The following is a 54,952-nucleotide window of genomic DNA, read 5'->3' on the forward strand; positions in this document are numbered from 1 at the left end:
TGAGATGGGGGGGGGCGTTTACAGCCTTCACCACGCCAAGTGCTCCCTTTGCATGTCTAATTAAGAAATATAAGGTGAACTGTCTGGATGTCATTGCCAATTAATTTCTCCGCTTTACACGATGCGCCCCCCCCCGTGGGGATTGCGACGTGTGGACAGTGAATTTAATCGCTGGTTATTGTCGTTGAACGCCGCTGCCGAGGCGTTATGAATTACTGTTAGCAGACTAAGTGACCTCTAAGCATTCAGACAACAACAACAAAACACCCTACAACGCATTTGTCAATAACACTATGGCCCGAGAGGGAAAACACATTTTTATTGCCAATGGTCCTTCCTCTTCGCAAACTGACGGTGCGATGTCATGTCGGAACACGTACCATTAAGATTGGACACTCGGCCACGGAAAATGAGATATTTGTAATTCAGGTTTTATTAAAATACCAAAATGCAAGCTGTATATAGCATATTTATTTGATCCCGAGAAAGCAAACGAGGCACATTTATAAATTGCTAAACAAAACAAATGATAAAGGTCATTCATGTGCTTGGCAAGCTGTTGACAACAGCAGAGAGCCTTTTCCATGTTTTGCCCCATTTTCCACCAATCACAATTGTGCTCGAGGTACCCAGTCAGAGGACATTTAAATCGAGTCTGTTGGTAGTGAGTGGAGCACCACCTAGCGTCCAAAGAAATCACAGAACTACCTCGACCGGGGGGGGGGGGGGGGTCAACCCACCTCTTATGAGTGAATCACTTAATTTCCAGAGCTCTAATCATCACCAGCCATGACCTATCCACTGCTGGATAGGCCGAATTCATGGCCCCAACTCCACTGTCGACCCTCTCTGGCGCGTTTACTCCTTTGACTGCCACTCCATCGCCATCGTCCCTTTGAGTGACGTCCCCTGTGCTGGCTGCTGCGTTTCCCACTCGTCTGTGGCTCCTACTCACCCCTCTGGAGTCATTCCCTTCGAGAGCAAACAAATACTGTGCAGAGCATTCCAAATCTCAATTATTATCAAATTCATATTTCCAAGAGCACTCTTCTCTTGGCTCCTACATACATACAGTACAAAAATCGGCTTCGAGAAGACCGATGCATTTCGAATACCATTGCGCCTAACTTTTGTGGTCTATGGAAAGGTATTCAACTCACTGTAAATGGATGCGGTCATCCAAGCTCTTATAAACCCGAGGCCTAAATAAAACATATTGAAGAGCAATGAAATGCATTTACAAAAATGGAACGGCCACATTGAGATCGGACTATGTAATGGGGCTGGGCGAGTTGAGGCATATTCGCAAAAGTTATGCACAGCCACGGTAAAATGTTTTCCAAAAAATTCATTGGAGAAATTAAGGCATAAATACTCTTATAAAATATTAAACCGTTTCAGACTCGCTTACAGCAGGACAGTCATTAGAACTGTCTATGAGAGTGACCTCAAAGGAGACATTTAAACAAATTAAAGTTGCAAAGTTGAGCTCAGGATAAATACATTATGAGCAAAACAAAGGTCATGCACAAGTTGGCTGGAAAATAATAGGAGACGACTTCCAGGGGGGAGACCACAGGGAAACATAGCAGAATGTGTACCTAGGAGTTACTGTTGGCAGATGGGGATCAAAATATTGAAATGAAGACAGCTGCAAAAATCCAAATTTAGCATTAGTTACCAATGCATACAGTCATTGCTAACTGCAATGATACCACCGTCTCTTTACACTTTGGGAACACGGTTTAATCACGGGTGGCTGAAACCCGGATTCAAACCCATGAACTCGGCAGTGCTGAATCAGTCTCTCGACTTCTCACTGCCTCGTGAACCAACTCAACGCATCACGAGTGGCGCATTTTGGAAGTGGTGCGATTGGACACCGAAGAGACGCATAGCCACAGATCTATACACGCGGGTACGGGCGCTTACACGAGGCCCTCTCACTGTGCGCGCAGCGAAGCGGGTGGTGGGTAACAATGCGCCCTCTAGTGTCCCTTGCAAGGGTTGAGCGCACTGCATTGCCATTTGCAGCGCTGTAACAGCATGCAATGAATCCGCGAGAGAATTAATGATTATGTTAATGATGTAGGCCCAATTTTTTTTCGATTTAAAGCTTTCGTGACTGCAGGGATTCATCTTCTTGGTTCGATCGGTAAAGTCACGTAGAAGGGAAGTAATAAAATAATAAAAATAAAACATAATAAAATAATTCTCACGACGTTTCGGCCACAACGCAAGCAGCCGTCCTCAGGTGAAGACCAGGTCTGTCGGGGAGACAGCGTCGTGGCCGAAACGTCGTGAGAATTATTTTATTATGTTTTATTTGTATTATTTTATTACTTCCCTTCTACGTGACTTTACCGAAAGAACCAAGAAGATGTAGGCCCATATATGGGGAAATTGGGCGTGACGTTGCCAAACAAGTAATACCGGAACGGGATTGGACGTTTTTAACAAGACAATGCTTGATTAAACGGGAATAGACCGATTTTTTACGATACGAAGCTTGATCCATGATCGAACACATCGCCACATGTATTGATATCTTGAATACCTGTGTGGATGTGCTCGAGCGTGGAACAAGCTGATATTTTGAACACAATTTATTTTAATCGTTAAAGTGATTCCTGACACATGATTTCAGGATCGAAAGCGGCACATGATTTTTGGATCTAAAGAAACGATTTGTGGATCGAAAAAGCCCATATTCGGCCACCCCTTGACGCTGATTGGCTTCCTTCTACATTAACATAATGTATAATTCATCGTCGTAGATTAATCTTATCCAGTTGCAGCGCTTTTCAACCAGGTGTTAAAAGCATTGCCCGCATTAGCTACGTCCGTTAGCGACAGGGGAGGCAGGGTGGCAACAGGGGCGGATCCAATATGAACAGAATATTTGTAGAAAGTTGTATTTCTATTAGGAACTCACCCAAGACAAAGACAGCTAAATGGACCTCAGTGTTGCCCGAAGCTTGCCGATAACGAAGGCAGCACCGACAGGATTCACCTCGCCATTTAAGGCGATGGAATCACGTGTCAAGCGCGACGCTTGAATCCGTGCGTATGCATTTTTCTTTCTTGTCAAATAATATAATCAACTACACTACAGGCTCGTGTGAAACCAAAACATGCAAATAATACTTGATTTTAAGCTTTCGTGACTGCAGGAATCCATACTCTTTGGTTCTTTCGGTAAAGTAACGTAGGTATAAAATAAATCACGACGTTTCGGGCGCAACACAAGCGTCGTCCGTCATCAGGTGGGAAAGCATGGTCTGCTGCTGAGGCAGACTGTTTTAGATCCCATCTGTAAAGGATGTGAATTCTGACATGTGTAGCGCCATAGATGGGCTGTACTTTCCTGTAACGGCAGACAGCCCAGAAGCGGTTCGGGGCTGCGGGGGATTCTGCATTGGCTGACGCACCACCACTCTGCTACCCGGACTTTAATAAAACATTCATTCTTGCAGACACAGACGCTAGCGACACAGGAATCGGTGCCGTTCTGTCGCAGGTCATCGACGGTATCGAACGTGTGGTTGCTTACGGGAGCAGGGTGCTTCTCACCGACAGAGCAGTGTTATTGCGTCATGCGCCGGGAGTTGCGTGCCATTGTCGTAACGACATGTCTTGGACCGCGTTCGTGAACACAAGGCAGATCTGAAACACGGTAGGACCAATACCTCTGCCGTTTCCGATCATTGTTTTAACGCTGTGGGCTCACACAAAATAGATTTTTCCAAGACGGAGGTACTCTGCAAACCTACCGGCTACCTTCAGAGATTTGTTCATGAAGCCATCCAGATATATAAACACAGACACAACTTCAACCGAGAGGATGGGTGCAAACTGACCAATCATTGGAAGGAAGTTATTAACCAGGTAAATTCTTAACTGACTGTGATGTTTCCATCCTACCTGCCTATGTCAGCTGTTATTTCCGACTCTCTGTGTCTCTCTCTCTATGCCGCTCTCTTAGAGCTCTCAAGCTCACCCTGCTTTTCTACAGTTACATGCTAATTTCTCACATTAACATCATGCTAATCCCTCACAATAACATAGCCACTTCAGTGCCCTCGTCTAGGAGGCCGCTTTCCTATCTTACAGTTACATGCTAATATCTCACATTAACATCACTAGCCCCGGCCACTTCTTTATGACCCTTGGGCTACACCCATTTCAAACCTTTTAAAACAGTCTGCCTCAGCAGCAGACCACGCTTTCCCACCTGATGACGGACGCTTGTGTTGCGCCCGAAACGTCGTGATTTATTTTATTTTATACCTACGTGACTTTACCGAAAGAACCAAAGAGTATGCAAATAATACCTTACCGTTTGATATTTATATTCAACCATCTACATGTTGAGTGCAGTGGTGATTAACGCACTGTGCAGTGAATTCGGCAAAACGAGTTCGATACCAGGCAACGGCTAACACCAGTGGCAAGCGATATCTTAACCGGTCCTATATCAACCTACAATAATCAACTTGCTGATTTACGGTCATACAACCCCACGGTGTCAGGAGGCTCTCATCCAACAGTGGATTAACAGTGGGCTCAAACTAAAAACTAATCTACATATTAAAAAACAAAACCTCAACACAAATCGTCACTAATCCTGCCGTCAGGAGGAATATATAAGAAGTGTTTTTTGTTTGTTGGGCAATGCTCTTCATAGTAGAGAAATATGGAGGGCCATTGCCCCGAAACGTCATGTATAAAAAATGTCTTCCTCGTTAGGACAGTGTTATTGGGGGGGGGGGGGGGATGGTGGCAGCGTTGCCGAGTCAGAACGCAGCCAGGCCTCTGTGACAGTGCTGGATGTGCTTGAGCAGCTCTCTCGACACTCGGAAACGTTCGGGGCAGAACGGGCACGTGCCGTCGCGGCCCTGCCACCAGTGCTTGGAGAGACGGTGGCGCTGCAGGTCAGTGCTGTCGCGAAAGTTGCGCTGGCACTTCTCGCAGAACTTGAGCTTCTGCCCGGCGTGCACCGTGCGCTGGTGCCGCACCAGGTTCTCCTTCGCAGTGAAACGCACCGGGCAGTGGTTGCACGCGAAGAGGGCCATCCCGCCGTCCCACTTCTCGCCGGCAGCGGTAAGGTCGGCCTGCTGCTCCCAGGCGGAGCCGTCCCTTGGTCGGCAGCCAGGATATCCTCCGGCCGTCGAACGTGCGCCCTGCTCCCCGGCGTCCCACAAATCATCGCCGCTGCACTTGGTAAAAAGGGCGCTCTCTTCCGACTGCAGGTTCCTTGCCAAGTCCTGGGGGCCAAGGAAGACGTGGGCCTCTCGTGCCGAATTGCCGGCGCGAAACTTTCGTCTTCTTAAGTCCGGTAGGCTACGGTTGTGGCACGGTCCTAAATGTCGTAAGAGAGAAGGGATTGCAAGACAAAGTAAATATGGGAGTCGTAGACAGGTCGCAGCTCTGTCGTGAAGGCATTATAACTCCCATTTAGGGGAACCAATCGCCTACCAGGAAGACAACCAACCTTGAATGCAACATGGCCGGCATGACACCATCGCTCTGGCTGAGGTACGTTTCTCTTATCTTATCATATGTTATAGCACATTCCTGCGGAGGGAGCTGGTAGGAATGTTGAGTTGCTCGGTCAATGGCCAGGCTCAACGGCGGCGTGGTGTATTCCGAAAATATGCCCGACTGTGAGGGCGGGCACAAGCCGGCGTGAGTAGGTTAAACGTTGAGTTTTATAAGGGCACTACGGGGTGACCAGCCCCTCCCCACCCCTCCCACCCAGCCCCTCTCCACCCAGCCCCACCCTCCCCACCCAGCCCCACCCTCCCCACCCAGCCCCACCCTCCCCTCCCCACCCAGCCCGTCCCTGCACGACAGACACAATAATCCCCTGTGGGCTGGTGTAACCAGGAGGTACCTACCAGTATAACCAAGGCGCTATACAGTGAACTATGGTACAAGATGGTGGGCGAGATGAAATGAGATGAGTGGATGGGATATGTAAAATTAGGTGGTGGTGACGATACCTGGAATAAACAAAAATAGAAATTAAATGAGTGGATTTATGTTGGGTGACCATGGGGAGTTGGGGACGGGGAAGACGTTAGTACGAGTGGGGAGGACAACAGGGTGAGAAGGAAAGATGGGCAAGAGGGAACAAGTGGGTCTCTTAAGAGAGGAGCGGAAGGTAGTGAGAGTGGGTGTTTTTTTGCGGGGTAAGGGCAATTTATTCCAGTGAAGAGGGCCTAGGAGAGAGAATGAGCGAAACCGAGACTGTACGCACGGAGGAGGAGGAGGAACAGAGACAGCAAAGATTTAGAAGACAGAGAGCGGGCACGAAAGTAAAGTGAGATGGGAGAAGAGAGGTACGGAGGAGCCAGGCCATGGAGAGATTTATAAACTAAGAAATTTAAAGAGGTAACGATAATAAACAGGGAGCCAGCATAGCTCAATGAGGAGGGGCGATGTGAGATTGGAAGGGCAGATTAAAGATTACAATGGCAGCGGCGTTTTGAATTTGTTGGAATGGTTTTAACATAGCATGGTAGACCGATCTCATGAGAGAATGCTATTAATGTTACCAATTATTTGTCATTTATTACGTAATGTTATTATTAGCAGTAACAATCGAATCACAAGTGGTCCTGATTACTCATAAAATCTCGCAATTTTACGACACACAATGTCGTAATTCTCACATTCACTGGTAAGTACGACAAATCTTATCTTAAACCAAATTGATGACATTTGCTACGATCACATTTGCTACTGTGCAAGTCGTTCTGTACACGTTTTCCCAGCCTAGGAAGCGGTGGCTGTCTCGTCTTCATCAATGAGTCCAACAATGGATTATGAGAAGACTCCCGTGGTTATACTGTACCAGGAAAACATGCACACGACTTTAAATCTCCCGACAGCTCAGTGAGTAATTCATGAGCGACACGCTTTGAAAAAAAATTTGCTCAGTAAAATAATTCACCGACCTGGAGAGAGCTGCTCCATCGAGCTGTCCACGCTCTCCCACTCGTCACCCTGCCAGTGGAAATCAATTTGGTTTATTCATACCAAACATAACATTTAAAATGTGGACAATCTGCACTAGGACCAAAATGTCGATCCACGAGATTTAATACACGCTGCCACAAGCTCTGACTGCATGGGAGGGCAGCAGAACGCAGTGCATCAACAAAGTCCATTGTTGTACTGTACTTTTATGCTCCCATATCAACGCTGCCCACCTGTACCAACCAGCACCAAGTGTTTTACTTATTATAATGTATTACTCTCATTACTCTTTTTCAGGAGGGTCCTGCCAAGTATTTTCAGTGAGGGGTGATGATTGCTATGTAGATTCCAGTTGAGTAATGTATGGGTAAAATGTAAAAAATGTGGCTGATCAAATAACCCCCCACATGGCATGGGGAGGCCCTCATTCAGCAGTGGATAGGCAAATAGCTTTAGATGTACACTATACAGACAAGGAGTGGTTTGAATCGATTGGAATTTGATTTCCAGATTTGGTAATCTGATCTTCATGAATTTTCACCCATGTCAAAGTTAGATCCGAGGGTGCATAGGACTCCAGCAATAGGTTGCTTTAACACAAACACTCCACGAGTTCCGCTGTCAGTGTGGCACTGCAGAAACAAGCGAATGGGGTGGCACAAATCTCCAATTGGCCGCCCTAAGCCAATGGTAAAAAGTATCTCCACGTACGTGTACAAGCTGCAAGCCGTACCTCAAACGTTGCAACATTTGAAGGTGAGCAATCCTCCGGCTCCTGTTTGATGCCGTCCGGAGGGACTGTCATGATTATAAAACCAGCATCATCAGGGATGCAGGCAGCGCCCTCGTCCCTGTGGCTCATGCGCCGGCCTGTTCTGTCGGATCGAGCAGAGGCTTGGGGGCGCGGGCCCCGTCTCCTCGCGCCCAGGATTCTCTGGGCCCTGTCGTGGCTCTCGGGTTGAGAACGGGGGGTGCTGGACCAAGCCTCTCCGTTGGTGGTCTCCACTGGGAGCTGTGGCTCTTCCAGAGAGACCTGCTCGTTTTTTACGTCGATGACTATCATGTTAAGTTGACTGGCGTGCGTGGCCATATGCAATGGGACCGAACCATTGCTGTTCGGCGTCTCACAGTCTCGCTTGGCCCCAAAGGCAGTGCCTTGGTTTCCTCGTCGAGCCGAAGTCTCCGAGGGAAAAGCTGGTTTGAGGCTGATGTGTTTCAGAAACCCGAGCTGCCCGCCACCCTTCCACGCTATGTTTTTGTGCGACGACGGCTGCGGGGCCTTTGCGACGTTATCGCTGGCATCGGTAGCCGCCACCGACGGTGAGCCAACAAACAGGCCGCCGCCGATGAAGCCCCTGCAGGCGAAGACGAGCTCCGACATCTGGAGGAAGCCGGCAGCTGACATTACGTCCTCCGAGTTGAGGCCGGTAAGAGTGAGCCGTGCGGTGTACATGAAATCGAGGATGACAGCGAAGGTGGAGGGCGCCAGGTTGTCAAGTGTCGCGGTGACGACGCCCGTGTCGTCCCATGACTTGGCCAACGGCTCAGGAAAACTCGAGAGGAAGAGCGTGCGGAAATGCACGCTGCAGGCAGAGAGCACATTCCTGCGCGCAGTTGCAGAGACGCACATTTGTAATGCTGAGCAACGGGTTTCCCCCTCTCCTTGGTCATGAAGATGTAATTCATTTTGCACACACACATACTAGGGTTGCTTGTCCTGTGAGCTTACACATTTGCAATGAAACGCCTCTTATTCAACTTCTAATTCCTCATTATTCATCATAACCCACAGCCGTGAACAATTCACTGCTGCAAGGAATCACCGCCAAGTTGTCACGATCTCTCAGTCTTGTCATGAACTCTCTCTCACGGTCACTTATATTTCTTGACAGCCAATATGTCTGTAACATAGATAAGTTTTATACATCCATGCCCGTTTCTTTTACCCGCTCTATTACCTGCACTTTATCCATACCTCCTTATGCAATTTTGCGCTACCCTCCTGTGTGCGGACAGGTGCTGCCGCCATGCAGACCTCCCAAAACGCCATGTCGGTCACCAGAGTTATTCGACCACGATCGCCTTGCCGATCGTAACTCGTTAATTCTCGTTTGGTCACTGGCACTGCTGTTTCACCTGTGCGCGGAGAAGCGCTGCCCCCTCACCAGCACCTGGCAGTCGCAGAAGAGGCCGCTCTCGCGCTGTGCGTTGAGGTCCCGCAGCAGCCGCGAGCAATGCAACGGCAGCTCCATGGCGCCTCACGGGCCACTGCAGATGTGGCATAGAGTAATAGCATAGCGGTGACCGCGGGATCCCTGGTTATGACGAGGAGGCACGAATGGAGTTCAGCGTTACACGGAAGTGATTGTCGATATACCCGCTGTAATGGGGAGACGTGGAGTTCGGTTGCACACGAAGGCCAAATGAAATTATTCGCAGATGCGTTGCTCGTGCAAGATTACCACGAAGACACTATCTTTCACAGGCAGTCTGCAGCAGTTTTTCAGTGTTCTCCAGATGAATATATGCAGGGAATTTGGCACATTTTGACCATGGCAACAGCTCACGTGGCCTACTCATTTTCAAATGTCATGGAATCTCTAACGTCCACTGTGAAGCAGTATTTACAGTTAATGCATACGCAGGATTAACCAGGGCAGCTGTGGAATTGTGAACCTCTGGGACCACTCAGTCATGTCACTGCTCCAAACTCGAGATACATGGATGGGAAGTCAAGATCTCTGGTGTAATATCGAGACAAGAGTGGACAGAACTTAGCGTCACATCGCATGCTAACTCAATATGACGAATTGCCCCGCTCCACACGCTTGGGTTTATCTCCGGGTGCTCCGGTTTCCTCGCACGTACAAATACATTGTTTGATAACACCGTAGTACAGCATAGAGGACCGCAAAGCTTGGGGAGAAATTGACACCGGCTCGTTGCGTGGCTGCTGCCTTCTTCACGCTTGTCTGGGATTACTTCGAGTGCTTCAGAGTCGTTCTCTCTCTCTATTCGAGAGCGGCAACGCGTTACGAGTTGAAATGATGACTGTCTGAGGCAAGGGGATGTAATCTCCCCCAATATTCAAATATGCTCAAAATGTCCCCCCCAATATATTTCTATAAAATTGATTTCTGTTTGTATGATTGTGGTTATGGTTGTACTTTATTAATCCATAATCTCTGCCATTGCATACAATGGAACAAGAAAAGGTAAAAAAGAAAAATCTAGATTCAATGTAATACAATACACTATTAGACATTATTGTTAAAAATAAATAAAACGTCCATCCTATGTGTTAGTGAATTTTTTTTTTATTTTAGGCAGGAAATTCGTTTTCAAATTTAGATTTGTTTCTGGGGGGGGGGGACCCCCAGATCTGGAAGATTTGGTCCCCCCCAATGTTGGCTCCATGGCTACGGCCTTGGCCTGAGGTGACCAAGAAATAACGTGGGCACATCAACTGTGTCCCATATAGAGTGGATTTTTTTCTCGGGAAACTTTTTTTTATCAAACAGCAAATCGCATTCATGAAGCTCAACAACTCAGCGAAGTGCAAAGCAACGTCGACGTTTGTCACCGGCCAGCTGCGTCTCCATACAAAAAAGGACTCTACGGAAAAATAACGAAGGTTTTTATATTCTTGGTTCTTTCGGTAAAGTCACGTAGAAGGGAAATAATAAAATAAAACAATAACATCCTCACGACGTTTCGATTGCAACACAAGCAATCGTCATCAGGTGCGAACCACTTTTTATTGTTATATTTTTATTATTTTATTATTTCCCTTCTACATGACTTTACCGAAAGAACCAAGAATATGAATCCCTGCAGTCACGAAAGCTTTAAATCGAAACGGGGGTTTTGTTGATAAAATCAATAAACTGTATCGGGGCCCCCCACTCGTGCATTAACTCTCCTTGTTCCCCGTACAAACACGCGTGTTAGCGCATCTCGATGTGTGTGGACACAGAGGAGTTGATCCAAAACCCACTCTCATCGCGGCTGACTGTACAGCAAGGTGGCTCGCAACTCCACCGTTTCAGTTTCATGTATTTGATATAGCCTTGTGAGCCATTCGGCTCTTGAATCGGGTGCAACCGCAACAAAAAAATGAACAAGAAAACATCTTAAAGTGACTATGCGCAAACAGAAAATCCAGGAAAAGACAGCAACATATTCCACAAAAAGCACCGTACACCAACGCTGTGCAAAAATCCCAGTGGGATGCAAGTCAAACAACGACAACAACCACAAGACAACTTAGATTAAGGCCATCAGTCTAACTCCGTACTACTACAAACAAACATGGCCAAACCTAAAAAACTTTTCGAAATCACCAAAATAAAGCCATAAAAGCAATGTAACAGTGATCATAGGAACTGTGACCGAAATTTCACAATAAACGACACAAACAACATGTACCACCAAACCCTGCAGCCATAGCTGGCTGCATGAGTCACTCCACAACAGCAGGAACATCAATACGAGTATCAACATTTTTCAATGCACCTTTAAAGATCAGCACACTAAATCAAAACACAGATCATACTTTGCAGCGATCATCCGAGTTCAGTGAAATATAAACACGTACAAACCACAACCACGCTGTATAAGCACGCATGAGCTGCAAGCGCCGAGTGCGGGCAAATCCGCCAAGCATCCGCGAAACCCGCTTAGCAATAAACGCTTGAACTCACCCGGCACACCACATCCAGAGACACATCTCTCGCTGTTGATGGCCGTGGCTTACTAACTCGTCGCCGCCTTGCTCCGGGTCTACCAGCGACCCGTTAACACATTGAGTGAAACGACTAAACACCGGGCGAACAATAAACAAAACAACAATAACAAACAACAACAAACACCAACACACCTCGCTCCGTCGCTCACGTGTCCGCCCCCTGCAGGTTTCCGCCAATGCCGCGTGACGTCACCGCGACAACCTCGCGTCGTGATTGGCCGAGCAGCCCCATACCGTTAACAAGCTTCCGTCATCGCGCAGTGTCGTCATCGTACAACCGCGCAGTGACGTCATTGCACAACCGCGCTGTGACGTGGGTACAACCTCGCCGGTTTTGCGAAGGCGTCATCGCGCAACAGAAGGATTTGGCGCGAATTCGAAGACGTCACTACAGTTTGTTTGTTTTAAATTAAGAGTATTTACACTGAAGGAATCCGATAAGCTACAAAGCACTTTTCACAGATGTCCAGTAGGGGCGGGTCAACAACGTTACAACAACAAAAATACATAAACACGATAGGAGTGCAAAATATAGGAAAGGGGCCGTCCATAAATGACGTCACGCGATGTTGGACGATTTTTGACCCCCCCCCTCGTCACACGGCGTCACAAAAAGACAGACCCCCCTCAAATATGACGTCACAAAGCTCTGCCCCCCCCCCCCCAAAACCATATTTCCATTTTGAAAATAAAACATGCTTCAAATCGCTTTGAACTATTGTATTGTAGTGCGTATTTAATGTGGCGCTGCACTCTGATGTTGTATGGAGAAAACATTTATTAAAACGTCTATTTAATAAAGTAGAACGTGTTGTCTATATTTATTTAAAGTTGCGCATTTTGATGTGACGTCACACTTCTCAACCCCCCCCCCTCGTCACACATCGTCACAAATGTCTGACCCCCCCCCCCCCCAGGTGCGTGACGTCATTTATGCACAGCCCCTAAACTATGTTTTACCTTACCGTGTAAAACCCAACGTTTTGAGTCGATCGACGTCTACTCGTGCAGATTGCCCGCGTGCGCGACAGGGCCTCGCAGACAACTACACACCCGCTATAGAGTTCCACTTTCCCCATGAATTTATTATCTTGTTTAACAAAAAAAACCCCAAACAAACCGTTAACCTCGAGTTATCGAAACTTTCCCCTCATATTGCGTCAAAGTATCGCGAGAGAGTGACAGCCAACCCGCGTGACGTCATGTCCCGTGTTCTTATTACTCTGGCGTGACGGCATGTCTCGTGTTGTTATTACTCTGGCGTGACGTCACGGCGGGGGGGGGGTGGTTTCTGTTGTTCTCGTGGCGTGCGGTGACGTCACCGGGGCACGGTGTTTGGTGGGGGGGTGGTGGTGGTGAGGAGGAGGAGGGGACACGAGACAGCAAAGGGGACGACGTCGACGACGGCGGTGGCACGAGACGGGCAGCGAGGCGAGATCGACCAACGCAACTTCGGCGGCTCCCACCGACATGGAAGCCGTGCAGCAAGGTACAGGCGGCGAGACGACCCCGGGGGTCCCGATGGCTCCCAGCGCCCCTGGCCCCCCTTCTCGCATCATCCCACTGCACCTCCCGTTCCTGCCTGTTCCCTTGCTACCCCCCTCACTCCACCGGCTGTCCCGCTTCTACTGCTCCCGTTCACCCCCTTGCTCCTGATCCCCTGCTTCTTCTGCTCTCTTGTTCCCCCAAATCCCCCTGCGATTCCTGGTTCCCCTGATCCACCTGCTCACACGCTGATTCTTCCCCTGCTCCTGATCCCCCTGTTCCTGCCCCCCCCGACCCACACGCTCTTCCAGTTCCCTCCGCCCCCATTGCTCCTCCTGCTCCTCCTGCTCCTCTTGCCCCCCGCTGCTGCTGTCCGTCCTGTTCCTCCAGCCTCTCCACGCTGCCCCCCCCCCCCCCGGACTCTCACTTTAACATCCCCTGATTCTCCTCCATTGCCCTCCCTCGTCTCTTGGATGTTCCAATTCCTCTCCCCCTTGTCTCACCTGCTTCTTCTGCCCCCCCCCCTTCTCTCCACGCTCCCCTTCACCCTGTTGGCTCCCCCCGAACATTTCCCCCCCCTGCTCCCTGAGCTCCCGTCGTAATTATTCCACCCGCCCCCCCCCGACGAGCTCTGTGTCCCCTGTGACTCTCTTGAGCCTTCTCCCCCCTCCCCCTCTCCCCCCCTCCCCCCCCAGCCGTCTCCCCCCCTCTCCTCCCGCCGTCTCCCCCGCCGTCTCCCCCCCCTCCCCCCGCCGTCTCCCCCCCCCTCCCCCCGCCGTCTCCCCCCCCTCCCCCCGCCGTCTCCCCCCCCCTCCCCCCGCCGTCTCCCCCCCTCCCCCCGCCGTCTCCCCCCCCTCCCCCCGCCGTCTCCCCCCCCCTCCCCCCGCCGTCTCCCCCCCTCCCCCCGCCGTCTCCCCCCCCTCCCCCCGCCGTCTCCCCCCCCTCCCCCCGCCGTCTCCCCCCCTCCCCCCGCCGTCTCCTCCCCTCTCCCCCCGCCGTCTCCCCCCCTGCCCCCGCCGTCTCCCCCCCTGCCCCCGCCGTCTCCCCCCCTCCCCCCGTCTCCCCCCCCTCCCCGCAGTCTCCCCCCCTCCCCCCGCCGTCTCCCCCCCTCCCCCCGCCGTCTCCCCCCCTCCCCCCGCCGTCTCCCCCCCCCTCCCCCCGCCGTCTCCCCCCCTCCCCCCGCCGTCTCCCCCCCTCCCCCCGCCGTCTCCCCCCCCTCCCCCCGCCGTCTCCCCCCCCCTCCCCCCGCCGTCTCCCCCCCTCCCCCCGCCGTCTCCCCCCCTCCCCCCGCCGTCTCCTCCCCTCCCCCCGCCGTCTCCTCCTCCCCCCCCCGCCGTCTCCCCCCCCTCCCCCCGCCGTCTCCCCCCCTGCCCCCGCCGTCTCCCCCCCTGCCCCCGCCGTCTCCCCCCCTCCCCCCGCCGTCTCCCCCCCCTCCCCCCGCCGTCTCCACCCCCCTCCCCCCGCCGTCTCCCCCCCCTCCCCCCGCCGTCTCCCCCCCCCTCCCCCCGCCGTCTCCCCCCCTCCCCCCGCCGTCTCCCCCCCTCCCCCCGCCGTCTCCTCCCCTCCCCCCGCCGTCTCCTCCTCCCCCCCCCGCCGTCTCCCCCCCCTCCCCCCGCCGTCTCCCCCCCTGCCCCCGCCGTCTCCCCCCCTGCCCCCGCCGTCTCCCCCCCCCCTCCCCCCGTCTCCCCCCCCTCCCCGCAGTCTCCCCCCCTCCCCCCGCCGTCTCCCCCCCTCCCCCCGCCGTCTCCCCCCCTCCCCCCGCCGTCTCCCCCCCCTCCCCCCGCCGTCTCCCCCCCCTCCCCCCGCCGTCTCCCCCCGCCGTCTCCCCCCCCTCCCCCCGCCGTCTCCCCCCCCTCCCCCCGCCGTCTCCCCCCCCTCCCCCCGCCGTCTCCCCCCCCTCCCCCCGCCGTCTCCCCCCCCTCCCCCCGCCGTCTCCCCCCCCTCTCCGTCTCGCCCTCTCCCCGAGCCGGCTCGCTCTCGTCCCCATGGCCCCCCGTTAATGAGTTGTCCAACATCAATCGCGTATCCGTGGCGACTGCGGGGAGCAGCGTGGGATGAGCTGGGGCGATGTTGTTGTGACCTGCCCCTACTGGACATGTGGTGAAAACAATTGCTTTATAGCTCATAGGATTCCTCCAGTATATCAATAGATATTCTGGTTCGTCGATTGAGTCAATTGGCTAAGAAATTGTTACACCCCCCCCCCCCTTTTCCACTGGCACAATCGAGCCGAGCCAGTACGGGGCCAGAACTAAACCGTGATACTCCTGGCCTCGCAAGACATTAATCTGGGGCCGAGCAGAGTCTTGAGCGGGGCACGGCTCTGCTTCTGCAATCGAACAACGACCTAGCGTCTCCCGAGCCGTGCCGGGTTCAATAGAGCCCCTTTAACAATGGCAGCTTCCCCAACATCCTGTTTTCTGAAAGCGAGACCCACCGGCTGATGAAGCCGATGTTGACACCAAGCATCACTTCCCGTCCAGCAGCCGCATGTGGGAATAGAGGCAACTTTATTCCCAAACAATTTTCGTGCGGTTATCCGATCTTGTCGTTTTCCGGCTTCAACTAATTGCTGCGTTGCGATGGGGCTTCTTCTCGACACACAGATATGAGTTATCCCATCAGTCGAATAAGATAACTTAAATAATTGGATATCCCATCTCCGACTTATGCACACTTTACCTGCAGCGCTTGCTTTCGCACGGACTTTCGCGAGCACGGCTGCCGGGCAGACGCTGGAAATGTCTCTGGGTGCTGTCAAATCTACCAGAGCTGGGACCCTGGCTACTTGGCTTGGGCCTCAATCCCATCATGCTGAAGCGCTTTAGCCGAAGACACACACTCGGGGGTTGAGAAGTCCATCTGGTGGACAACTTCAACTGATGGAGCCACGTAATCTCATCACGTTTTTGGGGTGGAGCGCTTTAGCTAGCCAAGTGTGTGTTTTTTTAATATCGCGTGTATTTTATCATGAGTGGGAGCCAAGGAATGGAACGCAGATGGGGAAATCGAGTCTGCTCATGTGCCAATGCTCGGGGGGTTATTACATGGCAGGGTCGTGAGGTGGCTTTGTGAAGCCATCATCCAGCAGTGGATTGATCATGGCTGAAGAGGATTATTAGTTGAAGTGACGCTGACGGAGTCCTTAATATGATAACACGGGGACGGGGTCCTTTAGGTGGCCCCAATGAATTTGGCTCTGGACGATGCCTCCCATCACTATCGGTCCCTCCACACATGTATTCGATAGTTTTTCTTCGAACTAGGATCCATATCTAGCAGAGAAGGGTCCCTTCGTTGAAACATCTGGCAGCTTCACCTGCACTAATTCAAGCAAGCCTAACTCTGCCGACGAAGACACTGAATAATTATCGAAACCGGTCCAGAGTTTGCTTGTGTTGAACCAACGCTGTTGCATTTATGCACTAAATGAAAACCGTGTGGCCAATGTGATGTGTAAAAAAGAAAAAATCACCTTTTATTTGCCATGTGGAGGGACAGACACGTGAAGGTGGCGTATCGTCTGCTTATTTGTTTGTGTTACTTCTGTTCGCTGGTGGCGAGTGGTGCCAGGCCGTGCTGATCAACACTGCTGGTTACGCAGTGTTCACCACAGTGGGTGTTTGAAAGGCCCCCCCCCCTCTCTCTCGCCCGGCCGACATTGACTCCCTAGGGGGGGCTGCCTGGGCTTGGAGCCATGTCGCTTTGGTGAGCAGCTGCGAGTGGGGAGACACGCGCCCGTGTGACCGAGACGAGAATAAACACGCGGAGCCGTGATGCTCGCTGGGCACCGCTGTGGGTTTTATTCGTGCTGCTGCTGCTCCTGTACAGTGCGGGTACCGAGACGGCAGCGATGTTCATTGTTGCCAAGGGTATAGAGTTCACTGTGAGCAAACACGTGAATTAGTAATCGCGGGGGTGCGGACATCGGATGGCTGAAAGCGTGGGTTGGCACGGGATCCCCGGTACTGCGAGTGATCAGCCAAAGAGTCCAAGCGTCCATCCCACCCCAGCCGCTCTCACCAAGGGTGGCACAGTAGGGTTTTTTACAATCGGGGATAATTGTCTTTTTATATTAAACCCGATCATCTGAGATTGGGAGAAATCCGGTTTAGTTGGTTCTAATTGCAGAACAGCACTTCGCTAACTTCTCAACGATGGGCTTCATCCATTCCAAGCTAAGGAACTCACTGGCGCCCACGATTGTGGAGGAGAAGCTCGTGTTCATCACGACCAACCTGCCCGCCGCATTCTACGGCTACCCCGTGCCCGATGGCCCCGAGTACGATAGCAGCACCGACGAGGAAGCAGCTTAAGCCTATCAGAGCTTCGTATTCATTATACCAGGTTTTAATTCCCCGAAATCGGGCTTAATTGTATTAAAGCAAAAACCCGATGACTGTCGCTAGAAAAATCGGGTTTTTTTCTTTTTCCACCCAACGCTCTCACTAGCAGCAGCAGCAGTCCTGTACCTCCTGTGAGCAGAGATGCCCATGTGTGTCTGTCTCACTCGGGCAAATTCAACCGTGACGAGGTCAGCCAGCTGGGCGCTTCCAATCGCAGGCCGTGGTGCATGGAATTAAATGCCCCCACCCACCCATGTCCAGTTCTCCCTGCCCCTCTCCTTTGTATCCCAGTGCCTGGATCCCTCCAGTCGTAGATTTGAAGCTTTCGTGACTGCAAGGAGTCACGTAGGTAAAAATTAAAATTAATAAAAGTAAACTAAAAATCACGACGTTTCGGAGGCAAAAGACGGAAGCTTGTGAAGACGGAAGCTTGTGTTGCCTCCGAAACGTCGTGATTTTTTTTTTACTTTTATTAATTATAATTTTTACCTACGTGACTTTACCGATAAAACCGAAGAGTATCCCTCCAGTCGGCTTAGCCACGACGGTTCAGTTTACACCTCCTGCACATCCATTTGGAGTGCAGTGCGGTGTGACGGCTATATGCCACCTTTTGTGACAAATGGCCGTCGTCTTGTTATTGTTTGGAGATGCCCGCATATGTGGCTTAATCTCCATTTACAAAATAACTCGGACAGTGTGCGTGTGCTTTATGAATTATTCAAGCCCGTCGTGTCAGGCCAGCGGGCGGATTCGCTGCGCTCGAGTGTTGTCGTTGGCCAGCGCAAACCATTTGAAACGTTGCCTCGGGTATTGGCATAAAACTAAAAAAAATCTGTAAACATACAAACTCGTACGAGAGTGCGTGGAGCCGGTCAGCTGAGGGTTGTTTGTTATTTTTTCCAGCACAAACAATAGCGAAGCGACGGAGCTTTTGGCCTGGCGGCTTTCGGATTTTTTTTTATCGAAACCGGAAGAGGGCCTCTTTGAGAAATGAAAGAGGGGAAGTGGTAGCTAATTTTTTTGCCCCCCTTGTCATACCTGTCAACCCATACGCTTTACCCGTATTCTTGTACAGGAAAATACAGTTTTCAGTTCCATACGGCATACAGCCATTTCAGTACGGGCAAAAAAAAGATGTCTTTGAGTTTCTCCTTTGTGATGGGACTTTTTAGAATGAACGCTGAGATGTATAAGGGCACGCGGTGACCAATAAAGTCTGAATTGGTCTGTAATAAGGTAGGACACTGATAAGGGGTTGACAGGTTATGCCATGTGCAGAGGTTTGACGTGAATGTGTCAGCGGTGTTGCTGTTACTGGGAGGAATGTGCCCTGTCCAGTATTGTTACCTCTGCCTGAAGGAAAGATGGTGAGGAATACTGCGATGCGCTGACTTAGCGATTCATTGTGAATGTCACTCACGTCCGCCGGTCACTTTGTATGAGGTGCGAAATTCTGATGGGCAGACGCAGTTATTGTTGGAGGGATTAGCTAAGCCTGCCTGCAAATAAACGAGTTATTTTCTGGGGTGAGCATTTCACGGTCATCAAACCCACATTTGAAATGAAAGAACAGGTAACGATAAAGGTGCAGTCCTGAAATTGCTTTATCATGCCACTGCTGGCTGAAAAGCCTCCTAGAGGGAGATCTAGATAGCTGCATGCTAGAGGGTATTTCTGCCTACGCTTCTACACTGGACACACAACCTGCAGCTGGACTTGCTGTGGTGTGTACCCAGGAGATTAAACGGCGATCTCTGGTTTTCAAATACAGTTTGTTGACTATTACACCTGGCCAGCACAGCAGCGATTGTAAATGCATAATACAGATAAGAAATGTAGACCACCTTGTCAATCCATTGCTAGAAAATGAGACCTCACTGTGTTGGTCGTGAAAGTGTTTTTTTTATCATACTTCACGCTGGTCAGTACGTGTTGCTTCAGGGAGGCCTATGCACAGTTTGGATATCCACTTACTGCTGATATTAGTCGTGGCCGCGAATCAAACTGGGGTTGTCGGGGTTCATCGTGCACCCCACTAACCACTGCACCACCGGATCTCCTCTATAATTATGAACAACCAATTACAAAAAAAGTTTGGATACATTTCAACAGGTGGCAAAGTGTACAATCATTACCGCATGACACCCTTTTAAGCGGGGCGCTTTTTCACTGGGTTATTGATCGTCGCGAAGAACATTTTTGAGTGGCGTTACGCAAGCACATCTGCATCCTTGTTCCACCAGGCTCATCGCCTCTGTCTTTGAACCGTTCTGCTGTTAAGTGGGGCTGGTTGACAGGAGCGTATCTATGGTTTCCTGGCTCCCAATATTAATTGGTATACAGGGAGTGCAGTGTGGACACGGAAATCGGCCACATGACACTGCGCGGATAATTGCAGGCAGTTAACTAATTACCAAGCAACATAGTCTGTCTCTCGGTGCAAAAATGTAACAATGTTTACGTCCATCATTAGTCTACGGGTCTTATTTCGACAAGTGCTTTTCAGAAATATATTTGAGCAGCAAAATCGCTGGCAGTTAACATTTATTGTATTTCGATTTAAAGCTTTCGTGACTGCAGGGATTCATCTTCTTGGTTCTTTCGGTAAAGTCACGTAGAAGGGAAATAATAAAATAATAAAAATAAAACATAATAAAATAATTCTCACGACGTTTCGGCCACAACGCAAGCAGCCATCCTCAGGTGAAGAACAGGTTTGTCGGAAAGACAACGTGACTTTACCGAAAGAACCAAGAAGATGAACATTTATTGTAATGGTTAAGAAGAGTTAGCGGGCTTCGGCAGCACATGCCGCTAAAAGGGACGATGGGCTACGGTCGAGAATAATGACGGAATGAGAGCCGAGGGAGGGAAGGCTTCTAGGATGACATCCGCCATGGAGATGGAGCAATGAAGTCAGTTGCGTGGTAGATTGTTACAACGCAGGACCACTATAGATGGTGAGAGCTTGAGAAGGGCCTCATCCAGCAGTGGATTGTTCATAGTCGATCATGATGAAATAATCTATTGGCCATAATTCTCTGAAGATGGAGACTTGTGTTGCCTCCGAAACGTCGTGATTTAATTGATTTATTTTCATTTATTATTATTTTATTTTTATTATTTTTTGCCTACGTGACTTTACCGAAAAAACCTAAGAGCATAATTCTCTACCTTGACACAATGAGTTTTGCTAGAATTTAAATACCTTGCAGTCGACTGGTTTCTCTATGCAAGTGGAGAGCTCTTACCTACAACATGAGGCAACCCAGGAGCATGTTTAAGTGGCCCAACTACTGGTCAATACTCAACAAGTCATAACTGATCCATAGTTTACCTTCGTGCATAAATGCTACCAGAAAACGTTGGTAATCCGGGGATATTATTGTTGCCTCGTGTTTACACGTCGAGCCAGACCCCTTTACAGCTGTGTACGTATAATATTATTACACCTCGGCACACATTGCCCGCATGCCTGCCTGATCAAGTCAGAGGTGTACTTTTCCTGTTGCCATGGCCCCACGCACGTACGCCACCGCTCAACATACTGGCAAGCCTCCTGGTTTCGCACCCTCCCAGTGGATGACGGTCATGGAGCGCGGTGGGAACGTCGCGTGGACGCTGCGGATGGCCTACGCACCCACAAACGGCAGGATTGAGGACACTCCGCACAGCGGATGTTGTGAACGGCATCGCACATTGGAACGTTTCGCGAACAGCAGTGTCCACTGTTACTCATTTACCCAGAAACTCCGCTGAGATTGAGTCCGCATCTCCAGAAGCCCTTGCGTGGATGTGAAAACTTAGCGTCGTGCTGTTGTAGAGTGCTATTCCTCCGTACGAACTCACTGGTGAGAGTGAGTGATGGCCTGATTGTGTGCAGGGTTGAGAAAAGACTAGTTCAATGTCATTTGCGATAACAGAGCAGAGCTTTAAGTTGAGTTTATTCTGCTTAACCAGATGAAAATTCAAGAGATTAGGATGAGTCTTCTTTGCAAGATTGACCTGGGATGTTAATCTGCCAGTAGGGGAGGATGATTCCTGCTGTGTGTATAATCCCAATTGTGTAATATGCGGTGTCATTTTCGAATTAGATTATGTCCGGGGCACAACGGTTCTGCTCTTGCGAATGGCGTCGGGGAATATTTGATGTCCACTGTTGAAGCAGGCAGCGCGCATTATTATTATTATTGCAAACGCGGTATTAGTCGGGCCGGTAGCTGGAATCGAACTGTGGACCTCTGCAATAAGTGGTGAATGTGCTGCCGCTAGCGACACGTCACCGCCCGGGCTTTAATGAGGGTAGTTGCGAAGAGAGCTTTCCCAGTGCAGATGCCTAATTAGTAATTACCGACCTGACATCACACCGCATATCGTTTGCAGGGGATAATTAATTTCTGATGGAGTAATAAGCAAACATAAAATATCGTTCATCTCTCTGTTGCATTGCTGTTTCCTCGTAATGCATTGCGCATCACACATGTTTAACGCTATAGTCATTGTTAGTGATAGGGGTGTACATGCATGAATTAATATAATTTAATATCACTTATATTCAACACGAAGTCTTTCGCGACCCCTATGATTCATAATAGATTTTTTTTTGCTCAAATCGTGTGAACCTGTCCAGGTTTTTTTCGTAGGTTACCAAGAGCCTATTAAGGCCTGTACGGTCTGCTTCTGCGGTGGAAAAACAAACCTGAGCCTTGCCGGGCTGGTTCTGACACGCCCTCGGCACGGCACAGGTGTGCAGTGGGAAAAGAGGTTATCGCAGGCTAAACAAGGAGGAACATTTTTGTATTTTGTGCGAAGGTCTGCTGGACCCGGACACGATGCAGGAGGTGGCGGTGGACCCTGTGCCCGTGCAGGACGGCGCTTGTAGCGTGAGCAGTGCGGAGCGGGAAGAGCTGGAGGCGGAACTGGCCAAGGTACGTCCGACCCTAGGGGGGCAGAAAGGAGGGGGGGGGGGGCACGGGCGACCGATTGCTCGGAGCCCCCACACACACCTTCTTTCACGTGTCTAATCCTGCACCAGGATGCACAGCGTGTCCGAGACACACATGCGTGTGCATGTACAGCCAGTTTGTCAATCCACTGCTGGATGAGGGTTCCCCCACCCCATGGCTTACAGTCCGTGAGGGATATTTGATCATATTTCACCACGCTGGTCAGTGCAGGTCAGTGTAGATGGGGTAATGTGGTGGGGGAGGAGTGCAGAACAACAATGTATTTTGCTGCACTGCTCTATACTCTCCACAACGCCTCCTACTGCACCCATCCTGTGCAGACATTGGCGGTTGCCCATCCACGCGCTATCCAGGCTAAACCCTGCTTAGAGTCCCAAGATCTAATGAGATTGGGTGCATTCCGGGTGACTTGATTTTGGGGCGCTCAAAATCACATGGGCAGATAAACCATGTCCCACATATAATGGACGGGTGTTTTTTTGGAAGACCCCCTAAATATGTCAATAAATATGGGGGATTTTTTTTAGATCCGCAACTCTGAAGGTCACAATTATAACGGCGGTGAAAGCAATGCTGACTCGTCGTTCGCTGCATCTACACACTGCGCAGAAATTATAACTTCTAGATTTGAAGCTTTCGTGAGTGCAAGATTTCATACTCTTAGGTTTTTTCGGTAAAGTCACGTAGGCAAAAAAAATAATAAAAAATTATAATAATAAAATAATATATATAATAATAGAAATAAAATAAAAAAAATTTAAAAATCTTTTATTTTATTTCTATTATTATTATTATTATTATTTATTTTTATTATTATTTTACCTACGTGACTTTACCGAAAAAAACCTAAGAGTATGAAACTTTAACAATTTTTTTTACCAGGTAAGGCCCACAGCCATATAGCTCTTTTTCAGAAGCGATCTGGCCACCGCATATGATAGCTCAACAAAGTGACTTAACACGTGGAAATTTATAGCAGCCAAATACTCTAAACGCCATGTTTACAAATGTGGAGGAAAAAAACGGAGGGCACGGAGAAAAATCCACTCGACCACGGGGAGAGAGACATGCAAACTCCAAATGTACAGCAGGCGTCAGGGTCGGGAATTGAACCTTTATACCAGGTGAGGTAGTTAAGATCTCACCACCATGGTGCCCTGGCTGTCCCAGCGGAGTAACTCGACTGACAGTTTTATTTCCATAACAGCACAACTCATGCAGTGTGTGTGTGTGTTAATAAAAATAACTTGGTAATGTTTTCATGAATGTGCACTCGCAGATCTCACTTTGAATTGATGGAAAAGCCAGAAAGATCAGATTTAAACAAAAAAAATGCAAAACAAATTCCAAACCAGTCAAACCAGTCCTCGAGATGCCGTGTTTTTGGAGAGTATATGTCGGCAAAACCTTTTGTCAATCCACTGCTGGATGAGGGTCTCCTCGCACTGTGCTGGTCATGGGGGGGGGGGGCAGTTGTTTGACCATGGTGTGAGTTTCTGAAGGTGGGCAGGTGGTATAGATGTGAGAGCACGGAAGTACAGTGCAACAATAGGTCTCTGCTGCCCTCAACGTAGCCCCGTAGCCGTGTCTTGTATTTGTTTTGGATTTAAAGCACTTGGAGTTGGGGTTTTGTGTTGACTGCCAACTTTTTAGCCCGTTGCACACCACGGTAAACGAGTACATTCACGGATATAATGTCTGGACACGGATAAAGGAGCAGGAAAGGCAGCAGATAACAAGCAAGGATGGGAAAATAAGAGGAAAATAAGTGTAAAGGGAAAAGAAAAACGGGACCAAAAGGTTTGGGAATAGATGAGGGAAGGGCGGAAGAGGCGACACAATTTTCTTTGGCACTGCAGCACGGGGCAGCGCCTACACCGGGGGCGGCGGGGAGATGGGGAGGAACTGAGAGTGGGGGTGGCGGCACAGAAGTCACGTGATTACCGGAGTCTTGAGCTGATTTAGATATATAGATGTGTGGTACATACAGCTCGCTCCATTATTCATGGACAGATGATCCGGATTGCGGATAACAACATGCTTGCGAAAAGTCAAACATTAACTGAGATATCTTTACACTTGTGCTGGTTTAATTATTTTCATGATAACAATTATAAGTTGCTCCTCGGTGATCCATTGCCCGTGTGGCTGCAAGTTAACCAATTGCTTTAAGAAACAATAAAAACAGATGACCCACTTTTGTGCATTATCCTTGTTTCTGTTTTGTCCGGGCCACCCCTTCCGCCGGCTGTTACCCAGGATAATCGAGAATTGTGCCGAATAGAGACAAGGTTGCAGTGGCTGTCTGTATCGCATGGTTGGGTGTGTGTTCGTGCATGCATGCATGCATGCATGCGTGCGTGCGTGCTTGCGTGCAGGTGGAGGAGGAGATCTCCACGCTGCGCCAGGTGCTAACGGCCAAGGAGCGGCACGCGGCTGAGATCAAGCGCAAGCTGGGCCTGAGCCCTCTCAACGAACTGCGCACCAACCTAAGTCGCGGGTGGCAGGACATGCAGGCCACCAACGCGTCAGTGCCGCCCCCCCCCCCTCCCCCCGGCCACACTCGCCACTCTAACTCCCACTGCCCTTGTCCACTAGGCACCGCCAACCAGGAGCGAGGGAGGCCTTTGGCCGTTTGCGCGAATGCACGTGAAGAGATTCGATTTTTCATATTGGAATTTACGTACAAGAACTCTCGTAAAGATTATCCAATGTAGGACAAATTTTAGGATATGGTCGTATGTATGTTGAACTTTTTTCGCACAGTACATATCCAACCGTGTAGGACAAATTTTAGGAAATCAAGTGCTGCATGACGTCACCTGTGTTGTTGTGCAGCTGGGAATATAGCAAATTATTACCACTAATTACACAACTTACAAGGATATGCACACATTGAATAGCATTACACAATCAAGGCCGACCCGAGTCTTTTCTATCTCTGTTTTGCTACGTTGTGCCACTTCAACTGGCTGCTAGTTTCCTGCTGGAATGAGTGTTGGGCAGTGCTAATTTCCTTCTTACTACCCTGAGCCAGTGGTAAAAATTACACGTTCATGGTGGGAGGTTGGGTGAGTTTCACCATTGAATAGCCACTGTTGATTTCCCTACAATATAATACTCATTGTTTATCTACCATTGAGTGGTTTAAGGGGTTGAGCGTTGGCCCACAATCGGGATTCGAGCCCTCGACTTTCTGATTTACGAGCCGCGCATTCCACCGTTGCACAATCCAGTAATCCGCTTTAAATGCAACCTCTCCACGACCAACACGGTGCGGGGAGGCCTTCATCCAGCAGTTGATTGACGCTGCCGCGAATTTTCAAAGTTAAGGGAAGATTCCACTCAAAGGGTTTATGCAAACGGCCGCACTACATGATAAATGCAAAATGTTTAATAAGTGTGGCAAACCGATAACTCATTTCCAAAACCCATTGTGTGGTGCGTGCGAACATCGTTGATGCCACAATAGAAAAATATTGAAATGAACAACCCTATCTGGTACCGTGTCCCGGCAGGTACAAGAAGACCCAGGAGACGCTGACGGTGGCCGGTCAAAAGACCACCTCCGTGCTGTCCAACGTGGGCTCGGCCATCACTCGCAAGTTGGGAGACATGAAGTGAGTGCGTTCCCAGGGCTGTGGCCTCCTTGCGCTATGCAGGGACCCCGAGGGTTTCAGAAATCTTAGCAGCATTCGTTCATTTATCTGGCGTTATATATGTTTTGAGTTAAGCTAAAAAAAATGGGGCTGAGGTTTCAGTGCTGGTGTTAGCCCTAACCCTCAGCAGAAATCTACTTTTGAGGACCTCCTTTTAAATGTATAAAATCTTCGCGAGATAATTAGGAGAGATATAGACGAAAAATTCAGATGTAGTGAGTTCCGAGAAATGTTTACAAATTCAGGTGTAGTGAGGTGGGAGAAGCAGACAAGACCGAGCCGAGATATTTTAAATTGCCTTTTTATGTTAATTCGTTTCTTTATGGGGGCCTCTTGAGCTGCTTGGAGCCCTACCCGTTGGCTTGATTTTGCTTCTGCTTAGCCCGGCCATTTGCAAGGGCTGTTGGAGGACCGCTGTAGCTTTCGTGTCGTATGTGGTGGTGACGATGCCTGCACTGCCCACTGCCACGCCACTGCTATGACACCCCGTGGCACGGGGTCCCCCTAACCTCTGTCCTGTGGCTGTCGCCGTGTTTTAGCGACTTGTATCTGCGTCTGCTCGTGCCGAGGTGAGAACGGCGCCAAAATTCCGCCCGCCCCCTCGCTGTGCCCCCCCCGTCGGCGTTGCATGTCACCTGCTGCTGCCACCCCCCCCCTCCCCTCCCCTGCCCCCCCGTGTGCGCGTGCCGTTTCGTGCCACAATGAGCAATAGTGTCCTCGCAAGGGGGGGGATGCTATTCCCATGGGCAGGCGAATCTCCGCGCTGCAGATGGCACTGCGGCGTGGTGAATGCTGTTTCTGTGTTTACGTTTGCGGTGATGCAGATCCGCTGCCTTGTGGCAGTGCAGAGTCGGAAGAATCCTTTTTTCTGCGAGTGTATATTTGCGTTTGCTGTGTTGGTGTGTCTTCGTGCGTCGTCGGTGGTGTTTTCAGCTCTTTCACGTCTCCCACACATCCTACCTTGGGTCTGTGAGGCCAAGGGACTGCACTCACGTCTATGTAACAGTATGGCTTAGTACAGCGGGAAATGGGGTTGCATATCATCGGCAGCCGTTCCTCCCAAGAGGGCTTTTCATGCGCAGCCGGTTTGTATTGTAAACATTAGCATTGCCGCGATATCATATTTCACGATACGATATCATATTTCATGTGCTGATTTTCACGATCTTAGTTTTAGATAACTTTGTAATCCTGCATTGTTATAGTATTTTTTCGTGCTTTTGCTGTATTTCTGGTGCGAATAAAGATTGCTTCGAATGTTCTCCCAACAACTGCAGTTCGCTTAACATAAGCCTGCCACGACTCCCCTCATCATTGCGACTTTACAACCTGTGATGCTTATAATGCACGTGCTCCTGGTTCCATAAGAAAAGAAGAAGTAATCAAATTTAATACAATGCCTGTCAATTATCTCAAAAAACTTGTTGTCAAATCACTAACTTAATTGGGTAACATAAGACAAATAATTTTGTGACGCTGCATTGGCAGCGGTGCACAATTAACAATTGACGAACGTAAGTTTTTTTGTTGTTGTTGTGTAGGCAATACTATTATTTTGCAACTTTTAATTACCGAGTTTGTTATTTCGTAAAATGTTTTCTTATCCGGGAAGCAAAATATTTGGAAGGGATAAAAAACGGAGTCACGATAATCATGATGGGACGGAATTGGACGAACATCGTGGATCTTATACCTCACATCGATTTTCAGAATCCATAATAAACATTGTTTTGGTTCATAATATTTATCAAAAGCCGCGGCCCTCACCAGGACAAGCGGACTGAGAAACGAACGATTGTGTAGATATATGCTTCGCTGTACACGATCCAACCCAAAAACCTTTCATTGTGAAACATTGGTCGCTAAAGCCTATGTGTTCAACTGACTGTACAATTGCGGCCGCCCTAGTACTAATGAGATGAGGTGCTTTGGAAAAATTCCAAACCAAATGCCTGTTTGGCTTGGCCGCTATCTTTACCTGCATGTACCCATTCTTAGGTATTGCAGCATATTGTTGTTTTTATTTTTGCTGTTTATCAGGTGGTGTTTAATGATGCCTCGATTCACGCGTTAATATTTATTGATATAGATTCTTAAGGTGGCAGTGCACGCGTGAAGTGCATGTGTAAGAAGCCATTTTGTTCAACTCTTATATTTGGTCTGTGAGGGATTTCCCGTGACTCGTTCAGGTAATAGGGGCCGCTAAGAATCCTACTGCGTAAGTGTTCGCACGGTAGGCTACGTACGGTGCGAAAGAAGTTCAACATACATACATACATGCAGAACTCTCCGATGGGTTTTCGGGTCGTAGTGCGAATGTCCGACTCTTCGCTTGCACGTACTGGGAGCTTTTTCAGGAGCTGAATTCCATCTGGCGGTAGAAATTCAGCACCTGGAACGGAACGTCAGACAAAGTGCCGAACAACGCTCGGTACATCCCGGAAAACGCATCTGAAAGCTGAAAAAAACAACAACAAATTCTTGAATCGCATTGGGGGGGAGGGGGGCGCGTATTGTCACACCTCCTACTGCTTCGCTATTTTTCCTGCAATCACACAACGTATTCACAAACCTCTGCCCCCCTCCCTCCATCAGGGCGAGCACGACAACCTGTCGGCTGTGGTTTGGGGTTTTCGTGCGCTATTGTTTGTGCTATTGTACGTTCCCCCTTGTAACTCTTTGTACCCTGCTTTCTCGCTCTCTCGCTCTCTCTGTGACCCGTCCCGCCTGGGCTGTCTGCAGATCACATTCTTTTAGGTACTGTACTCTTTCCTTATGGGACGGGTGGTCGTTTGTCGCGGCGGATGGGTGAATTATCACGCTCTCGTTTAGGGGCAAGGCACCTGCTTTAAAGGTTCAAACGTTACCGCCTCGGCGATGGGAAAGGGACCGATGCTGCGTTCACGCGGAGCTTGAAATGGAAAGGGGGCGATTTAAACATTCGTCGCTTTCTTTGCACAACGATGTGAGCGGAGAAGGTGGCCGAGCGGTGAGCGGGGGCGCAGTGGTTTGCGCGTTGGACTTTGAGCCACGCGATCCGAGCTCGATTTCCTTGCTGGCCTCGATTAATGAACCATAAGTCAACGTCGGTGGCGAGCGGCACGTGAACTCGTCTTGTTACCGCACCCTTCGCCAAGCCTCAGCAGCCAGCGTGGTGAAGTATGGTTAAACAGCCCGAGTGACCGACACTACGTGGGGATGGACTTCATCTCGTCGTGGACTGACGAAGGGGCTGTACATTTTGACGAATTATGTTGTAGCGCAACTGTAGTGAGTTGTTACATTGAGGGCAGATCGTTCAGTTGAACTCACTACATGGGTGTTATTACTGTGATTTCCCGTGTTCTTAATTATTGTTTCGTGACTCACTCATCTCAAGAATACTCTCACTGGTGAATGATTTGAACATTTTTTTTTTTTTCCCCCAAGTATAATCTAATTGTGGTTATTGGTGCTTGTGTGAGTAATAATGACTACGTTTCATTTTAAGTGGCTCCGGGTGGGACTTAGAGTGCTCTAAAGTTACTCAGAAATTGCTTGGTAATGCATCATTTTCCCGATTTTGAATTGAGCGATAATGGCGATAATTATTATTAACAAAGCGATTTGCAATGCAACACATTGCGGTGAAGTCGGCCGTTCAAGTGGGAGTTAAGTGCTGTTAAAACGACAGGGGCCACTGAAAATGAAGTGCTTCTGTTAAAACGACTTTTGCCTTTCTAATCGATGATCCGCTAATAAGCCTGCCTCTTTGCACTGAGCCTCTCTGTGCCTCTCTCCTGCGCTCCTGGGGATACAGCTACTCTTCCATCCGTCACTCGATTAGCATGCCTGCCATGAGGTAAGCCTGCCTTGCTGCCATATTTCAAATAACAAAACTAACAACGGCGCACGATCGCATTCCGCACGCACAAACAGTTTGTTTTGGCTTCAAGGTGACACTCCAAGCGATGGCATCTTCGTGCCATTTGTGTAACATCCTCTGCCTCTCTTGTTTGCTGTCGAGCGTGTTTTTTTGTGCGCACGTGTAAAGCGTTGGGCAGCGTCACATACACACACACACACGCGCGTCCTCTCCCGATTCGCTGGAGACCGAGGTATAGCCGCACAAGTGAAACGGTCAGATGTGTGAACACCTGTAGGAAATGACAGTTACACCCGTGTGTGCACAAATAGGTTGGTGGGATAGCGCAGACTGCTTTAAACGAGGGGGGAATTCTTTACGGTACGTGATATTAAGAAAGCATTACTGTGTGTGAGAAGGTCAGATTTGCGAACGCCTCTGGGTGGGGGGGGGGGCAGATTAAGACTGCACAAATGCTGGTCCGGGTTTTACGAGAGGGGTTAATATGCGGCAGATATGCGATATGCGTCATGCTGTGTGGTGAATGCTAAAGTATTAATATTTCGTTTTCTCCGTGGTCCATGGGGGATGGGGTTTTGGATGATTTTTTTGTCAGGAATTCGCCGAGCTTCAAGTCATTCGAGGAACGAGTCGAGAACACCGTCACCACCCTGAAGGTATCCCGGCGAACGCGCTCGCGCTGACGCAACTTCGAGCTCCGTAGCGTCACAGGAGTGGACGGCCGCAGGGTGCACAAGTGGCTTGCCGTTTGCATCCTGTCGGCAATGATTTCAACTTGACACACAACTGTCGTTCTTCAGCGGTGAAACTTAAGGCGTTGCAGACAACACCCCTATGCTGTGCCTTGCAACGCTTTTGACCGTTATTATGATTTGACCGTTATGATTATTACAACTTTTTATAATTTCTCCCAATTTTTTTAAATCCTTTATATTAAGTTCACTTGCTTGCTTGCGCGCTTACGACCGTGCAAATCTTTCGGTCGTTTTTTAACCCACTTCCCGTGATCCAATCGAGCTGACATTTTGCACACAGACTCGTTGTGCGTGACAATTTATTTTCGTGTAAATGTTTTTCTAAAAGTGTACAAATGTTTCAAAAATTTTACACTTTTTAGGAAAAAATGAATTATATTGAATTACCAATTGCTTAATGGTGGCAGGCAATCATCTGACCCATAGGTGGCAGCCATCTCAAGCCAGAGGACGAGAGGACTCTAGCCGCCACGCATATAAAGGATTTATAGTGAAAAACTTTGTTTTTACGGGTTAATTTTTTTTTTATTCCTTTGCTATCGGTGTCATTTCACGAGACGAAGGCTCGCCACCTCTGAGTGTAGACAAAAAGTGTCGTACTTTAGTTACGTAGCCCGGAGAAATTGGTGTTTGGGGCAATGGCGTCACGTCGCAAGTCGTGTTTTTTTTCCCTTACGAAAAATTTCCCCTCACTAAGTTTATCCCGATTCTGTTTGCTAATCTAAGTTAGTTTCCTTTAACATGCCACGCTGTTTATTACCTTTATACTATAATACCCCATTAACACTACTTCGGCTACCTTTGTTCTCAAAAACGTATATAAACTCTTGCTGGTAACAGCTTCTCTTCACAAGGCAGCAGACATCGTGCTGCTCGCAGCAGACATCGCGGCTGTCGAGATTTTCACCTGAAGACGATGGCTTGTGTTGCTATCGAAACGTCGTGATTTATTTTGTTTTATTTCTACCCACGTGACTTACCGAAAGAACCAAAGAGTATGGATTCCTGCAGTCACGAAAGCTTCAAATCGAGATTCATCCCGATTGTGCCATCAGTGTTGCATCATGAGACAGAGAATCCATATCAGCACCGAGCTACCTCTGAAATCCCTTGAAGTGACCTCTGGTCTGCACATAGTAGAGGGAAGCGCTTTCCTGCCCACTCGGCACGCAAGAGTAATATTTTTGCGCCGCGAGTGAAACAAATATGTTAATTATCAGAGCTGGAATTTTGCAACATTAATTACAGACAGCAACGATGTTAATGTGCTTTTGCGGTCATTGTTGACCAGGCTGGGACTATCAACTCCCTACACGTAAGAACTTGGTTTTAATCGCAAGTTCTGAACTGGGTGCCACGGTGGCGAGATGCTAACTCCCTCGCCTGGTATACAAGTGGTCGTGGCTTCGATCCCGACCCTGACGCCTGCTATATATTTGGAGTGTGCATGTTCTCCCCGTGGTCATGTGGATTTTTCTCCGGGTCCTATGGTTTTTCCCTCCACATTTCGAAGCGTGCGTTTAAGAGTATTTGGCTGAGATAAATGTCCACGTGATAAGCCACTTCGATGAGCTATCATTTGTGGCCAGGTGACTTCTGAAAAGAGCTGTATAGCTTGGTGAGCCTTACCTGGTAAAAGAAATATAGTTCATAGAATTTGAACTCAGGATTTCAGCGTTGACAACTCAATAGCTTGGACCTCTGAGCCAGTAGGCCGCCACTATTATTGCTTTCATCGTCCGTGATTTTTTTAATTATTGCTTTCATCGTCTGTTGCTTTGCAGTCCAAGGTAGGTGGAGAAGGCCAGCCGAGCAGCAACTTCGAGGAGGTGTTGAGTTCTACAGCCAGCGCGAGCGGGCACGACACCAGCAACCGAGACTGAATCAACACCAGCGCCGCCAGCCGCTTACACTACCCGCTACACTACCCGCTACACTACACACCGACATATGCCGCTGCACCAGCTCCCACTCCAGCACTACACCTTTAGCCCCAGGCACTGTTGCACCACACAGTGCAATGCTAGGCTCTTAAAAGGCCATATACACAGTGACATCAAAACTGTTGACCATTGTGTACAATTGCACATCCTTAAACTCATCTGGATTCCCAAGCAATCGACACAGGGCATAGCAGCAAGCGCGTGTCGTGCATCTGGCCTCCGAGTGTGCAGATAAGGGCCATTACATAAGACTACGGCGCTCTTTGAGGACAGGGATGAGTGTGTACTGGCTGGACAAAAGTGGGCGCGCTTGCTTTGCTAAAGTCCACATCGTTATCAACAGCCATGGTCAATCCACTGCTGGATGAAGGCTTCCCTAAGCCGGCGGAGACCATTTGCATGCCACGCGCACACGCGACACGGAAATAATGTATTCCTACGCACATGATGAATTGATGCTTTGTGTTGCAAGCATAAGAATCCATGCTATTCCTGAGAATCGATGCATTATTAGTTGCCGATCGTTCATCCACCGAGTGCTGGAGTGGGTCATGTGCCCCCCCCCCCCCGCGTGACAGACTGTGCACTCCATTTTCACACCTTGGGGGGGGGGGGCAGGCGTTGTTGCTTAGAAATGTTGAACGATGCACAAGCTTGGGGATTCTGAAACGGCTCGGTAGATGGCGTTGGTTATCCATTCCACATGGGGTGGTGGTAGGGGGGGTGTGACAATTTCAGTTCTAGTTAAAAAAAAGCGGTTTAAAGATCGAGGATTGTGAAGAGTACGCAAGGACTCCACTGGCCTGAGGATGGAGAAGGGCATTGTGGGGGTTTCCATGCGTTGTTTATACCCATTGAGTTAAACGTTTCCTATCGGGAACATTTGACGGGGGGAAATGTTTCACTCCGGGGTGGGGGGGTGCAGCGTGGTGGGTTCACGCACACTGCGCTGTGGGCCCAGCAACCTGAATTTGATTCGCGGCACGTGGAGAGCGTCAGTGGAGAGTGAGATCTGAGACAATTACTGATCTACCCCTCACCGCCCAACCCCCCGGGGGCCCCCCACCTTTGTCACCAACACTAACCCTGGCCCCCCATCGCCAATTACAGTCGAACAGCTCCCCCTTGACTGGCGGAGCGTGTTGAGGAGGCCCTCATCCAGCAGTGGATGGGGACGAGGGCGGATGTAAATGTTATTTTTTGGAGGGATGTAAATGTTGGGTGGAAATCTTGCAGGTGTGTTTCATTTCCCCGTGGCCACACAACCGAGTAGGCTCGTTGGTCAGGATTTGGGTTTAGTTTGTGCCGTGTTGTTTTCAAGTTCTCGTCCACTGGCCTCATGATCGCTGTGGAGGTTTATCGGTTTATGATGGAAGTGTTGGTTTATTGTATGTTACAATGTATTTACATTTCTACACCAAGCAAAAAAGAAACATCACCAAAGTACATATAGTCTCGTTAAAGGTTCCATATTCCTTTCCATTACGCAAAACATGCTGTATCGTTTTGTAATTTCTTAAACTTCTCTGTGTTGCTAGTTTTTACGTTTCGCGTTTAACTCGCCGTGTAAACGGAGACGCCTCTGCATGCAAAACCAGACTCGTTCGTTAGTGGAAGGCCTAACTCCGCACTTGAGTTACCTTGTGGGTCTGATCTTTACGCAGCGTCTGGCAAAAAAAAATGAAACGGGCAATTAGTGCTACTCTGCGTAGGGGTTGTTTTTTCCCGCAGGTCGGCTGTGCAGCTACTCGACGCATTGTTGGGTGTGTACCGCGTCTTGATCGGCACGATGTCCGACGTTTCGCTTGCCGTGTTGGGAGCTTCTTCAATGAACCGAACGGATTCGGTTCAGCAACAGGACTCGCTGTAAATGCCCCCCCCCCCCCTGCACGTTGCAGCAAAACGTCGGACGTCGCGTGGATTAACACGCAATAACAACCAGAAAACATCGGAGAAGCAATCCTTGGAGTACACGTAACAAACACAACCACTGGCACACTTTAACAAAGGCAACACAAGCGATTTAGATCCGCGTCGCATCGCGTTCAGCCCGATTGCCAGCACTGGGGCATATTGAAGGGGCTTGACCAGTGTGGCGTAGTGATCACGTTATCAGCTCAGGGGGTGTGGGGCAATCGGTCAGGCTGTGGCCCCAATATTTGATTTGTCTCGCACCTAGGCTATTATACAGGGTGCTTCAAAAAAATGTGAACACATAATTGAAAAAATAACGGATAATACACTGTAACATGAACACAAATGTAATGTTAATAGCTTCAAAAAGTCAGGGCCTCCACTTGTTCGCCATCGTTGTGAACGCGAGCCTGGAATTTTCTCCAGGTGGTCTCCAGAGCCCGGAGGATACACATTTCTTGTGGTATTGTTGCAAATTCTTAGAAGTGTTCACATTGTTTTTTTGAAGCACGCCCTTGTATATCGCGGTTCCTAATCGCATTGTTGTGCTCAGGGTCTCGAACATTTAACGCTGTCCGGGCGCTCTGTCTCTGAAAAATGCAGCAACTACAGCTACGTAGTAGTCGTACCTCTGCGATTTTACATCACTGCTCCTAATTAAAATAAAATACAACGTGGAACGTAAATGAAAGCATTTTCATAAAATAAAACATTAAGCCGCGTCATCAATAATTGGTGTGTTCTTTGACACTGTTGTGGAAAACAGCTCACGATGGTTGTGTTGTAAAGGGGACCCCAACTCGTAACTTTGGCCACCAGGAGGCGGGGGGGGGGCAAGGCACCCCCTGCCCCCCCCACGCAAGTCGCGCGACTGGACTTGACTCGATTCTCCCATCGCACACAACTCGTACACAACCCACACACACAACCCACCCGCACACCACACACACACGGCCCACACACACCACCCACACAACCCATACACAACCCACACACACAACCCACACACACCACACACACACCACCCACACACAACCCATACACAACCCACACACACACACACAACCCATACACAACCCATACACAACCCATACACCACCCACACACAACCCACACACACAACCCATACACACGCAACCCATATGCACACAACCCACACACCACACAACCCACACACACAACCCACACACACCACACACACACAACCCACACACGCAACCCACACACACCACACACACAACCCATACACAACCCACACACACAACCCACACACACACAACCCACACACAACCCATACACAACCCACACACGCAACCCATACACAACTCACACACACCACCCACACAACCCATACACAACCCACACACACCACCCACACAACCCATACACAATCCATACACAACCCACACACACCACCCACACAACCCATACACAATCCATACACACAAACCACACACAACCCATACACAACCCACACACGCAACCCATACACAACCCACACACACCACCCACACAACCCATACACAACCCATACACAACCCACACACACCACCCACACAACCCATACACAATCCATACACACAACCCACACACAACCCACACACACACCACACACACACAACCCATACACAACCCACACACACAACCCACACACACACAACCCACACACAACCCATACACAACCCACACACGCAACCCATACACAACCCACACACACCACCCACACAACCCATACACAACCCATACACAACCCACACACACCACCCACACAACCCATACACAATCCATACACACAACCCACACACAACCCACACACACACACAACCCACGCACACAACCCACACACAACCCACACACACAACCCACACACACCACACACAACCCACACACACAACTCACACACACAACCCACATACGCAACCCATACGCACACAAACACGCGAACTTTATTAGCAGTCAATGGGCCACGTAGGACCCCCGCCTCATTGGGCCATTCAGCACGAGCGTGATTCATGTCGACTTTACAAGAACGTCGGGGGTTTCACTGCCGTGGTGGAACGGTTCGCACCACCCGACTTGCAAATCTCAAAGCGGTCGTCGGTCAGGAGCTTCGTTCTCCCGGCGCGGCAGTGAAAAAATGACGCGAGTTTGTTGTTTGTCTTTTTTTTTGCATCCCCACCTGCATCTGTTGCACCCGGCAGTGTAAATGAGTCGACAGGTTGCGTGATGTCACGTGTGGGTACACCCAAGGAGCCGTCCCTAGATTACGGCGAAATCGGGGCGATCGCCCCGGGCCCCCCGTTTAGGGGGGGGGGGGAGGGGGGTCTCTTCCCCTTCCACGTCATGGCATCAGATGTAATACTTTCTGTGCGATTTGCCCCGGGGCCACCGCACCCCCCCCCCACCTCCCCTCCCATAGACGGCACCCACCTCTTCCCAAGGCGTTCGGCGAGGGAGGGAGAGAGAAGGCCAACTACCACTCGTGAGCTCCGTAGGCAGGACACGTCATTCTCGTGGAAGTGTCGTGGGCTAGCGATTGCAGGGCTGCGCCTTTATCTACGTGCGTCGACTCGACGTGTCGACTGTCAGCTGTCGACGTAAGTTGTGGAGATTTGTTTTTCGGGTCGAGATCGTGTTTATGCATCGATGTTCTTCTAAAGTTGACACGAATATCTGCGCGCGAAGACCACGTGTGTGTCCCCCCCCCCCCCCCCCATTGGCAGGTAGAATACTTTGTAACTGACAACGCCGATCCCCACGCTCTGTATTTTAATGTTTGATAACGTGTGCTGGTAGAGTAGTATTTGCAAATTTTCGTAATAAATCTAGCAGACCGAAATTCGTCAGCCCGCCGCGCTTGGATTCAACATGTCTGTCCGCTGCCTCGCGATGCCAATGTCTGCTTAGCAGAGGTGGGACAAAGTCATTGTTATGCAAGTCCAAGTCGAGTCGCAAGTCATCAAATTCATGACTCGAGTCTGACTCGAGTCCAAGTCACATGACACGAGTCCACACCTCTGCTGCTTAGATTCTCTTCCAGAATTTTCAATGCCGCACTTTGTGTGTGTGTATACAATTTTTTTTCGCGAAATGCAAAGTCCCGAAGCCAAGAGCGGTTGCTTCCAGTCCTGCTGTGTTGAGAGTGAGTAGACCTGCACTGAGCCTGTGGGATTGAGCAGACTTCGAGGATGTGGTTGAATGGTTTGCTCCTCTTACCCCACAGACACATCAAGTTCAAGTTCAAGTTAATTTATTAGGTATAGCCCTGTGAGCCATTCGGCTCTTGAATCGGGTGCAACCGCAACAAACAAAAAACAAAAACATGAACAAGAAAACATCTTAAAGTGAATATGTTACTAAGTGAAAACAGAAAATCCAAGAAAAGACAGCAAAATATTGCAGAAAAAAACGCCGTTCACCAACGCTGTGTGCAAAAATCCCAGTGGGATGCAAGTCAAACAACAACAACAACAACCATAAGACAACTTAGATTAAGGCCATCAGTCTAACTCTGTACTACACCAAACAAACATGGCTAAACCAATACATATTCTTAGGTTTTTTCGGTATAGTCACGTAGGTAAAACATCAAAATTAATGAAAATAAAATAAAAACAAAAATCACGACGTTTCGGAGGCAACACAAGTCTCCGTCATCAGGTGGGACCGTCGGAGACTTGTGTTGCCTCCGAAACGTCGTGATTTTTGTTTTTATTTTATTTTATTTTCATTAATTTTGATGTTTTACCTACGTGACTTTACCGAAAAAACCTAAGAATATGATGCATAGCAGTCACGAAAGCTTCAAATCTAGAATTAAACCAATACACTTTTCGAAATCACCAAAATAAAGCCATGAAAGCAATGAAAAAGCAATCATAGGAACTGTGACGGAATTTTCACAATAAATGGCATAAACATGTACTACCAAAACCTTGCAGCCATAGCTGGCTGCATGAGCCACTCCACAACAGCAGGAGTGGGGACTTGCTCTTGTGCCCCATCGGTGGAGGTTGGCGAGGCATGAACATGTCTAGGGTGAACCCCTGTTCCTTTCTGGAGAGGTTGAAACCATGTGGCTGCTGTTGTGTGGGGGAAGTCACGGGGTACGTGTTTGCAAGGTCCAGTGACTCCCATTCTTGTGTCCAGGTGAGATTTGTGTTGGAAGTCGTGGGTGGGTGAGTCTTTCCAAATCGGATTTCTTGAGGGGAGGCGCAATCTTTGGTGTATGTGTACGCATATACATTTTTGGTTGAGAGGGAGAGGTGGGATAGCTCACAAAATGCAATGCCCAGACGGGTGGCTACAGCCCCTATTTAAATCCCCCCTGAGGTTCGTTAAACTCGTCGCGAGGACTGGCATTTTGTATCGGAAGTATCGTGCTCAGGTCCTTCTGCAGCCTGCCAGGGGGGTCACACCCGCGTTCAATCGTCACCATTCATCGGCCGTGATCGGTCCACTGCTGAACGAAGGCCTCTCACGGTCCTGAGACGCGACACTCCATCAAACACCTTGCCAATGATGTATTTACACATCGACAGTAGATAAACACTCGCAACCGTTGACACGTGACCGTCCCTCCCAGCCATAAAAACGTTTCCAGTACTCTCTTCTTAGACAGAGATCCGTCTCCACCTTTCTCTTGCCTTATCTGTACTGTGCTGTGTATCGCAACTGATCTCGAGTTCTCTCTCTGTCTTTGTTTATCTGTTTCTTAATTCCTCTGTCCCCCTCCACCGTATCTCATGCACGAACGCGGCTCAACGCTGTGCGGTGCGGGTGATGCCACTACTTTAGACAGGAGCCCACCCAGGTTACACAGCCAACGCATCCTTTTCAAATGTAGTATGATAAATGGATGAAGATAACGATCAGACACGAATTATGGATAATGATGATGATGGAAGCACACCCTTCAACCGTCCGCGTTAAAAGAACGATTCCTGCTGATGATAACGATGATGGATGACGCACCGCCTGACTCGAAGCCTCCCACTCCGCCAGCAGGTGAGAGGGATACGGGGTGAGGGTAAAAGTGATAAAAACGCCTTTTCTGAACACTCGTTAAGCGAGGAATTACCCAATGTTGGAACCTCCCGGTTCAACCAGTCTATACAACAAAGGCTCTTTCCTAGCAGCGTGCTTCAGCCGCACCGAACCTCATAATAATAATATCCAGGTGCCTGCCTTGGCTCCTCCCACCCTCAACCAGTATATATACAAGGACTGTTTTCTTGGAATTTCTCTTACTTGATACAGCAATCGTGCTGTAACGGTTCCACCTGAAGACGGAAGCTTGTGTTGCCTCAGAAACGTGATTTTTTTATTTTATTTTTTATTTTACTTTTATTAATTAAAATTGTTTACCTACGTGACTTTACCGAAAAAAACCTAAACATATGAATCCTTGCAGTCACGAAAGCTTCAAATCTAGAGGTTTTTTTTTATTCTCTCAGAGGTCAGTGTCCATTGTTCCCATTGTGTCGCGTTTCGATATCGGCCTTCGCCGTGGCCACCAGGTGGCGCGCGGAGCCTCCCGTGGGCAGGAGGCCCAGGGGCAGGGACCTCCAGGTGCCGGCCTTCAGCCGCAGAGCAGCTGGGGTGCTGCCTAGGCGAATGAGCCTTTGGTAATAAAACATTTATATATGTAACTTGTTCATTTTAAGCTGTCCTTATCTGATTGTGTGTCTCGTAGCCAGCGGGCGGCCGTCACAATGATTGTGTCACTCGCCAGACGCACTGAACAGACTGTGCTGCCCTTAGTTGTTTTATTTCGTGTTTTTCATGACCGAGGTCACTCTCGCAGATGCGACTCGTCCTCGTCTCTTGAGTGCTCACCTCGTTAAACAAAATCAACTTGAAACTTGAGCTCGTGACGCCACTTTGCGGGCAACCCACCAGACACAACCAGAGGAAACCACGATTGTAACACTCGCCGCACGCTCGACACTCATTACTCACCACGCAACTCATCCCGCTCCTGGTCCCACTCACGAGAAATCCATCAGACACGATCCCAGCAAAACCGACACACGCCCACCGCTCGCCGCTCACCAGATCATTCACCGGACGCGATTGCGGGGTTACTCGGCACCCTCCTGAAACCGCTCACCAGATGTCAATCGCCGGCAACTCACCGGTCTGATACCCCAGCCGGGTACTGCCAAGTCCACCGTTGTCCAAAACAATCTTTGTCAACTTGAAACGTAGGTTTCAAAGCCAATAATATGATCCTGATTCGTTTTTTTGGTCAGACCCCATCGTGGCAGTTTCGTGCCAAAATTAGTATAATTAATGACAATGAATTCTGGCGTGAGACTAACAAGACGTAGCCGAACCCACAAAATAATTTGAATCACCGTCTTTGTTTTCTGCACCACCCCCCACCATACCACCACCACCACCACAACCACCCTCTCATCACCGCCACCTTTCTCCACTGGGCCCAGTGGGGGCATCACCGTCGTGCCGTGCACTCGGCACCGGCAGCGCAGAGGTCGCAACCGGGTACCCGATACCCATACCCTACCCGATACCCGGCTACCCGTACCCGGCCGGGTACGGGTACGGGTACCCGTTTGCGACCCTGGTGCGGCCGGGTGCGGGTATGGGTAGGCCGTGAGTCACTGGTGAGTAACCGTTTGTCACTCATTTCGGGTAGGATACGGCCGGGTACAGGTACGGGTAAGGACGCTGTCTCCCCGACAGACCTGGTCTTCACCTGATGACGGCTGCTTGCGTTGTGGCCGAAACGTCGTGAGAATTATTTTATTATGTTTTATTTTAATATTTTTATTGTTTCCATTCCACGTGACTTTACCGAAAGAACCAAGAAGATGAATCAAAACCCGTTTGCGACCTCTGCGGCAGCGCGGCTGGTGGCGGCGCGGCAGGAGGGCGGCACAGGTGCTGAACGGAAGCCGGCCGCTCGCGCCGCGACCGTCCGTGGATCCCACGAGCGCAACAAGAACAACAACAACAACGGACGAGGTGCTATGGTGACGGTTGACCGGGCGCTCAATCACCGGGCGTTGTGTAAATACACCTGGCCCCCCCACCACCGCCACCGCCGCCGCTACCGCCACCGGCGAGGTCCATAGCTCTCATTTAGCGTCTCTCAGTTTTCCTCACGAGCCAGGCATTTAATTACGCAGAGCCTCCGCTATTTCTGTTAATTCCAAGCCGCTTACGGTCGGTGACCCTCGCCGTGCCAGGCGTTTTGATTTACCGCATTTTTGGTGGCCAAATGTGTGGCGAATTCTTTCGCGGTGTGCGCTCATTCCCGTTCCGTGATTTTGACAATTAATCATTTTTTTATTGAGCAAAGCCTACAGAGTGAGCTGGCGCTGCGTTGGTGAGCGCTCACTCGGGGGGGGGGGGGGGGGGGGGGTTGTGTGACCCTGGTGCTTGGAACTCTACATGCCCCCCCCTCCCTCACACAAGCTCTGAGAGTTCAGAGGTCAGGGTATGCGAGGGATGAACATCACATCTTTTTTTTATTGCACTTAGATTGTCCTGTTTTTTAAGGATGATTTTGGATCTTTTTAAAAATATTCAGATTTTCTGATAATTTAAATTATGCTCTCAATTAACATGTCCTCGTGCCACTTGAAGTGATGTCCTCTGATGACACCAATTTTGGCTTGAAAAGCACGCACGTTCAAAATAATTTTTGAATGGATTCTAAAACGCTTTCGAAATTAACTAGCAATATCGACGTCAGCGTTTTAGCCACGCAATGGCCAGATTACAAATAAATAAAGAAAAACTCAACATATTCGTCAGTAAAACTGTGGTCTTACAAAAAAAACATAATAGGCATGCAACGTTTCGGGAAATAGCCCCTCTTTACAGCACATTAACGGCTAACCAGGTCGGTGGCGAGATGTTAACTACCTCACCTGGTATGCAGGAGGCCGTGGGTTCGATCCCGACCCTGACATCTGTATATTTAAAGTTTGAAACTTCCTCCCCATGGTCGTGTGGAATTTTCTCCGGTTTTTCCCTCCACATTTAGAAACATGCATTTAGAGTATTTGGCTGCTATACATTTCCACATGATAAGCCACTTCATTGAGCTTCTGAAAAAGAGTTAGACAGCTCGGTGGGGCCTTACCTGGTGAAAAAAAAATAGATCACAGGGCAAACCCTTTGATCTCTTTTGCCGGCTTTTCACGAAGCATCAAATGCTTCAAGTGGCTGTGCGCGCTAATTATCACGGCGCGGCAGCTATCCCTATTTGAAGCGCGTCGGTAGGAGACGAACGCGGCCGCTCGCGTTTGCGAATAAAGGAGGACGCGCTGCGCATCTTCGGCGATTGAAGTTTGCGAAGTGCGAACCTGCGGAGCGTTTTTAAAAGTCGGTAATTTTTTTTTTTTTTACCCTGCGGCGTTCGTGAAACTCCCTCTTTGCAGTTGTCGTAGCCGCCCGCTGTTCCGTGCGCGTTCACAGCGGAACCTGCGGGTGGCTAAGAAACCGCTATTTTGAGAAGGCGCCTGTTGTCTCGTTAAGTAGAACGGGCCGCGCCTCCGTGAGCGATGATACCGCTCGTGCCACTCAAACGCGACGCCGAGGCTTTCGTTGTCTGCCGGCAGGAATATCACTTGGAGCTCGGAGCACTGAGCCAAGCACCGCGAATGCCCTGGGTTCGAATCCAGCCGGCGTCTGTGATTGAACAGAGTTTCACGTGTTCAGGTATGGAGAGTTGAAGGTTTCAGCCCTCTTACCAGTGACTGCACACACACACACGTAAAAAACCCACCACGTAAAATTTCGTTCTGCACTGAATTTGACAAAATTCTTGCTCTAAGAACTTAGCAAAATATCGCTTTGACTGACGTGCGATGAACACGAACCTCAGCGGTTGAGTGGATAGGGAGGTGCTGCCCCCCACTGTGTGGGTCAGAGGTCACTTGAAAGGATCTCGGCGGTGGCTCTGTGGTATCCACTTCTGTGGGCTGTTCCGAAGGTAGACTTGGTCAACAGGACGTGACGTCGATAACACAATCAGGATAATATTGGGATAACACATATATATATAAAGTGTTACTTATCGGCGGCAGCAACGAGATGTGTCACGGCAACGAGCAGAGAGGGCAGCACTTTCGTCCATCAAGTTCCCGTTTGAACTCATGTACACCCCCCCCTCAACCCCCCTGCCCCTCCCCCCCACGTCCGAGTCACCGATTGCGAAAGAAACAGCTGGTGACTGATAAGCGACGGGTGACGGCCGCTCACTCGCCACGTCCGTGGCAGCAACGGCTATGCGGTGGACGCCCGCACCGCCCGGCACGAGCCTCAAGATGTTTAGGCAATTAACTGTGGTGCCGTGCCTCCGCCATAAAGTCACCGTAATACTACACCTCGTTGTGGCACGTTAAAAAAAAACATTTTCAAGTCGCCCCCGTATATACGAGAGAGAGAGGGGGGAGAAAAAAAACCCCCAAAACAAACAAAAAAACGGCGCATATTTTGGGCGTTATAAAATGGGCGGCGTGAACTCATGGGTTCTTGTAACCCGAGGAGTTTGCCTCCTGCCCGTGGTCGGCCAAGGCGGGCAGTGAGGTCATGGTGTGTTCATACGGGGCTTTGTGTCCGCGGCTCCAGCCGGCGGTCACGACGGCACGGTTCAAGTTTAGCGAAAATTTGCTCTCAAGTTACACAAAAATAAATCGGCTAAAGTCACGTGCGCAACATCGCCATCTTCTGAGACGCCGGTGAGACGCAGCGCCTTCGTGATGGCCTCACGCTGCAGTGGCTCTCGGCATGGTGCGATCGTCGTACGCTCTATCGTGAAAGTGCATCGATGTGGCTGTGTGGCTTTTGTCGAAATCAGGAAATGTGTTAGTAATTCTTCAGATTTTTGTCAAATTTGGACCGCATCTCCGGTACTCAATGTCCTACCAGAATCAGAATATTTTATTTATCCTTAGTTAGACGTATTCAGGCTGGTGGAATACCCTTGCTGACTGCCCATATTGGACATCTGTTCAAAAGAGCGTCATAGCTCATCGAATTCCTCCGGTCTAAATAATGATTTTTATTCTGATACCCTTCTTCGAATGACATCACATGATCTTTAACGTCCACACTGAAATAAACGGTGTGTGTGTATATTTTTTTCTTCTGGTTAATACATACTGCAGTGTTTTTTATTTATGTGTATACATACTGCAGTATTAACCGGGGCCGCCACTGGGCTCGGACTCTGAAACCTGTTGAAACGAGCGGCAAAAAATGCGCGACTGCTCGACCCGTGCCGCCAAACCGTAGAGTTCTCATAAAAAAAAATTCCCAAGCCACGGTAACTCCACACCACGCTCTTTTCCAAAGAAAAAAAACCCCACCAGACGACATGAATAGAACACGCCCCTCGCTGCGAGCCGCTTTCACTCGGGATTTGGCTGCCTTTGATTGGTTTACAAACGCAGATCAGACGAGGATTGCGTTCGTTTTTCGCTCGCAGAGGCAAACGGATGAAAGCACCGCGTTGCAATTTTTTTTCAAGGGCCGCAGGAGAGAGCGGCTGATTTTCTCTTCACCCGATTAGCGACGTGCGCATTTCACTTCGTGAGATATTTATACTCGCACCTCCGCTGCGAACACCCGGCAAGGCACGCAAACGTCGGGCCGGAGGCGGCACGTGCTTGGAAATGTTGGCTCTCTCGTGCTCTCTCGACGTAGCGCTCGCACGACTTGTGGACGACGTGGCCGAGTCGTGGGCGCAACGCTCGTTCGCAGAGGTCCGCGGTTCGAATCCAGCAGCCACCCTGATTAATACTGCGTCTGTAATAACCGTAATGGTGATTAATAATAATAATATTCCGCACCGTCTGCTTCGTGAGTCATTCGCAAGAGCAGGTTCGTGGCGACGACAGTGTACAAGTTGGCCACGTTCTAAAGTTACGCCACAAATCACTCTATTGGAGTTATACACACCTATGTATGTGTGTACGTTGAACTTCTTTCGCACGATACGTAGCCAACCGTGCTAATCGGAGGTGCGATGAGCATACAGCAGCAAGCATCACCCCCTACTGGAAGTTCTAATGCCCCAGGTCACGTCTCGCAAATAAGACTCACTGCTGGTCCCTCGTGTTCCCACCTGGTTAAACAAAACAAATGTGAAATTTTAACGTGACTGGAATTGTACGTATTGTGTGTGACGTCAGTGAACGTGGTGTGAGCGGGTGAGTGTACGTATTGTGTGTGACGTCAGTGAGTGTGGTGTGAGCGGGTGAGTGTGTGTACACCCCTGTGGCATGTCACCTGTGGAGTGCCGGGCAAGGCGGCTTGGCACACCTGTAACCCACCGCCCACCGCTTTAAGCCCCAGCCCAGCTGACCTTCAAACCCCGTCAAAGCTAATCGGACGTCTTTCGAAAACCCTTCAACGACATAGCGGGGCAATTCTGCTTTAAAACTTCGGTATGCGGCGAAAAAATGGGTTTAAAGTGTCGGGATACTCGAGACTCGGGCGTTATTATTTCAGCTGCTCCGGCCCCATTGAGCTGAGCAGCTCTGTTACAGGGACGACCACAGTCCGGGATGGTCGGCTGTGGATGCAGCTAAAGGACACACCAGGGTGGAGGGAATGTGCAAACTAACAAGAGCAAAAAAAAACTAAAAATATTTACATAAAACATGCCGGGGTTGGTTTGGCAGCTCATGGGGTTGATGTGTGCGGCGGTGTGGGTGTGCAGTGTTGGTGTGCGGTGTTGGTGTGTAGGGCGCTGTGGGTGTGCGGTGTAGTGTTGTTGTGCTGTGTTGGTGTGTGGGGCGGTGTTGGTGTGCGGTGTTGGTGTGTAGGGCCTTGTGGGTGTGCGGTGTTGGTGTGCGATGTGGGTGTGCGGTGCGGTATGAACGATTCCTGACCTTCCTGCTGCTCACATTCCCGCGGCCCACGTGTGCGCTGACCTCACAGCCACGCCGGGGGTTCGTGCCAAGCGCCGGCTCTCACCCACCCACCCACTCACGCTCGCCCGTCCATTCACATGGAAGCATGTACCTCTGAAAATCTCATATTTCATCATCATCACCATTGTCATTATCAGCCATGATCAATCCACTGCTGGCTGAAGGCCTCCACAAGCCGTCGCCATCGCTCACGATCCTGCGGTGAATTAACCCACCCAGCGTCCTGCTCTCCACACGCGCTGATTTGATCGTTCCGTCTCCACGGAGCACGTCCCCTCAGGCGAGTTCCATCCCTTGGCTGCCACTCCGTTAATATTCTTGGCCATTGGCCATCGTGACGCGTCCTGCTCACCGAGCCCACTGACTCTTCTGAACGGTTTGATGTCATCGATTTCCGTACGTTCTCGAATCCATGCATTCCTCTTTAATGTTTCTCGTAAAATTCCAAGTGCAGGAAGCGCCTCTCCACGCTTCCTTGTTCACCTGTCAGTTTCTGTTCCATTATTCTACTTTTATAACACCGTGTTTCTGAACCATATGGCACGCACGGCAGGTAGTAAGCATGTAGGATGTAAAAGCTTTCTTCTTTAGGCAAAAACAAATCTGAAGACATTTCTTGGTAACAGTGTCCTTAAAAAAAAATATATGATTGGTGACCTTTCGGGCAATGGTTTTTCGTGACAGCGCGTACTAATGTCTCGTGTTAATTGTGCTTGTGCATGCACTACAGCAGCAGCAACACGCGTTTCAGGGTATTTGGCCTGCTACGAGACATTTCCACGTGATGGGGCACTTCGTTGAGCGATCATTTGTGGTGGCCAGGTCGCTTCTGAAAGAGAGCCATATAGCTCAGCGGACCTTACCTGGTTAAAATAAAACATAGTTATCGTTTCTGCACAGTGTGGAGATGCAGCTAAGGAAGAGTCAGCTTTGCTTTGCCCGCCGTTACATTTGTGAGCTGCATTGGTGCGGTTTTCAATAACAAAAATCCCCAACTTTGTTCACATATTGTATGGGTTTAAAAAAAAAACACCCTCCATTATATGTGGGACATGGTACATCGACCGCTATCTTACTTTTCGTTATAAAACAAATAAAAGCGGAGCACACGCGCCAACAACCGTGCGGCCTTAAATGAACAAACAATATGTAGAATCTCGATTTGAAGCTTTCGTGACTGCAGGGATTCATCTTCTTGGTTCTTTAGGTAAAGTCACGTAGAAGGGAAATAATAAAATACTAAAAATAAAACATAATAAAATAATTCTCACGACGTTTCGGCTGTTTGCGTTGTGGCCGAAACGTCGTGATAATTATTGTATTATGTTTTATTTTTATTATTTTATTATTTCCCTTCTACGTGACTTTACCGAAAGAACCAAGAAGAATATGTAGAATCGCTCATGTTTCGGGCCACAGCCCTTCTTCACAGCACGAAAATAAAGACGTCGGAATGAAGAGTGGCTAATAAGAGCTGGAGACTGCTCGCCTATATTGAAATATAATAATAATAATAAACAAAAACAAAATTTGGAGGCTGCGCCTGGCACCATGGGACCTGTGGAGAATCCATTTTAAAATGTTTTCTGATGACCGACTTTTAAACGGGCATACGAATAATTACCAGATTTGAAGCTTTCGTGACTGCAAGGATTCATATTCTTGGGGTTTTTCGGTAAAGTCACGTAGGTAAAAAATTCAAATTTAAATAAAATATAAATGAAAATCACGACGTTTCGGAGGCAACACAAGCCTCCGTCTTCAGGTGGAACCGGTTGATACAGCACGCTCGCTGTGACGGTTGATACAGCACGCTCGCTGTATCAAGTAAATTTACTTGATACAGCGAGCGTGCTGTGACGGTTCCACCTGAAGACGGAGGCTTGTGTTGCCTCCGAAACGTCGTGATTTTTATTTTTATTTCATTTTAATTTTTTACCTACGTGACTTTACCGAAAAAACCCAAGAATACGAATAATTTCCAGTTCATCGTCTGTGAGACGATTTCGCCACTGGGATGGTTGATGGACAACCGCCCTGCGAGAGTGCCAAACGGATGTATTTGTCTCCGGACGTTACGCCGATGAAACGATCGGGATGAAGGTGGGAGAGAGAAGACCATACAAATACAAATGGTTGGCATGTCTTTATTGAGTGGGTAGTTATCTGCTAATCGCAAATCATCTCGCTGGCCGTGAGCTCTGCTCCATGCCGAGCCACGGCATTCAGATCGCACGGCAGTTGGCAGTTCGATCATTCCTTCCCTTTATTAATGCTAACCCTACTCCCTCCCTTTGATGCTGCTAATCCTGCATAATGCACGGGCATATTATGACTTTGAAACCCCCCGCCCACCTCCTACGCATTCCACAAGTAATGACTAATCCCTTATCTGCATTTCCCATAAATATGCTAAATTCCTCTTGATATGCAAATTATTTTGTCAAGGCGCTCTTCCCCCTCCAACCCAGCTTAAATATACGCTCCAAGCCTGGTGGTGTTTCATTCAGACGCTGTTTTTCCGACAGACCTGTTCTTCACCTGAGGACGGCTGCTTGCGTTGTGGCCGAAACGTCGTGAGAATTATTTTATTATGTTTTATTATTTTATTATTTTATTATTTCCCTTCTACGTGAGTTTACCGAAAGAACCAAGAAGATGAATTTGACCTCTGTTCAGTCCACTACACTGGGTTCAATTGTTTTTGCTTCTGTTTACTTTGACACAACCACTCTATAACTTTGACCCCCCGTCCAGTACACTTTGCTGTTGATATGTCGCGTTTGGTTTTCCCGACTTCCGTTGTTTTTCCGGAGCTCTCCGCTGTGTTTTCTCAGTCACGATATTTTTCCACGTTTTTTCTACGAACATGATTATTATTATTGTCCTCGATGGCGTTATCTGTGCATACTCGATTACACTACTTGCCTGATTTTGCAGGCTGTTTATTGTTTTGTTCCAATAACATTGTGTGTTCGGTGCCTTTCTCTGCAGTCTTATCTGCGTGTTCTTCCACTATAATATTGTTTTTTTATGCTCTTTCAACCCAGTGTTTATTTAACACAATTTTTCCAATAACAAAATAAATAAGCAGTGTCTCCTTCATACATCTATCTCTCCACATACAAAAAAAATATGTGAACGTATATCTCACGCATCCCATCAGCCTTCTGGGAGTGCATAATTTCAACAGGATCGATTCAGGACGAGCAAAAGTCTGAACTGGTTTCGGCTTGCAGAGTCTCATCAGCAGTCGGGTTTGCTTGAATGATTCCGGGTAAACTGCCGATCTTACTGGCTGAATTCATCAGCCTCTGTATTGGCTTTCCTAGACCTGCATTATCAAGCGGCATTTGCTTAACAAGCTTGACTCCGCTGATGAGATCCCAAAGGTCAAAACCCGTTGATATTGTGTGCTTGCTTATAACAATATTGGTCTGCAAAGGCGAAAGGCTGATGGACTACAACACGATTTGTGTGTATCTATGTTGAACTCTTTTCGCGCCGTACAGAGTCAACCGTGCTCACGGGAGGTGCATGGGGTCACTGAACTGCAGTTACGCTGATATTCTCTGTCTTGGTTAAGATTGCATGCGTTAATAAATTACATCATCATTATTATTATTATCATATCTTGCGTATCTTTGCCTGCTTATAATAATGCAATTCATAACGCGCGCAAATTTGCGGACGTAACGGCCGCAACTCAGAGGCACGGAGTCAAACTCAGAGTCGCTCGAAAGCACGTGGTTGTAGAGGTGAGTTTTTAAGTGTCTCTTGAAGGAGACGCGTTGATGTGATGATGCGAATGTGCAGAGGGATAGCGTTCCAGACTGTTGGGGCTGCCACCGAGATAACTGTTGATAATGTTGGTTCTTTAGGTACGTGACTTTACCTAAAGAACCAAGAAGATGGATCCAATAAGCTCCCAGAAGAGGCCCCTTACACCACATTTACAGTAAATATGGAAGGTTTGATTTGCTTGAAAATCCTTTGTTTTGGAAGCTCCTGTTCACATTCTTTTTTTCAATGCCACTGCGGCTGGGGCATCACAGCCTGGGTTACTGCATCACAGTCCTGGATTCCTGCCAATGTCCCCACATGGCATTATATAACGGGACTCTTTTTTGTTGTGTGTGTGTCATGCAGTATTTTGTGTAATCAATTCTGTCCTTAATGCAGTTTTTTTTGGGTTAGATTGCATAATTATATAAATGTGTCGTTAAACCCGCCACCACCCGACACAGCCGATTAGTAAGGTTTGTCACATAAACAGAACGTGCCAATTCGTCACTAGTACAGCACACCGGTGTGTTGGAGAGCCAAGCCACAACATTTACAAACTGAGTACGACGTTTCGCCAATAATTACAACTAGCTTCATCAGGCGACAGCAGGGAATATCAGCGTAACTCCAGTTCAGTGCCCCCATGCACCTCCGGTGGGCACGGTTGACTTTGTACGGCGCGAAAGGAGTTCAACATAGATACATAGATAGGTAGATGTGACGGATTGGCAGAGGTGTGGACTCGAGTCATGTGACTTGGACTCGAGTCAGACTCGAGTCATGAATTTGATGACTTGCGACTCGACTTGGACTTGCATAACAATGACTTTGTCCCACCTATGAGATGTGGACTCGAGTCATGTGACTTGGACTCGAGTCAGACTCGAGTCATGAATTTGATGACTTGCGACTCGACTTGGACTTGCATAACAATGACTTTGTCCCACCTCTGCGGATTGGCACGTTCTGTTTACGTGACAAACATTACTAATTGGCTGTGTCGGGTGGTTGCGAGTTTAACGACACATTTATACGTTTACGCGATTTAAAAAAAAAACATGTATTATGGATGGTATTGGTCGCGAAAGCCTCCGTGTTAAATTAAATCAGTAATTATTCGGAGAGCGGCAGAATGTATTTCATGCAAAGAAGCAACCTCTTGCTCATTAAGGGAACCTGTCTGGGGCCTGGGTCTTCTTCAGTCCGGCCTGGGCTGCCCCGGTGGCCTGTATCCAAGGGTTAGAGATGTCTTATACCCACTGTGCATTCAATGTACATTGCATAACTCTTCCACGAGATTTACGGTTACACATTTAACGTTGCTAATTGACGAATTTCCGTCTGACACATCCCGATAGCAACGGGCACCTCTGCCCACACTTGCTCCCGCCCGCCGGCTCCTGGGGGATGGGGGCGATTTGGGGGGGGGGGGGGGGATGGGGGGTAGGGGGCAGTGTGTGGGGGGGGGGCAGGCGCGCAGTGTCATTGACGGTCAGTGCGCACGCAGTGACAACACACTGGTCTACAATCAAAATGCTTGTCGAAATAAATGTGGTCCAATTTTGCGAATTCTGGGTCACTGAGAATGAAAATGATGCTTAAAATTATTGATTGGCTCTAGTTTTCAAGATATGCTACTGGTTCAGTACGTACGACCCTTGACTTGGGAATGGCGGAGGATCAGTGAGTTATAGACGTTTACGGTTCGAGTCCAGTGGCCACTACGATTATATTCGTAGCGGCCACTGGATTCGAACCGTAAACGTCTGCAGCAATCGACGAACGCGTTCCCACCAGGCTGCGTCAACATCCCCACGAGGGCTGCGAGGGATGGGAACCGCTTGGTGGGGGGAGGCCTTCATCCAGCAGTGGATTGATCATAGCTGATGATCATGATGGGTTTTATCCGCCCGGCGCTCCGCTCATTGTCCTCACCGTCGCTCCTCGGCCCTCCGTTGCTGTTGGAGGGCGACTGCTTCCAGCTGCCCAGAAGCGTCCTTCACGAGCCCCCTCCTCTGGCCCAAGACAAAGATCCCCCGTATAGCCTGAACAGACTTTTGGGGCAAGTGCTGTTTGCGAGCACCTATGAAGGCCGATACGGGGTTGGGTAGCCAGCACCACGCCCGGCTCCCGAGCCGCGATGTTTACACATCGCACCGGGTACTAATTTGAGGCTGAGTCGACCTAGGGAAGGCCCAGGACCGGTTCAGATAATCGCCACTGGCATTGGCCGTGTGCGGGAATCGAACTCGTGTGGTCGGGTTCAGAGCACAGCACGCTCACCGCTAACGTTCCCAAGCACTACATACACACAAACGCGCACAGACGTAACTCGATAAATCAGCGGCTAATCCTCGCCCCTGTCTCGCGGGCTGTAAATCGTCTGCAGCGAGCAGCCTGATCAGCCCCGCGTGTCTGAGCGGGCGGTTATGGATTGGCGATCTGAGCACCCAGGATGGGGCGATCTGAGCACCCAGGATGGTGCGATCTGGCACCAACGCATATACGGAATAAGGGCAAAGATCTCCCCCTATAGCCTTAACAGACTGTTGGGGCAAGTGTTGTTAGCGATCACCTATGAAGGCCGACACGGCACACGAGGGGGTGGGTGGCCAGCACCACGCCCGGCCGCCTTTGTCTCGCACGTGGCGATGTTTACACACCGCACCAGATTCTCATTTCCGGCTGAGTCGACCTAAGGGAGGCCCATGATTCATTCAGGTAATCATCACTAGTGTTGGCCGTGAGCGGGAATCGAACTTGGGTTGCCAGGTTTGGAGCGCAGCGCGCTAACTGTTGCACCACACACTCCCTACAATCTCACACATGCATCACACTCACACACATCAAATATACAGTTCACCCATATAGCCTACATAGGATCATAGGGCAAATGCTGTTATCGAGAACACACGCACGCATACGTGTCACGGTGGGGAGAAGCGCGCCACGGTGGTGAGATGTTAGCTACCTCGCGTGGTATACAGGAGGTCGTGGGTTCGATCCCGAACCTGACGCCTGCTGTATATTTGGAGTTTGCGTGTCTCTCTCTCTCATCATCATCACGGTGGGTAGGAGATGTTAACTACCTCGCCTGGTATGCAGGAGGTCGTGGGTTCGATCCCGAACCTGACGCCTGCTGCTGTATATTTGGAGTTTATGTGTCTCCCTCCCTCGCCGTGGTCGCGTGAATTTTTCTCCGCGTCCTCCGGGTTTTCCCCTCCACATTTATTCGTCTGCTATAAATTTTCACTCGATAAGCCACTTCGTTGAGCTGTCATTTGTGGCCAGGTCGCTTCTAAAAAAGAGATAGATCGCTCAGTGGGCCTTCCTGGGTAACAAAAACATAGTTACATTGTGTCACACGTGCACAAATCTGCCAAGCACACACGCATTATATCACGAGCACACACCTTGCTCGATTGGCTAGAATCCACCCGTCAACCAGATTAGGGGGGACATCTGTACAAATGAAAGAGAAAGAAACGCGGTTAATGTACAGTGCATCATAAGTGTAAGATATTTTGCCACTGAAAGGCAGATACAAAACATATGCACTCCCAAAAGGAAGATTGCGTGACGGATGAGTAGTGTAAAGACACACTTTGTTTTTTTTCTTCCGTGTCGTGGGATCGATGTGGGAAGAAGCAGGCATTGTGAACTGTTGCCGCGAACACCGATTTCGTTTCCGATTCTTTGTTTAATTTTTCAACAGGAACCATCGGTGCGCGGAGGAGCTCATCGAAGCCGCCACGAGAGAGGGTCCATCCGGAGAGCGCCTGGGTGCTGCCACCTTGCAAAGACCTCGAGATCAGAGGTCGCAAACGGGTTTTGTTTCCTTACCCGTACCCGGCCGCACCAGGGTCGCAAACGGGTACCCGTACCCGGCCGGGTACGGGTAGCCGGGTATCGGGTAGGGTACGGGTATCGGGTACCCGGTTGCGACCTCTGCTCGAGATTCCTCTTGAAGGCCCCGCGCGATGCCTCCACCTCCACCACCACCACCACGGGCAGCCTGCCTACTCCTCCAGCAGCTCACCCACCAACCCCACCACTTTTAACAACAACACCACCGCCCATACCAACCACATCACCCCCAACAAACTGACAACCACTCTCACAACTCCTGTCAACCCCGCCTACCCCTACCAATACCACAGCCCCTACCAAGCCCGCTACCCCTGCCAACTCTACCACCCGTAGCAACACCGCTACCACTTACATCCCCGCCACCCCTACGATCATCACCACCCTCACCAACACCATCACCACTGCACCCCCCCCCCTTACTAACATGACCACCCCTGCCACCCCTCCTGCCAACCCCACCACCCCTACAAACTCCACCAACCCTCCCAGGATCACCGACCCCAATAACATCACCACACCCACCAACACCAACATCACCACACACACCAACACCAACACCACCACACACACCAACACCAACACCACCACACACACCAACACCACCATCACCCCACTCACCAACACCAACATCACCACACACACCAACACCAACATCACCACACACACCAACACCAACATCACCACACACATCAACACCAACAACAACAACAACC

General features: G+C 49.4%; 2 protein-coding genes across 5 annotated transcripts; one reads left to right on the plus strand and one right to left on the minus strand.

Moving 5' to 3' along the window:
* Positions 1–410: 410 nt before the first annotated feature.
* Positions 411–11,946, minus strand: LOC144732158 (uncharacterized). 3 transcript variants are annotated; one of them, XM_078613516.1, is made up of 5 exons: positions 11,688–11,946; positions 9,121–9,252; positions 7,718–8,588; positions 6,963–7,011; positions 411–5,362 (listed from the first exon to the last, which is right to left on the minus strand). In XM_078613516.1, the coding sequence occupies exons 2-5, from the start codon at positions 9,234–9,236 to the stop codon at positions 4,797–4,799; spliced, it is 1,602 nt and encodes a 533-aa protein (XP_078469642.1). In that variant the 5' UTR covers positions 9,237–9,252; positions 11,688–11,946; the 3' UTR covers positions 411–4,796. The 3 variants fall into 3 exon arrangements, with proteins under 3 accessions (XP_078469642.1, XP_078469634.1, XP_078469626.1); XM_078613508.1 differs by having other exon boundaries at positions 11,864–11,944; XM_078613500.1 differs by having other exon boundaries at positions 9,121–11,946.
* A 1,124-nt stretch (positions 11,947–13,070) lies between these two features.
* Positions 13,071–35,400, plus strand: LOC144732210 (tumor protein D53-like). 2 transcript variants are annotated; one of them, XM_078613606.1, is made up of 7 exons: positions 13,072–13,220; positions 22,378–22,493; positions 24,911–25,059; positions 26,051–26,152; positions 29,991–30,032; positions 30,652–30,712; positions 32,596–35,400. In XM_078613606.1, exons 1-7 carry the CDS (start codon positions 13,202–13,204, stop codon positions 32,692–32,694), a joined length of 588 nt encoding a protein of 195 aa, XP_078469732.1. In that variant the 5' UTR covers positions 13,072–13,201; the 3' UTR covers positions 32,695–35,400. The 2 variants fall into 2 exon arrangements, with proteins under 2 accessions (XP_078469741.1, XP_078469732.1); XM_078613615.1 differs by lacking the exon at positions 29,991–30,032 and having other exon boundaries at positions 13,071–13,220.
* The last annotated feature ends 19,552 nt before the right edge of the window (positions 35,401–54,952 follow it).

The sequence above is a fragment of the Lampetra planeri genome, chromosome 2 (assembly GCF_965212315.1).
Source record: "Lampetra planeri chromosome 2, kcLamPlan1.2.h2, whole genome shotgun sequence".
Classification (NCBI taxonomy): Eukaryota; Metazoa; Chordata; class Hyperoartia; order Petromyzontiformes; family Petromyzontidae; genus Lampetra; species Lampetra planeri.

Bases quoted from the DNA above. Each gene is read 5' to 3' on its own strand.
- LOC144732158 (XM_078613516.1), bottom strand. From the start codon at position 9,236: ATGGAGCTGCCGTTGCATTGCTCGCGGCTGCTGCGGGACCTCAACGCA. The intron at 8,589-9,120 runs GTGAAACAGCAG...AACTGCGCGCAG, and splicing joins CAGCGCTTCTCCGCGCACAG to GAATGTGCTCTCTGCCTGCA. The intron at 5,363-6,962 runs GTCGGTGAATTA...TACGACATTTAG, and splicing joins GATGGAGCAGCTCTCTCCAG to GACCGTGCCACAACCGTAGC.
- LOC144732210 (XM_078613606.1), top strand. The intron at 30,033-30,651 runs GTAAGCCTGCCT...TTTTTTTGTCAG, and splicing joins ATTAGCATGCCTGCCATGAG to GAATTCGCCGAGCTTCAAGT. The intron at 30,713-32,595 runs GTATCCCGGCGA...GTTGCTTTGCAG, and splicing joins ACACCGTCACCACCCTGAAG to TCCAAGGTAGGTGGAGAAGG.